This window comes from Eleutherodactylus coqui, chromosome 3 (assembly GCF_035609145.1).
Source record: "Eleutherodactylus coqui strain aEleCoq1 chromosome 3, aEleCoq1.hap1, whole genome shotgun sequence".
NCBI lineage: Eukaryota > Metazoa > Chordata > Amphibia > Anura > Eleutherodactylidae > Eleutherodactylus > Eleutherodactylus coqui.
Genome location: NC_089839.1, coordinates 25,840,197 through 25,912,285, shown reverse-complemented (window position 1 = coordinate 25,912,285; position 72,089 = coordinate 25,840,197).

The window sequence follows — 72,089 nt, the reverse complement described above, 5'->3', positions numbered from 1 at the left end:
ACAATCCCACCCTCTCTTCAATTGGGTAATGGACATTAAGGCGGAAAACTAGGACCTCAGGCGAATATGGCATAATAGGGTGGCAGTCTAACAATTTAACCTTAAGTCTTAACTAGACCCCAGCCACCGTCATTTATATCAACATAAGCCCAGTAACACACTTAGGACATAATATAACATTAAACAATTCCAGTCATAGGAGACTGTGGAGGATACTCGTTACTAAAGTCGTCCCATGGCTCGACCGCAATTCACACCGTTGGGTCAAACAGTATCCCTTTAGTTTCCCACAAGAAAACGCTGTTGGGGAACAAGTGGGAGACTTGGTTCAAATGAGGTTTTTTGCACAGGATACGTTCTCCAGCAAACCCCCATCTTTTTTAGTCAAGAAAAGACACAAAAGGTCAGCCAGACACCGACCGCATGGTCCATGATCTCGCAAGGGGAACAAGGTTACAGTTCTGGACTACCCCCTAGTTGTCCTCACCGCTCATGACAATCAGAGCATACTCACGCAAGTGCAACCCAAGCACTTGTCTCTGTCCTGTCAGATCTGGCTACAATGTGCCCTTCTCATGCCTCCTAGCATCTTTTTTCGATGTTTTACTTACTTAAACCTGGTTACTCTTCTTCCAATCGAGTATCCCAGTTCAAATGGGGGAGGCATAGGTGATCTAGGTATTGCAGATCAGCTATTTTTAAATTTTTTGCAACAAGATTCTGATCTATTTTAAATAGAATATCTAGCATTGATGCAACAAGAAAATTTAAGTTTTAAAATAGTTACGGGAACCCTTTTTGACAATGCATATTTTGAGCTTTTTGCAGATGGTACCAGGGTGAGGATTGATGACTCCACACCGGATATACAGTGGTCACACAACAAGATGTCCTAAAAGCAGAAGCTCTGCCTCTGCATGTCTCAGCACAAGAAGCAGAACGGAAGGCCATCACTGAGGCATGTAGAGTGGCAGATGGTAAGACGGCAAACATTTACACTGATTCCTGGTATGCATTTGGCATAGCTCATGATTACGGCCCAATATGGAAGGCCAAACAGTTTCTTACCTCAGCAGGACAACCAATTAAGAATGGTGCAGCGGTGCAGAGTCTCATGGAGGCCCTACTTCTACCTGATAAAGTGGCACTTCTCAAGGAGAAAGTTCACACCAATTCCTACACTGCAGAAGCAAGAGGCAATTCCCTCGCAGAAAGCACAGCAAAGGCAGCGGCCTTTAAGCCATGGAAGAAAGAAGAAAAGAAGATATTGACAGCACAAGACATTGACAAAATCTTAGACATTGTCAAAATTTTGGACATTGACAAGCCAGCAAGGAAGAAAAGAATAAATGGACTAAAAATGGGAGCAGCAGGACAGGATGGCATATGGCGAGCAGTCAACAGAACTTGCCTACTACGGTCCCTGTGCCCCATGATGGCCCAACTGATGCACGGAAAGACGCACCTATCAAAAGCAGCAATGATGTCGACGCTTGAACGAGAACGGGTGGCTTCTGGGTTCTCTGTAGCGGCTGGGTCATTTGTCCAGTCTTGCATAATCTATACCATAGGAAACCTAGGACAGAAGGTAAAGGTGCCACAAAAACACTTGCCTAGACCACTTTACCCATTTCAGAGATTGCAAATTTACTACATTCAGCTCCCACCTGTTAGGAAGTATGAATACGTGCTTGTTGTTGTTGATGTCTATTCAGGTTGGAAGCCTATCCTGTTACCAAGGTAAATGAGCAGTTAACCGCAAAGAAGCTCATGAATGAGGTAATCTGCAGATACGGGGTACCAGAAGTGATTGAGTCAAACAAAGGTACACACTTCACAGATCACCAATGCCCCCCTCCCCCACTTCCCCTGGGTATATCCCAGGCCTTTCACTCACCCTATCATCCACAAAGTTGTGGGAAAGTAGAAAAGATGAACGGTACCCTGAAATTTAAAATACAAAAGGCAATGGAGGAAATGGGCAAACCTTGGACTGAGTGCCTTCCATTAGCCCTTTAGGTTCATACCTAGCAGTAGAGGAAAAATAAATAAATAAAAGTTCTGAGATAGCTTTCAATTTACATATGACTGTATTTAGAACACTGTCATAGGTTTTCGCTCAGACTTTGCTTCACTTTTACCTCCAGTGCACTCTGCTCATGCCACTCAATGTGCCAGCATTGCAACGCCGCCAGTCCAGCTACCTTGCTAACTTTGTAGAAAGGGAGGAAAGTGGGAATTTTTTCCTCTCAAATTGATACACATGACTATGCACTAGCTAATGACCCAGGAGACAGATGATTCAGTCATGCTGATCAGTCATTAGATAACCCTGATCTTCCACTGTTTGTGGATGGATTGAAGTATGGTCAAGAAGGCAGGTTGTACGCAGGTTATGCTGGGCTCTCCTTACATGATGTAGTCAAAGCCGAACCTCTTCTAACCTAATGTCTACACAGACAGAAAATAATGAAAGCGTTGGGGGTAGAACTGACCTTTTAAGCTCCGTACCATCCACAAAGCAGTCATAGAGCAGAAAGTTTAAATGGTACCTTAGAAACCACGATCCAGAAGGCCATGGCAGAGCTCAACAGACCATATACCAAGTGCCTCCCCCTGGTACTTTTCTCCATAAGGTACACACCTGACAGAATAGACCTCAGCCCATATGAAGTACTTTTTGGGTCAGCCCAAAGGTTAGGATTGCATTTACTGTGATAACTCTAGATGCAGCATGGTAGCTTGACAAACAGTGTTATTGCTCTCACAAAACACCTAACTAATGTATATTCTCGAGTGTTTACTTTCCTTCTAAATCCAGAGACTGACACGGTGACCCATGACCTCCCCGGAGATTGGGTCTATGTGAAGAAATTTGTTGGAAAACACTCTCTTGAGCCTAAATATATTGGTCCTTACCAAGTGCTACCAACTACAGCCACATCAGCGAAACTAGATGGGAGAAACTCCAGGATCCACACCTCCTATTGCAAGAAGGCTCCACCTCCTGAGAAGCAAGCATAATTATGCTTTATTACCTTCTACTACTGTTTAGGGAGGGGGGAGGATCTCAGGTAGCCATCACAAGAGAAAAGGATGGGAACTGGAACTCCAGGTCGATGGCATACGAGGGTACAGTTACGTTCTGGTACAATTCATCCAACACTCATGTAGCCACATTCTCCTTTGATTATTGTAACCTAGCCCCCTGCCCTCATGCTTCATGACAGTGTAACGGATATGTGGGCATAATATACATATGCATCACGGATTCTTACTGGGGACAGGACTGTAGCTATTAGGGATCTGTGAGGTGGAACACCAAGACAGACTGGGGCTACAAACCACAGAGTGCCTCAGACAAGAAAGACAGAAACGGGAAATCCTTAATTAGTCACATGACTCTACTCAAGACTGGCAGATGCCTCCACATTAAGGTTGGGAGATCGAAAAGCGATATATCGAAATATTGATATATCGCTAATGCTTTGGTGATACTCTGCATCGATATTGTTCTGTCCGATATATCGGTAACATCGATAGTTTAAGGCGATATACTATCGATTTTTGTAAAGCAGAAACGTGTCTTGCGGTCCGGTGACCATATTTTCTTTCTTTAAATTCTGCCCTTCCTTTGTGTTGGTACAGGATGTAGTTTTGCTCGCGGCACTAATGAACTTATAAACAAGTTCTAGAAACTTTTGGAAAGTGTGAGTTGACTCTTTGTCACCAATAAGGTTTGCTCCAGGAAAAACGACTCTCAGAAAAAGTGGGGTCTTCGGCCCCTGTTCCACATGCGTCTAACGTGATGGCTGTGGGCAATGCTTTCTAAATGAAAGCATTTCCACATGCAGATGGAGGGCTGCGCTGAACGCACGAAGGTCGCGTCCAGAAAAGGAGACACGACATGTCATGTGTTCAGCGTCTAACGGGAACGTAGTGCCCATAGAAAAGATAGGAGACCTATCTAATGCAATTACAATTGCATTCGGGGCACTGCATTCGCATTACCAGGCCCTGCATTGTTTACAAGTTGCCATGGAGACCGGTGGTCCCTCAGCAGCAACTTGAAAAAATGCAGGGCACACAGCCCACAAACACACAGAGATCATGCTCACATGCCGTCAGCTCCAGCGTCCATCTTCTGGCTTCCTTGTAGCTGGCTCATTAGATAACGATTATTGGGGCCAATGATAAAAAACATCTCTTCATGTACCTAATTTTAATTATTTGTTTCATCTGTAATTTTTTATTTTCATTTGTAACTTTAATATATTTTCATGATGTTATTAATAGTTATAAGTTAATAAATTCAACAGTTTTATAAGAAAGCTATAATTTTTTTGTTAATTGTGTTGCTTTATAACCCTAGACCTGTTTTATTTTTATACAGCATTTAAAAAAGTCGATATATCGAAACATCGATAGTTTTCCACTGATATTTTACAATAATCAATAGTCTGTTCACTGATTGTCGATACTATCAACTATCGATATTTTTGTGTCGATGTCCCAACCCTACTCCACATCAGAGAATTCGACTTCAGCATGCCCCTTCTCCGTCCTACCCTGGCGACCTGCCGTACTGGGTATGTCTCGCCTGTGACGTCCAAAATCCCAGATGGCGCAACACTTGTTTTAATTGTGGTACGTCCCGACCCCGTTCCTCTGAGATGTCACCTCTTCTCCCTGTACTCCAAGCCACTCCTAATACAACTCCGGTGACCACTTCCTGTCCCGTCGGCCATTTTAGCACTCCTGGAACTACATCTTCTCCACCCAGTTCCAGCAGCCATCATGGTACACCAGTCGGAAAGCACAATCAGGAAGAACCTAAGCCCACTATGTCCCTCTATCCGGTCTTTAGGGTAGATGGCTCCTTCTATGTACCACCTAAGCCTGGCCCTCCTGCACCTGTAGCCAATCCCCTATGCCCTAAGATACAGACTTTAAGCAACATGATAGTTATAGCTGAACCTACCTTTAAGGACACCAAAGACGCCCTTCAGGGACTGGCGGACCAGATAGGACCAACCTCCTCCATTACTTTCCAAAACAGAATGACCTTGGATACAATCTTAGCAGAGAAAAGGGGGTGGGGGTATGTAAAATGATAGGGGAGACCTCTATCAGTAGAGCTAAAAAATGGGCTCAGGGATAACTGACCTTTGGGACCAGTACTTTTCATGGATGAGTGGGTGGAAAAGGATCCTGGCCCAGATAGGCATTGCTGTCTTAAGTGTACTAATGTACTAACTTACTGTTGTAGCCTGCTATGTCATACGATGTGTAAATAAAATGTGCGAGAAGACAATCACTGGTGCAGAACCAACCATGCCCCTTTTGGACCCCGGATGCACAGATGTTGAAAAACCTTATGTTCCACTGCAATCCCTCCCCCCCAAATACAAGAAGACTCAGCCTTAGGGAAAGTGCCTCCCCTTTTATGCTGAGACAGTGACTCTGGGAGTCCATGGATAAGCCATGGGTTGTCAAAAGGGCCGCAAAAGTGTTCGAGAAGGGCATATCAGGGGAGGTGGATAGGTCTTCAGAATTAAGAACAGATAAAAATAGTCATTTTAAGGGGGGACTGTAATGGATTTTAATAAACTAAGTAAAATGCCTATTGCAAATATGTGCCTCTCCTCTACACTACTAACACAGCTTCCGGTCTGAAAAGGCTGACTAACTACCCGCTCCCCCCCTCCCACCGTGTTTCTAACATTTTACTAAATATGGTGCCTCCATCCAGGAATGCAACCAAGATAAGACCTCAGCTCCTGGAGGAAGAGACCCATATAAGGGCAATAACCAATCAGCTACAAATTCGAACTTCATGACGTATTAACCATGCTCACTATCTATAAAACCCCATGCAGCTTGATTAGAATAAAGAAGTTTCATTTAGCTGAACAGCAGGTTTCAGTGTGATTCTTCCGTGCATGCACAGGCCTCAGGCCTTACACCTTCTGATAAGGGAGGGGGCAGATATTCATCATTAGGTAAACTATTACCAATCTATAACAAAATATTCAATTAAAGCTTACTCTGTATCTTTTAATTATATAACCTGGGTTCAGCTAATGAGACCGGCTAGAAAATACGAGCTTCACTTTAAAACAGAGACATAAAAAATGTAGAATTCATCTTTAGTAAGGTTTCAAAAGTTCAATAGTAAACAATCGGACATAGCAGAGCTGGGTAAGTTTCAAAAATTGTGAACATATCTCGATTTACAATATCGGAAGTAGTATTATTGTACTTATATTCCTGTACATATGAGGCAATACTATAGTAGTTATTATCCTTATTTCTATATTTTCGGTGTAGGACTTATGTTTCAAGCACCCCACTCAAAAATCAGGGCAGGGCTTATTTTAGGGGTAGGTCTCATTTCCAGGGAAACACGGTAATGTATGTGTGTATATATATATATATATCTATATATATAAAATTGAATGTATGTCTGTCTGCGTGCGTGCGTGTCTGCGTGCGTGTCTGTTTGTCCTTTATGCGCTACTACACCATTCATCCGATCGCCATGAAACTTTGGGAAGTTGTTAAGTACACTCCTGGGAAGATTATAGGCATAGTACAAATATCCTACGATAAATGGCGCGCGAGCGTCGTCGAAAGTTACGCCCCCCCCCCACGTAGATCGAATAAGTAAGCCACCTGCTATTGTGATGTCATCACTGATGTCATCAACATCGGACGCCCTTGAACATGCCCCAACATGTTCTATAAAGCTGCATTGTGATGTCATTAAGGCTCTATTATGACACGTACAGCTTGGAACCACTAGAGCACGCCAGCCAATTACCATTGGAGTTGGAAGTGGGTAAACAAGTACTAGGATATCTTCCTAAGAAGCCACAGCAGCCGGATAAATTGTATGTTCCACCCAACGGCTATTTTATTCAGCCCGCAAGGGGGAAGCAGCGGCCTACAAAATCTCATTCAGGTAGGTAGGTTCAGTTCTTGGAGGTTGGGGAATGCTTATGGGCAAGGCCTTATGTCTCATCCCAACTTAATTCTCTCACTTCCCAATGTCATAGAAACTTAAAATTTGGCACGAGCATTGATTATGTCATAAATAGGAAAAGTTAATGGGTCCCAACTCGATTATTCAATTCAAAGCGCCAAAGAATTAGCGTTCAAATTTTACGTACGGAATCTAATTCTCTCATTTCCTGATGTCATAGATAGATAGATAGATAGACTGTATGCAATAACCCTGATAGATAGATAGATAGATAGATAGATAGATAGATAGACTGTATGCAATAACCCTGATAGATAGATATGGAGATAGATAGATAGATAGATAGATAGATAGATAGATAGATAGACTGTATGCAATGACACGTACAGCTTGAAACCATAAATACTAGAGCACGCCAGCCATTTACAGTCAGTCTCCATTGGAGTTGGAAGTGGGCAAACATGTACTAGGCTATCTTCCCAAGAAGCCACAGCAGCCGGATAAATTGGATGTTCCACACAACGGCTATTTTATTCAGCCTGCAAGGGGGAAGCAGCGGCCTACAAAACCTCAGTGGTCGCTGCTGCCGTCATCTAGATATATAAAAACGAATGTATGTATGTATGTCTGTCTTCGCAGCAACGCGCGACGGGTACGCTAGTATATATATATATATATATATATATATATATATATATATATATATATGGAGTGTAGTACTCAGAGGGCTACATACAGGCATTCTGATCCCTGAAGAGAGAGAAAACTTGCCAGACTTAGGTTGGAAGCTGGCTGCCAGCCAGAATGAGGGGCTGTAGGAGCAGCCATCAGGCATTTCGAGTCTGAGGTCCATGTGGACTGGTCTGGCCCCGTCACACCAGTCTGACAGAGGAGGTCGCCCTCTAGATGCCCTGGGTGGAGATAGTGACGGAGTTCCTATGGGTTGTAAATCTTTGACTGTTGTATGTACCACAAGTTTGCTTTTCTTGTGTTTGAAAGAAATGCTGGTTGAAGCCAGATTTACAAGAAACTGCAAGTCTCCTGGAGCCTTCATGCCCCTGGTGCCCATCCATTCTGGGTGAAAGATGGCGATTCAATAAGCGAGTGACCCCAACCTGCCATGCCACAATATATATATGCTTATAGATTAGTGGTAAAATATTCAGTATAAGGCTGCCTGTCCATGGGCGTTGCGAAATCCTGCGGCGAATCTCTGCCACGGGAGCCGCTGCCTGGAAGCCAGAGCTGGCAGATGGAACTTCGCGATAAGCCTATCTAACGGAAAGGCACACCGCGGAGAATCGTGGCAATTCACAGCATGCTGCAAATTGCCGTCCGCGAGCGGAGAATCGCAATGATTCTCCACTCGTGGACAGGCGGGCTGCGCTTTCCATAGCAATGCTATGGAAAGCGTTTACTGCGTTTCACACAGCCGGATTATCGACGTGGGGAATGCAGTGAAAATTCGCCAGTGGACAGGAGCCCTAACTTGTATTTTATTGATTTAAATCCCTACTCATGCTGAGCTCAGGAGTCCAGTGGGTGGTCCAATCCGTGATTGGCAGATATTTCTTTATGCATGGTCCTACACCAATAGGTGTCAATCACTAATAGTACCACCAAAGGACTTCTGAGACCAGAATGAGGTGCAATTAAAATTAATAAAGCCCATGTGATTACCAATTGATACCTGCAAAAACACAGACTATACCAATGTGCTCTGCTTCCTCTGTTCTATGCTGCGCTGACAGCAGAATTGGCGGCATTGCCAATGTGACATATTTCCTTTAAAACCTTTTTTAAATGTCTAAGTAATCAGACAGCAAATGTCTTTATTGATATTGTAACCAGACATTGGCCCCTACATTCTCTAAAGGAGCCCACGCATCAGCGGCAGGCTGGATACACTGCAAAATGGAATTGATCTTCCTGTTGATCCCTAAAACAATTAAACACATGAAATATTAAGTCATTTGACTAAGTGACAAAATATGCAATAATTTGTTCTATAAAGGTCCTTAAAAAAGAATTTGATTTGCATCAGAGGAAACAGTTGCAAGTCAATTAAGCTGAAATAATATCAAGGCTCCTAATTAAGATTTAGCCATTTATACAATAAAATGTATTTGTCATGTGAGGCTCTAATTGCACAAGGAAAATTCTAAATATTTAATTACATTCTTATTAACAAATGGAAGCCGTGTTGCAGTGCAGCGTGCTTGGCAGGGCCCCTGCTGGAATGTAAATGACGTGCTGCACATTAGGAAGATCACAATTAAACTTTATCTCCTTAATAAACCATTTTCCCCATCTGAGATGAGCCGTTGGATTTGGAAGATTCACAGTAGGGAGGAGTCAGGGAAAAATGAAGGCATCTGTACACGAACCTTCACCGCTAGGAAGGCTGAGGGAAAAGAAGGCCAACCTCTGAGAAACTATAAGCTGCAAAACCTTAAGTTGCATTTCCTGCCAGGTGTGGGCATGCTCATTCCTGGGGGCAGTATTATAGTAGTTATATTCTTGTACATAGGGGGCAGTATTATAGTAGTTATATTCCTGTACGCAGGAGCAGTATTATAGTAGTTCTATTCTTGTACATAGGGGGCAGTATTATAGTAGTTATATTCTTGTACATAGGGGGCAGTATTATAGTAGTTATATTCTTGTACATAGGGGGCAGTATTATAGTAGTTATATTCTTGTACATAGAGGCAGTATTATAGTAGTTATATTCTTGTACATAGTGGCGGTATTATAGTAGTTATATTCTTGTACATAGGGGTAGTATTATAGTAGTTATATTCTTGTACATAGGGGCAGTATTATAGTAGTTATATTCTTGTACATAGGGGCAGTATTATAGTAATTATATTCTTGTACATAGGGGGCAGTATTATAGTAATTATATTCTTGTACATAGTGGGCAGTATTATAGTAGCTATATTCTTGTACATAGAGGGCAGTATTATAGTCGTTATATTCTTGTACATAGGGGGCAGTATTATAGTAGTTATATTCTTGTACATAGGGGGCAGTATTATAGTAGTTATATTCTTGTACATAGGAGGCAATATTATAGTAGTTATATTCCTGTACATAGGGGGCAGTATTATAGTAGCTATATTCCTGTACACAAGGTGTAGTATTATAGTAGTTATATTCTTGTACATAGGGGGCAGTATTATAGTAGTTATATTCATGTACACAAGGGGTAGTATTATAGTAGTTATATTCTTGTACATAGGGGGCAGTATTATAGTAGTTATATTCTTGTACATAAGGGGCAGTATTATAGTAGTTATATTCTTGTACATAGGAGGCAGTATTATAGTCGTTATATTCTTATACATAGGGGGCAGCATTATAGTAGTTATATTCCTGTACCAGGGGGTAGTATTATAGTAGTTATAATCCTGTACACAGGGGGTAGTATTATGGTAGTTATATTCTTGCACATAGGGGGCAGTATTATAGTCGTTATATTCTTGTACATAGGGGCAGCATTATAGTAGTTATATTCTTGTACATATAGGGGCAGTATTATAGTAGTTATATTCTTGTACATAGGGGGCAGTATTATAGCAGTTATACTCTTGTACATAGAGGGCAGTATTATAGTAGTTACATTCTCGTACATAGGGGGCAGTATTATACTAGTTATATTCTTGTAGATAGGGGGCAGTATTATAGTAGTTATATTCTTGTACGTGGGGGTAGTATTATAGTAGTTATATTCTTGTACATGGAGGACAGTGTTATAGTAGTTATATTCTTGTACATAGGAACAGTATTATAGTAGTTATATTCTTGTACATAGAGGACAGTGTTATAGTAGTTATATTCTTGTACATAAGGGGCAGTATTATAGTAGTTATATTCTTGCACATGCGGGCAGTATTATAGTAGTTATATTCTTGTACATAAGGGGCAGTATTATAGTAGTTATATTCTTGTACATAGAGGGCAGTATTATAGTAGTTATATCCTTGTTTATAGGGGGCAGTATTATAGTAGTTATATTCTTGTACATAGGAGGCAGTATTATAGTAGTTATATTCTTGTACATAGGAGGCAGTATTATAGTAGTTATATTCTTATACATAGGGGCAGTATTATAGTAGTTGTATTCTTGTACATAGGGGCAGTATTATAGTAGTTATATTCTTGTACATAGGAGGCAGTATTATAGTAGTTATACTCTTGTACATAGGAGGCAGTATTATAGTAGTTATATTCTTATACATAGGAGGCAGTATTATTGTAGTTTTATTGCTGTACATAGGGGGCAGTATTATAGTAGTTATATTCCTGTACACAGGGGCTAGTATTATAGTAGTTATATTCTTGTACGTAGGGGCAGTATTATAGTAGTTATATTCTTGCACATGGGAGCAGTATTATAGTAGTTATATTCTTGTACATAGGGGGCAGTATTATAGGAGTTATATTCTTGTACACAGGGGGAAGTATTATAGTAGTTATATTCTTGTACATAGAGGGCAGCATTATAGTAGTTATATTTTTGTACATAGGGGGCAGTATTATAGTAGTTATATTCTTGTAATAGGGGGCAGTATTATAGTAGTTATATTCTTGTACATAGGAGGCAGTATTATAGTCGTTATATTCTTATACATAGTGGGCAGCATTATAGTAGTTATATTCCTGTACCAGGGGGTAGTATTATAGTAGTTATATTCCTGTACACAGGGGGCAGTATTATAGTCGTTATATTCTTGTACGTAGGAGCAGCATTATAGTAGTTATATTCTTGTCAATATAGGGGCAGTATTATAGTAGTTATATTCTTGTACATAGGGGGCAGTATTATAGCAGTTATACTCTTGTACATAGGGGGCAGTATTACAGTAGTTGTATTCTTGTACATAGGGGACAGTAATATAGTAGTTATATTCTTGTACATAGGGGGAAGTATTATAGTTGTTATATTATTGTATATATGGGGCTGTATTATAGTAGTTATATTCTTGTACATAGGAGGCAGTATTATAGTCGTTATATTCTTATACATAGTGGGCAGCATTATAGTAGTTATATTCCTGTACCAGGGGGTAGTATTATAGTAGTTATAATCCTGTACACAGGGGGCAGTATTATAGTCGTTATATTCTTGTACGTAGGAGCAGCATTATAGTAGTTATATTCTTGTCAATATAGGGGCAGTATTATAGTAGTTATATTCTTGTACATAGGGGGCAGTATTATAGCAGTTATACTCTTGTACATAGGGGGCAGTATTACAGTAGTTGTATTCTTGTACATAGGGGGCAGTAATATAGTAGTTATATTCTTGTATATAGGGGGAAGTATTATAGTTGTTACATTCTTGTATATATGGGGCTGTATTATAGTAGTTATATTCTTGTACATAGGGGGCAGTATTATAGTAGTTATATTCTTGTATATAAGGAGCAGTATTATAGCAGTTATACTCTTGTACATAGGGGGCAGTATTACAGTAGTTATATTCTTGTACATAGGGGGCAGTTTTATAGTAGTTATATTCTTGTACATAGGGGGAAGTATTATAGTTGTTATATTCTTGTATATATGGGGCAGTATTATAGTAGTTATATTCTTGTACATAGGGGGCAGTATTATAATAGTTATATTCTTGAATATAAGGAGCAGTATTATAGTAGTTATATTCTTGCGCATAGGAGGCAGTATTATAGTAGTTATATTCCTGTACATAGGGGGCAGTATTATAGTAGTTATATTCCTGTACACAGGGGGTAGTATTGTAGTAGTTATATTCTTGTACATAGGGGGCAGTATTATAGTGGTTATATTGTTGTACATGGGGGTAGTATTATAGTAGTTATGTTCTTGTGCATAGGGGGCAGTATTATAGTGGTTATATTGTTGTACATAGGAGGCAGTATTATAGTAGTTATATTCTTGTACATAGGGGCAGTATTATAGTAGTTATATTCCTGTACATAGGAGCAGTATTATAGTAGTTATATTCCTGTACATAGGGGGTAGTATTATAGTAGTTATATTCCTGTACATAGGGGGTAGTATTATAGTAGTTATATTCCTGTACATAGGAGGCAGTATTATAGTAGTTATATTCCTGTACACAGGGGGTAGTATTATAGTAGTTATATTCTTGTACATAGGGGGCAGTATTATAGTGGTTATATTGTTGTACATAGGGGGTAGTATTATAGTAGTTATATTCTTGTGCATAGGGGGCAGTATTATAGTAGTTATATTCTTGTGCATAGGGGGCAGTATTATAGTGGTTATATTGTTGTACATAGGGGGTAGTATTATAGTAGTTATATTCCTGTACATAGGGGGCAGTATTATAGTAGTTATATTCCTGTACACAGGGGGTAGTATTATAGTAGTTATATTCTTGTACATAGGGGGCAGTATTATAGTGGTTATATTGTTGTACATAGGGGGTAGTATTATAGTAGTTATATTCTTGTACATAGGGGGCAGTATTATAATGGTTATATTGTTGTACATATGGGGTAGTATTATAGTAGTTATATTCTTGTGCATAGGGGGCAGTATTATAGTAGTTATATTCTTGTACATAGGAGCAGTATTATAGTGGTTATATTCTTGTACATAGGGGGTAGTAGTATAGTAGTTTTATTCTTGTGCATAGGAGGCATTATTATAGTAGTTATACTCTTGTGCATAGGAGGCAGTATTATAGTAGTTATATTCTTGTACATAGGGGGTAGTAGTATAGTAGTTTTATTCTTGTGCATAGGAGGCATTATTTTAGTAGTCATACTCTTGTGCATAGGAGGCATTATTATAGTAGTTATACTCTTGTACATAGGGGGCAGTATTATAGTGGTTATATTGTTGTACATAGGGGGTAGTATTATAGTAGTTATATTCTTGTGCATAGGGGGCAGTATTATAGTAGTTATATTCTTGTGCATAGGGGGCAGTATTATAGTGGTTATATTGTTGTACATAGGGGGTAGTATTATAGTAGTTATATTCCTGTACATAGGGGGCAGTATTATAGTAGTTATATTCCTGTACACAGGGGGTAGTATTATAGTAGTTATATTCTTGTACATAGGGGGCAGTATTATAGTGGTTATATTGTTGTACATAGGGGGTAGTATTATAGTAGTTATATTCTTGTACATAGGGGGCAGTATTATAATGGTTATATTGTTGTACATATGGGGTAGTATTATAGTAGTTATATTCTTGTGCATAGGGGGCAGTATTATAGTAGTTATATTCTTGTACATAGGAGCAGTATTATAGTGGTTATATTCTTGTACATAGGGGGTAGTAGTATAGTAGTTTTATTCTTGTGCATAGGAGGCATTATTATAGTAGTTATACTCTTGTGCATAGGAGGCAGTATTATAGTAGTTATATTCTTGTACATAGGGGGTAGTAGTATAGTAGTTTTATTCTTGTGCATAGGAGGCATTATTTTAGTAGTTATACTCTTGTGCATAGGAGGCAGTATCATAGTAGCTATACTTCTCTGCACAGTGTGCAACATTGTGGCATTCATATTGTTTTCCATATAGCTCTGCAGTAAGCAATTTCTCTGCACGGTGTAATTCTCTCTCTTATTTTTATTTCTTTAACCTTTGTGTTGCTTTAATCATGAATTTCTCTGTGTGATTTTATTATCTATTCCACCCTTTGTATCCATGACAAAGTCAAATCTGTCAGACTCTCATCTCAGATGCTGTAGGAGTTTTAAAAATTTGTTTGTGAGTTGTATCAGCAGAAGGTTAATGAAAACCCATTGATCAGTTATCCGAACCTCCACTCAGCCTCTCTCTCTGTGACTGCTGTGATGTCCCAATTTCAGATGACCTTTCTAGAATAATAAATACATTTTTGTTTGTGGGATCAATACTTTTAATTATTTGTGAGGAAATGCAGTGCACATGGGCTGTAACATAACGTGTTCTCCATTAGAGGCAGAGGCCTTCGCTCATTGTGATTTTGTGTGTTCCTGTCTGAGGTGAAATTAACTAAATGCAAAGTAAACATGAAGTATTAGCATGGTAATGAAGCCGACGCAATGTGACAGTGCAGAGTATTGATCTCAAGGCTACGGGTAGTAATCTCTGGGAGTGATGGTCATTTTTCACTCTTTTAGATGACTAGTCTATACTAATGATCCTAAATTATGATTAAGTGACGAATATTTACCTTCTAATGGATTTCTAGTTTTACGGATATAAAGGTTAATCAGGATGCAATGAAAAGTTCTGCAACTTTCTTATAGACTGTTTCAACTTCTCATCATTTCCAGACCTCAGTTAGTTGTCAGAGGCAGCACAGCTTTATTTATTGACTCTGAGTTAAAGCAAAAATGCTCTTACGCATTGACAACATAGAAATATGCTGCCTAAAACTGGTGTAGTGGCCCAGAATTAATGGGCTCCCCTCCAGAATGTTCTATGTCTGTCTCTTGTCAGTGTCTTGTTTGTGGAGTGCACTAGATTTATGTGCATTGGATGTTTGCAGTACTGAAAGAGTTAATGTCTGGTATGTTCTGTCCTGTCTGGAAAATGTATCATTTTGTGTGTATCGTTTGTGGTCATGTGACCATGCTTTTTATATGTGTTTTGCAAGAATGCAAAGAAGGTCAATTTAGTAGTCCAGTGCAGTCCAGTCTAGGAGTCTAGTCAGTTAGTCAACCACACAGACTGAGATCGGTCTGTGTATGGAGCATGGAGGAGGCCGAGTGACCTTCTTGTGCTCAGCCTGGGCCCGATCAACCCAGTAATCCTTGGTGCTTCCATTAAGTACTGAGAGAGAGAGACCGCTTGCTAGTAAAGAAGAGAGAATGTGATTGGATTGCCGGTGGAGACAGAGAAAGTGAGTACTTGGAGTAACAGAGCTTACAGATAACTTGGACTGTGGATTATACAGTTACCTCGTGAGTCCCACGCAGAAGTTATGAACGGTGATTTCTACAACTGTTCAACAACTATTATACAACTACTAGTGACTTTATTCAATGTTGCAGTAAACAGACAAGACCGACCATTCCTGGTTTTGTTCCAATATATACTCTTCTGGTGTTGGACTACTTTATTCATTCGCAAGATCCAGCCCTGGAGAAGGAACGGTGGTGTCACGAGTGACAACTGGACTTAAGGTAGCCCCCAGTTACTAAACCTGTGATGTCCCCCAGCAGTAACGAGGTTGAATCCTGAGCTACCCCCATGGGAGGAGATGGTAGAGCTCTATGACAAGGTTAACATCTTTACCCCGCTGTCTCCTCAGCTGTGGGCCTGCTCCTCGGACGCTGCACTGAAAAACCTCTTTAACTCATAATTGCTTACCCCGAGCTGTGCTCAGATACGGGAAAAAGGACTATACAGCTTCTAACAAAAATATTTTCTCTACGAGGGGTGCTGATAAATCCTTGGCTTTGAGCACTAAAAATTGATAATGAACAATGAAATTTCATAGTTAATCTGCATAATCCCCTTGGATGTCACAGCCCTTTTGACAACATTGTTGCATTTTTGTCAACCCATCCAGATAGAAATTCTTTGGATGCACAGCAATACACACATCAGCTGCTGCTATTGCATCATAAACTAAGCAACTTTGGCTCCTTTTAGGTATTTCTTCAAATTGGAAAACAGATGATAGTCTAAGAGACCAAATAAGAAGGCTGGTCCAGCACCTTGAAGCCCAGGTCAGCCAGTTTACTCTGTGTGATGACCGCTGTGTGGAATGGGGCATTGTTTTCAAGAACATGAGTCCTTGGGTCAACTTTCCACACCTTTTTGACTTCAGTCACTCTCTCAATTTATCCAGAAGTGTTGTGTAATACATATCTATGACAGTAAATCCCTTGGGAAGGTCGTCCACAAACAGTATCCCATCTTTATCCCAGAAGACAGATTGCATCATCTTGAATGATAACTCCTCCACTCTGAACTTCTCTGGACGTCAGGGAACCATTGTGTTTCCATTTTTTTGACTCAGAATTGTACATGTGTAAAATCTATGTCTTTATCCATCATCACCAGCCTGGATTGGAAAGTATCAACATCCTGCCAAAACTGCTGCGGAATTCCCCAGGAGGCTTTCACTCAGGCATGCTTTTGATCTGCTGACAAACATTTCAGGACCCACTTAGCAGACACCTTCCTCATGTCCAGGCGATTGTGAATCATGACTCGACTCTTTCTCTGGAAATGTTCAGAGCCTTGGCTGTCATCTTAGCAGAAATTTGCAGGTCTTCCTGAATCATGTCATGGATGGTGACCATGGTTTCTGGACCAGTTACTACTAGTGGTCTCCTTGAAAGGTCTTCGTCCTCGATGTTGAAGTGGCCTGTTTTACATTTTTCACTGTGAAGTACAAAAGCCACTTGTTGATTAATGTTTGCACCATGTCACCATGACCGATCATCCCTTTTATAAACAAGAACTTCATCACTGCTCTGCTCTCCTATGCAGTCAAATCTGCTGCAGACTCCACAATACTGTTGTCAAACCTGTATAACATAAGCCTGGCATGTGAGATAATGCTAAAATTTGCACACAAAATATTGCAAAAACTGATCTTTCAAATTATATAATTTTGACTGATGTGCAAGCAAATGCAAAATTGCAAAGCTAAAGGCTTTTCATCAATGCCTTGTATAAGCTGTGGCTCCAGCAACTGGATTGTGTTCAAGAATCTTAGTTTTAGTTAGAACATTCTGCTGGGATCTGTTGTTCTACATAGGTTTCCATCAGCAATGCTCCACAGGTGGTGTTGATTCTGCTGGCTGGGAGTGGATTGCTCCAGCCAGCCAATCCCCTAGGTCTGCGGCTCATATATACCAGTTCCTCTGCTCTAGCTGCTGGTCTTTCCCCTGTTTGTTCATTATCTTCAGTGTGAACAGTGTTGTGTTCCTGTGTCTGGGCAGCTTTTAGTGTGTTCAGTGTGAACAGTGTCATGTCCCTTCAGGTCTAAATAGCTTTTTATATCTTCAGTGTAAGCAGTGCCATGATCCTGCGTGTCTCTGCATGTGGCCGGACATGTGGTGTGAGCTGACATGTTCAGTTAGCATTTTAAATTGATCAGTGTCTTGTCCCTGTGTATCTGTGCAGGTTTCCATATGTGTAATGGGAGCTGTGTCCTGCTGTGGATCCTTTATCATAGAGGATGCAGGCAGGTCTCTAGGTTCCAGTGCGGTGCCGTCCTTATTGGGACAATCGCCCCGCATGCAGGCAGGTTTGGAGTTAGTTGTCTTGTTAGAGTAGGGACAATGAGGACCTTTGAAGTGGGCTTGCAGGCTTAAGTATCTTGGCCAAAATCCAAACGAATATCTTGTACATCCTATAGTTATTCCATCTAGCTATGTGTGCAGGTATGAAGGTGAGTGTTTTGAGCTCTTGTCAGTTGTTGGTTTATGTCTGTCCCCGAGTATGGAGTCCAGTTCGCTGTTTGGCAGTTCTGTCTGAGTTCGACTATCACTCTGGACTGAGATGAGATAGGGCAGTATCTCCTCCAAAGAAATGTGGCTAGCATACTGTTTGGATGGTATTCTTCATTGCCACCAAGTTATAGACTTACTCAGCAGTTGTAAAGTTATTATGGTGATATATTTGAATTCTCTATTGATATTTTGGTGCCTGACATTTGTTTGCAAATAAAATGGTACAAAATTCTTGCTGAGTCTGGAGTTAGACAGAAATACCAGTAGTTAGTAGGCGGTAGGCAGTTATAAATAGTCATTCCATTCGATTGTTTTTTTGGCTGAACTTTTCCATCTTATTTATCCTTGAGCAAATACATTTTTTTTTTTGTTCCCACATCTCCTTATTCCGTGTTATATCCTAAAAAAAACCAGGCACCTTACCCGAAACCTGTTACATTTCTGCCGGAAACACACAGCTCTGATTACCGCCGTGGCCTGATATTACACACAATATTCCCATTCACTTCAATGGAATCTGAGCTGTCGGCTTTTGGCAGAAATTAGTACCAAGTACAAGTCTACTGGTCTGGCAAACAGCTGATCAATGAAGGTCCCAGGCAGCAGTCCTCCACAATCTACTATTGATGGTGTGTCCTGAGGGTAGGTCATCAGTAGTTTAAAGCTAGGCAACCCCTTTAAGTCAATGTGAAGAGCAGAAGGGAGGCCATTAAGAGACATGCTGACAGGCTGCAGGAGGAGAATCTGTCATCTCTGAACCTCCTGCTGTCCCTGTATAGCTTCAGATGACCCCATGGGAGGGGTAACTTGGGCTTTTGGTCATAATTTCAAATCACAACCACTATTACCACCTCTTATTAATTAGAGAGCATACTTGCTTCCAGTGTTTTTAGCTACTGTTGTGGTGAAGGCAATGCGAGAGAGAATTCAGGATACAATGAAGCAGAATGAGCAACAGAAATATGTAATGTTTATTTAAGGATATAGGAATGAAAGTGAACAAGGTTGTGGTACAATTAAGCAATCAAACTATTACTTTTAAACTCATTAACGTGGCCCTAGCTACGGCTAACTAGATCTGAGGAGCTATAATACGTTGTGCACAATACATGATGACTGCAGTACGTGAAGAACAATATCAATAACGCTTTGTGAGGATCAGTCCTGTTGCACGGAAACACAGATCTTTTAATAAAGCATAAAGTCCTTCTTTAGGGGTTAACACTCTACTACTACAGACATGGTCTATCAAATATACAGTGTTCGGAAACCCACTTGAATGTCTCTGTTGCCTAAGGCTTATTGAACAGCCCTAGTACTTTGATGCAACTCTATCTTCTGCAAGAGGTCTGCTGACTAACTTTTTATGTTCTTATCAGTTTGCAAACCTAGTATGTGGATTGAGGCCAACCTCACTTACGGTTTAATGCACATGGAATGCAGCTTTCACTGACCCCAATAGTCTCAGAGTTGCCTAGTATTCAGAAGTGCCCCCCTATCTAGATCCTCTTGGTGCTAGTGGTGGTCACAGTATCCCTCTCACTCCAGATAACGCCGACAGTGGATTCCCTTGCGCCAGTCCATCACTGCCACAGTCCAGTCTTACTTCTTCTCTTTCCAGCAGTGTAAGCTCTAGTTACAAGCACTTCTTCTGATCTCAGTACAACTCAGCAGGTAGATCCCTCCTTCACAATACAAAGCACTGCACGTCTTACAACATACGGGCTGCACCTTCACTTTCCTTCTGCGGCATAGCAAGAAATTGCCTCTTTTATGTGGGAGCTTTAGCTAATCAACAAGCATCCAATGAGCACGCTCAGTTCTGTTGCAGCAAAATTTGAAACAAATTTTGGTGCACGCTATAATTTTGATGCAATTTTTGGCGCATTTTCTGCCCATTGCTTTAACAACATTTTTAAGGCTTTAGGGAAGCCCATTACACTACCATGATCCACACACCTTGATGCGCTATCTACGCAGATAATTCCAATATGGCCGCCCCAAGGAACATTTTAAAATATACAAAAATTTATTTTCGACATATTTCATTAATTAAACTAAAATGACAGACATGATGCCTTCCCTTTAAAAGGAATTTGTCATCTTGAAGACGCTGTCTAAACTGCAAGCAGCATGGTATAGAACTGGAGGAGCTGAGCAGATATATCGTTTTGTGTAGGTAGATTTAGTATAACTTGTGTTTTATTCATTTACATCTCTGCTCAGTCTGAGCTAAAGAGTCCAATGGACAGTCCAGTGCACAGATAGCTGTCAATCACTGATAGCTCCGCCTATTGGACTGTTCAGCTCAGACTGAGCAGAGATGAAAATGAATAAAATCATAGCAAACTTTCTTCTATGGATCCTTTAAACAAAATCACCAAAAAACCTAAATGTATTAAGAAAAGCGAATGAAGTTTTCTCTGAAGACGCCGACACAGTGTAACGCGAGGGTTACGGAGCAGCTGGGATCATTCATCCTCTAATGACACACTGAGAGATTGTGCAGAAACAAAACAAGAATAAAACCAGTGCATTAGGTAGATGAAGACGTTATGGAAAATAATCTGCGGCCTCGTGGAGGAAATGGCTCCATTATTGATGCTTTTCCTGCTGTAATCACTCGCTGCAAACTGAGACGATGAAGAGCAGGGAGGAAAATTGGTTCTGGAGGAGACAATGATGAGTTTTTGCATCGCTGGATTACAGAATGAATGTTGGGGAGGTACTGTGGTTTGTAGCCTTGGGCTAGTGTTAAGGGGGACAGTTGCCCAGGACCACTAAACCCCAAATGGACCACCTTGACTTTAGCGACACCAACGTTGTTCATCTGCAGCACTGTTCATCCTTGGGAGAGAAGAACAATGGAAGGCAGAATGGTGGAGGAGGAGAATGATTCCGACTCCAGCTATATCTGTAAGCAGTTGAAATATGGCAGATACTACTTCACATTGCTAAGCCTCCAGCCTCTTCTTCTCTGTTCCATCCATCTAGGTGCCTCAGCTGACCAGTGTTAGGACCATTAGTAGACAACAATATTGGTGGCTTGAACAACCACCCGAGGTTCAATGGGAGCCAAAACCACACACAGACTTCGAACCACATTGACTCGGACTATAGAAAAACATTCCACACCTTCTCAACTAAAAACAAACCTGCTTGGCGCTTCGACTGTTAGGGATAGATAATTTCCCATTGGAATGCAGAGCACTTATCTGCCATATACTACATGCAACTCGCCTTACAACCGCACCCAAGTGGAAAAGCTATTTCTTTTATGGAAGAAACTTCGGAGCTTCTATAGTCTCACCCAACTACACCTACAAAAAATGCTGGCAGTCCAAAATGGAACATTCGATCCCTTTATCTCCAAATGGAACATTTGGCTGACAAATCATCCCTCAATTAATTAGCATAAAAATCTCTTCACATACCACCCTTCCAATATCTCCATGTCTTAAACTTCCCTCCCCTCCTTTCCCTAACATATCCTTTTGCCATAAGATAGAAGCCTTCAACTGGTGCAAATAAGTTTCTACTTTCTGGTTCATAGTTGATATCTAGTACTTAAGTGACAAACTACATTAAAGGGGTTTTCCGTGGAAATACTATTGATGACCTATCATCAGGATAGGTCATCAATAGTTGATTGGCTGGGGTCCGCCGCTCAGAACCCCGACCGATCAGCTGTGTGGGCACATGCTATCAATGCTGCAATAACAGAGGTCAAAGCAGAAACCTTCATGCCAACCTCCCATGTTGTGACTGGCACTTGTAAGTGCAGGCACGGCTCTCATTGCTTTCAAGCGCCGGACACTACACAGTGGTCGGCGTGGAGCTTCTGCTCCGACCTCTGTTATTGCAGCGTTGACAGCATGTGCCGAGAGACGGGCTCTGACTGATCAACTATTGATGACCTATCCTGTTGATAGGTCATCAATAGTATTTCCACGGAAAGCTCCTTTTACCTGGCAACTATTTTTCTTTTCTTTTGTAAGACGGAAGATTAGTCTCATTACTATTCAACAATAGTAATGAGTCATGTTTAAAATGTTTATCGATATGATACCTTTTAATGGCTGACAAAAATACATGATATTATAGCAAGCTTTCGAGCCTACTCAGGGTTCTTCTTCAGGCATAGCGAAACAGATCTAAAGACATATTTACATTAAGACAGATTACAGGGTTTCTCTTACGTTTTAAAATAGTTATGTCACGGTACAGAAATTGTATTCTAACACAACAAATATGTCAACTTTCTTTTATTCTCTGTTTATTATAAAACCCACTAAAAATTATTGAAAAGAAAATCTGCAACAAAGGGCAATTTACGGCGCAGATTTCTCTACAGCGTGTGGATGAGAGTTACTGAAATCTCATCCACATTGCTTGAGCTTTATACACTGTGGATCTTTGCATACAATTCCAAGTCATATACACTACATATAGACATACCTTAACCTCATCGGGAAACTACGTCCTCAGCAAGTGGGCTTTAATCATAGAGGACGTAGTTTTATGCATCCTCTTTGGATAAATGCCCACTTGCCTGAGGACATGACAGCTCCATGCTGTCGGTGCCTGCAAGTAGCCGACAGCATGGAGCTGTCATCCCAGGATGCGGGCAGTCCCCCCGGCATTGCGATCGGCGCTATCCAATGGATAGCGCCGATCGCAATAAAGTAAATAAAACAGTGTAAAAAAGTAGTAATTCAGCTGCCCTGATGGATCGGATTCATCAGGAAAGCTGAAAATACTCACCCGGCTTGTCCGCAGTGTCCCCCGAAGAACAGGTCCTCCCGGACCCGCCGCCGGCCTTCTGCGCATGCGCGCCAGACGATGACGTCAGGTGCATGCGCAGAAGCCCGGGAGCCCCCGGCAAATTTGAAATCTCCTGGCTCCCGGCTCCTGAAGGTAGCCGGGAACCAGGAGGTGTTACTGGGGACTGCTGTGACCGGTCCCCGGGCACGCGATCGCCCGATTGCGAAAAAGTTAAAAAAGTTTTTTAAAAAGTCAGTTTCACCTCCCCTTATGGATCCGATCCATGAGGGGAGGTGAAAATACTCACCTAAGTCATCCCCGTCTGCGTATGCGCGCCCGATGATTGACATCGGGCACGTGCACAGAGGGGCTCGAGCCCCGGGAAATTTAAAATCCCTCTGCTCCTGGCTGCCATGTGTAGCCAGGAGCAGAGAGATTATACTGGGGACATGATCACTGTTATCCAACGGATAACAGTGATCATGTAAAGTAAAAAAAAAAGTGTAAAAACTGAAAAAAAAAGTGTAAAAAGTAAAAAAAAAAGTTTAAAAAAGCTTGCGTTTCATCTTCCCCCACGGATCATATCTGTGAGGGAGGATGAAATGAGGTACCTTAGGCCCACGGATTTATCCGCGGACCTGACCCCAGCTTCTGCGCACACGGCCGTCGCCAAAATGGCAGGCGCATGCGCAAAAGCTGTGGGTTGCCAGGATAATTTAAAATCTCCCTGCTCCTGGCTACAAAACTTAGCTGAGAGCCTGGAGATTTCACGGGGGCCGCGGTGAGCGGTTCCTGATCACGTGTTCGCCGTTATCCAATGGATAATGGCGATCACGTAAAAGTAAAAAAAAGGTGAAGGTTCATCTCACCGATGCGATCAGTGAGAGGAGATGAAACTTTTTACTGGAGGCCTCCGTATTTGCACCCCGACGCGATCTTCCTCCGTGAACTTTCCTGGATTCTGCTCATGCGACCACCGGCAAAACACCGGACACAAGATCAGGAGACGGGGAGGCCAGGAAATTTAAAATCTCCATGCTCCCAGCGACCAACGTTCGCCGAGAGCCTGGGGCAGTGACGGGTGGCCTCGTTGAGCGGTCCCCGGTGACGTGAAAAAAGGTAGCGATCTACCTTTGGCCAGCTTCACATGACCGGATAGGAATTACGGATTCCGCATGCGTCTGATCCACGGTAATATGCAGATCAATCGCATTGGATTACACAATTCCGCTCACATTAGCGGGTTGGAATTGCGTAATCCACTCGCAGAAAAGAGAACGCAGCAGGTTCTATTTTACTGCGGCTATCCGCAACATAGAGCCCATTGTGCTCCATGCCCGTGGATATACCAGCAGCCCATACGCAACTACCTTGCATACGGGCTGCGGGTACCCGTGTCATCGCTAAGCGACGGTGCAGAAAATGCAAAAAAAAAAGTACTGCGCATGACGGCCTGTGTGAGTAGGCAGTTATGCGCAGTACATTACGCGGGCGTACGCAGGGTTATTCAGACCGCTACCTGTAATACGCGATTTACAAGAAGCCCCGGGAATGTTCGCCTTCCTGCAGTTCCAGGAGCAGCTTGTTGAGCGTCTTCTGTGTGTGACCGCCGCACCTCATCAAGCTTACAGAGACTCACAGAGCGCCACTTTTTACACCCCATACCCACTACTGAGGTCACGAAATACCCCCAAAAAGCATGAGAGGAGGGGGGATACACTGTTTTATTGCCCCATGTACCCATCCCAACCAGCCTCTGTAATTACCCCTGTCTTCAGAAATACCACACAGTTCACATTATTACTTTTATCTAAGATTTGGGGAACGCCGAAAAGGGCGCGGAGTGTGTGGGGGAGGGGGGGATATTTTTAGGGAGTCAATTTTTATTCCGTACAAATGAACAATGGGGCCTGACATTTATTCAGTTGTGCCCTGCAATCCAACGGGTGTTCCCTGCATTACAGGCCTTGCCATGTGTCCTTTAAGTAGATTGGGGCCGCAATGGGTATGTTTTTGAACACGGGACACAGGGGGGATCCATTTTGCGGTGAAGGTCTTCATTCCTATGTACACTGTAAAAAAACAGTTTTTAAATTGACAAAATTGACAAAAAATGAAAATCGTAATTTTTTCCTTCTGCTTTGCTTAGATTTATTCAAATACTGTGGGGTCAAAATACACAGTACACCCCTAGATGAATTCATTAAGTGGTCTAGTTTTTAAAATGGGGTCATTTGTGGGGGTTCTTTATCGTTTTGGACGCTCAATGGCTCTACAAGTGGGCAATGGGGCCTGGAATTTATTCCGTTGTACCCTGAAATCCAACGGGTACTCCTTCCATTATAGGCCTAGCCATGTGTCCTTTAAGTAGATTAGGGCCACAAGGGGTATAGTTCTGAACACGGGACAAATGGGGGTATCCATTTTGGGGTGAAAGTCTTCATTCCTATGTGCGCTGTACAAAAAAAAACAGTTTTTAAATTGATACAACTGCCACAAAAATGCTGCTTTGCTTAGATTTATTCAAAAATTGTAGGGTAGAAATACACATTGCACCCCTAGATGGATTCGTTAAGGGGTCTAGTTTTCAAAATGGGGTCATTTGTGGGGGTTCTCTGTCGTTTTGGCTGCTCAAGGGCTCTACAAGTGGGCAATGGGGCCTAAATCACCTTCATGCTAAATTTCTGTTCTGAAAGCCACTGACTACTACTTTCATTTTGGGCCCCGTTGTGCATCCACACATAAGATTAGGGCCACAATGGGTATGTCTCTGAACACGGGACAAACAGGGGTATCCATTTTGGGGTGCAAGTCTTCATTCATGTGTGTGCTGTACAAAAAAAGCAGTTTTTAAAACGACAGAATTGCCGAAAAAACGAAAATTACATTTTTTAAATTTTGCTTTGCTTGAATTCATTCAAAAACTGTGGCGTCAAAATGGGCAGTACACCCCTAGATAAATTTGTTAAGGGGTCTAGTTTTCAAAATGGGGTCACTTGTGGGGGTTCTCTTTGGTTTTGGCCGCTCAAGAGCTCTACAAAAGTGCTATGGGGCCTAAAACGCCTTCAAGCAAAATCTATGTTCTGAAAGACACCGACTACTCCTTTCATTTTGGGTCCCGTTGTGCATCCAGACATAAGATTAGGGCCACAATGGGTATGTTTCTGAACACGGGAGAAACGGGGGTATCCATTTTGGGGTGTAAATCCTCATTTTCATGGGCACTACAGGAAAAAAATATGTCTTTAAAATGACATATTTGCAAAAATATGAAATTTTATTTTTTCTCCTCTAAATTGAATTAATTCCTAAAAAAAACTGGTGGGGTCAAAATACTCATGACACCCCTCAGTGAATACATTAAGGGGTCTAGTTTTCAAAATGGGGTCATTTTGGGGGGTATCTATTATTCTGACACTCATGAGTCTTTGCAAACTTGGCTTGGTGCAGGAAAACAAAGTGTTCCTCAAAATGTTGAAAAGTAATGTTAAATTTGTGCGTCCTATAAATGGTTAAAAAAACGCAAAGGTTTTTCAAGTGTGCATTCAGAATAAAGTAAACAGATGGAAATATATATCTTATCAAAAATGTGTACAGTATGTTTGGACATATTTGAGATATTACAGTTGAAAATGTGAAAAAATGACAATTTTTTCAAAATGTTTCCAATATTGGTACTTTTAATAAATATACACAAATTATATCGGTCTCTTTTTACAACCAAAATGAAGTACAACATGTGGCGAAAAAACAATGTCAGAATCACTTGGATATGTAAAGCCTTTACGGAGTTATGCTACGTTGAACGACGCATGTCAGATTTCCAAATTTGGCTCCATCACTAAGGCGCAAACAGGCTTCGTCACTAAGGGGTTAATTGGCTGTGGAAAATCTGCCACATTTTAGAAAAAAGTGGATGAGAATTAAAAAAATCTTTTCTGCATGCTACGGAAATTGAGCTGCATTGCGGATTTTAAATCTACAGCATGTCAACCTATGCTATGGATTGGTGGCAAATGTGTTCTGGGTTTTCTCTTTTGAGATCAATTGTGGAGTGAAAATCCACAATATATACAGGGAAGGCTTTGATCACATTTGCTGTTTTTCGGAAAAACAAGGAAGCCTTTCGGTAGAGGGTAACAAAGTTAGCAAATCACAGGAGATACCACTGTCCTCCTGCTCTTCCAATACACATTCCCTAGACTGACTAGCAGGGACTTCCAGCTACTGAGCTGGGAAAAAGACAAATTAATAACTGGGATTATGAGTCATCTAAGAGGTCTAGCCAGACACCAGTTATATTTTCAAAACCAGAAAGAAATCCCGAACCCAATGCATCCACTACACTCTGCAGAATGCATGGAATAGCACACCTGTTGGACTAAGACTCTGTAGTGTACAGAAGTTGATGTGCTTATGTTCTTGAAGTTTCTGAATGATCCATGTAGTCTTCTGCTTATGTGTATTTCCAATGTCTTCCATGTGAGTGAATATGATGTGTATTACACCTTTGCATTACTGAATGGGTTACTGTCTGGGTTATGTCTGGAAAAGTATCTATTTCTATGTCATGTGACATTGTTTTATATATATATATATATATATATATATATGTGTGTGTGTGTGTGTGTGTATGTGATTGCAAGGTGCATGAGTGAGCTCTTTTTCTGTCTGCCCTTCCTACGAGTCTTTGGAGAGGGGCCGGCCTACACACAGACACCTTCAGGCTTCACCAATCATTCCCAATTCTGCCTTGAAACTTCAACTCTGCTTGTGTGGACTCTTTATTTCATCATCTAGAATTCACCGCGGAGGAAGGAATGGTGGCATCACCCATGACAAAAGGACTAAGGTAAACCACCAGTGGGTTTTCCTATTAAAATATTCTGCCCTAGCCCCTTGGACGTGTCCCTGGTAACCCTCGGGGGAGAAAAGGTAGAGCCACCGTGAACTACTCTACCCCCGCTGTGTCCTGGGCTGGGGCCCGCTCCTCGGACGCTGCAACTCCTTTACATAAAGTGTTTGATGTCCAATTGTTGGTAAAAGCATATTATGAAATATGTGAGCCATAGTTTCTAGCTTGGAGCACTTCTTGGGGAAATATGGTTGGAATAATAAATTGGGTTTTCATCCAGAAGATCTGCGCATCTACTTAATTGTCTTGCAGAAACTTTAAAATGGAAGGGGCGTCCCCTCCCTAATTGTCAAACCAAGGAGTTGCAGTTGATGCAGAGCTCTCCATGTTTCTGTGTACTCCTCACTGCCAGGACTATTTGAATCAACCTTGTAGACTGGAACTTTCTATTAGTTAAATCATTTTTATTTTAATAAATATTTAGTATTCTCCTTATCCTTTGTGCAGTCCCCTATTTATATATTTTTATCTAAGTATTGCTAGCCTTTTTAGAATAAAGTTTAAACTTCATTATTCGTCCTTGGGCTCTAATAAAGTATCCATAACTCTAACAGTGTATTTATGTTTCAAATGGTAGAAACTAGGAAGGCCGTATTCACACAGTGAGCAGCATCGGCAGCTGCTTTCTTTGTATATATGAATCTATTAGAGATGAGCGAACGTGTTCTTCCGAGCTTGATATTCGTGCGAATATTAGGGTGTTCGGGATGTTCGTTATTCGTAACGAACACCATGCGGTGTTCTGGTTATTTTCACTTCCTTCCCTGAGACGTTAGCGCGCTTTTCTGGCCAATTGAAAGACAGGGAAGGCATTACAACTTCCCCCTGTGACGTTCAAGCCCTATACCACCCCCCTGCTGTGAGTGGCTGGGAAGATCAGGTGTCACCCGAACATAAAAGTCGGCCCCTCCCGCGGTTCGCCTCAGATGCGGTGTGAGTTAGATGAGGGACAGTGCTGTTTATACCGGAGCTGCTGTAGGGAAAGAATTGGTAGTTAGTGTAGGCTTCAAGACCCCCCAAAGGTCCTTATTAGGGCCACTGATAGCTGTGTGTTGGCTGCTGTTAGCAGTGGCAAATTTTTTTTTCTCAAAATCGCCTCTGCAGACCGTTGCACCTGGCATTAGGGACAGAAGTGCTGCATAGGCAGGGAGAGTGTTAGGAGTGAGTGTAGCCTTCAAGAACCTCAACGGTCCTTTCTAGGGCCATATTTAACCGTGTGCAGTACTGTGCTGGCTGCTGTTAGCTGTGCTGCATTTTTTTTTGCTTCTCAAAATCGCCTCTGCAGACCATTGCACCCTCCATTGATACTGCAGGGAAAGAATTGTATAGGCAGGGCGACAACACAGTTGTTATTCATTGAATATACGCAGTGCTGCCTTTTGGTGCCAAAAAACTGAAAACAAATCTATTTGTCCAGCCTCTGTCCGTCCTAAGGGCGGTGGACACGTGTGAGCTGCGTGAACAACATTGCTAAATCAGACGCACCCAGCTACGCTTTACTGCTGGCTTCGCCATTTGCTTTCCTTAATTGGGAAAAAAATACCTGCTCTCCAAGAGTTATAATAACTCTGCTACCCTCACGTTCTGTGACACATAAGCAGGGACACAGCACAGTTATTAAACTTCTCATGTTCATTGAATATACGCAGTGCTGCCTTTTGGTGGAAAAAAACTGAAAACAAATCTATTTGTCCAGCCTCTGTCCGTCCTAAGGGCGGTGGACACGTGTGAGCTGCGTGAACAACATTGCTAAATCAGACGCACCCAGCTACGCTTTACTGCTGGCTTCGCCATTTGCTTTCCTTAATTGGGAAAAAAATACCTGCTCTCCAAGAGTTATAATAACTCTGCTACCCTCACGTTCTGTGACACATAAGCAGGGACACAGCACAGTTATTAAACTTCTCATGTTCATTGAATATACGCAGTGCTGCCTTTTGGTGGAAAAAAACTGAAAACAAATCTATTTGTCCAGCCTCTGTCCGTCCTAAGGGCGGTGGACACGTGTGAGCTGCGTGAACAACATTGCTAAATCAGACGCACCCAGCTACGCTTTACTGCTGGCTTCGCCATTTGCTTTCCTTAATTGGGAAAAAAATACCTGCTCTCCAAGAGTTATAATAACTCTGCTACCTTCACGTTCTGTGACACATTAGCAGGGACACAGCACAGTTATTAAACTTAGATAATTCATTCACTAGAGGCAGTGGGGCCTTTCGTTTTCCAAAAAGGGCAAAAATTATATTTGGCCTGCAGTCTTGCGCCAATTTATTTCCTGCCTGTGAAATCAAATCACTGGTAATACAGCATGCTGAGGGGTAGGGGTAGGCCTAGAGGACGTGGACGCGGCCGAGGACGCGGAGGGCCAAGTCAGGGTGTGGGCACAGCCCGAGCTCCTGATCCCGGTGTGTCGCAGCCGACTGCTGCGCGATTAGGAGAGAGGCACGTTTCTGGCGTCCCCACATTCATCGCCCAATTAATGGGTCCACGCGGGAGACGGTTATTAGAAAATGAGCAGTGTGAGCAGGTCCTGTCCTGGATGGCAGAAAGTGCTTCGAGCAACCTATCGTCTACCCGCAGTTCTGCGCCGTCCACTGCTGCCAATCCGAATCCTCTGTCTGCTGCTCCTCCTTCCTCCCAGCCTCCTCACTCCACTACAATAACACCTGCTCAGGAGCGGGAACACTCCCAGGAACTGTTCTCGGGCCCCTGCTTAGATTGGGCAGCAGCGGTTCCTCTCCCACCAGAGGAGTTTATCGTCACTGATGCCCAACCATTCGAAAGTTCCCGGGGTCCGGGGGAAGAGGCTGGGGACTTCCGCCAACTGTCTCAACAACTTTCTGTGGGTGAGGAGGACGATGACGATCAGACACAGTTGTCTTGCAGTGAGGTAGTAGTAAGGGCAGTAAGTCCGAGGGAGCAGCGCACAGAGGATTCGGAGGAAGAGCAGCAGGACGATGAGGTGACTGACCCCACCTGGTGTGCAACGCTTACTCAGGAGGACAGGTCTTCAGAGGGGGAGTCAAGGGCATCAGCAGGGCAGGTTGCAAGAGGCAGTGCGGTGGCCAGGGGTAGAGGCAGGGCCAGACCGAATAATCCACCAAGTGTTTCCCAAAGCGCCCCCTCGCGCCATGCCACCCTGCAGAGGCCGAGGTGCTCTAAGGTCTGGCAGTTTTTCACAGAGACGCCTGACGACTGACGAACAGTGGTGTGCAACCTTTGTTGCGCAAAGCTCAGCCGGGGAGCCAACACCAACAGCCTCACCACCACCACCATGCGCAGACATATGATGGCCAAGCACCCCACAAGGTGGGACGAAGGCCGTTCACCGCCTCCGGTTTGCACCCCTGCCTCTCCCCCTGTGCCCCAACCTGCCACTGAGATGCAACCCCCCTCTCAGGACACAGGCACTACCGCCTCATGGCCTGCACCCACACCCTCATCTCCGCTGTCCTCGGCCCCATCCAGCAGTGTAGTTCAGCGCACCGTTCAGCCGTCGCTTGCGCAAGTGTTCGAGCGCAAGCACAAGTACGCCGCCACGCACCCGCACGCTCAAACGTTAACCGTCCGCATAGCAAAATTCATCAGCCTTGAGATGCTGCCGTATAGGGTTGTGGAAACTGAGTCCTTCAAAAGTATCATGGACGCGGCGGCCCCGCGCTACTCAGTTCCCAGTCGCCACTACTTTTCCCGATGTGCCGTCCCAGCCCTGCACGACCACGTCTCCCGCAACATTGTGCGCGCCCTCACCAACGCGGTTACTGCCACGGTCCACTTAACTACGGACACGTGGACAAGCACAGGCGGGCAGGGCCACTACATCTCCCTGACGGCACATTGGGTGAATTTAGTGGAGGCTGGGACAGAGTCAGAGCCTGGGACCGCTCACGTCCTACCCACCCCCAGAATTGCGGGCCCCAGCTCGGTGGTGGTATCTGCGGAGGTGTATGCTTCCTGCACTAAAGCACCCTCCTCCTCCTCCTCCTCCTCTGTCTCGCAATCAAGATGTGTTAGCAGCAGCATGTCGCCAGCAGTCGGTGTCGCGCGGTGTGGCAGCACAGCGGTGGGCAAGCGTCAGCAGGCCGTGCTGAAACTACTCAGCTTAGGCGATAAGAGGCACACGGCCCACGAACTGCTGCAGGGTCTGACACAGCAGACCGACCGCTGGCTTGCGCCGCTGAGCCTCCAACCGGGCATGGTCGTGTGTGACAACGGCCGTAACCTGGTGGCGGCTCTGCAGCTCGGCAGCCTCACGCACGTGCCATGCCTGGCCCACGTCTTTAATTTGGTGGTTCAGCGCTTTCTGAAAAGCTACCCACGCTTGTCAGACCTGCTCGTAAAGGCGCGCCGGCTCTGCGCACATTTCCGCAAGTCCCACACGGACGCTGCCACCCTGCGCACCCTGCAACATCACTTTAAGCTGCCAGTGCACCGACTGCTGTGCGACGTGCCCACACGGTGGAACTCTACGCTCCACATGTTGGCCAGGCTCTATGAACAACGTAGAGCTATAGTCGAATACCAACTCCAACATGGGCGGCGCAGTGGGAGTCAGCCTCCTCAATTCCTTTCAGAAGAGTGGGCCTGGTTGGCAGACATCTGCCATGTCCTTGGTAATTTTGAGGAGTCTACCCAGGTGGTGAGCGGCGATGCTACAATCATTAGCGTCACCATTCCTCTGCTATGCATCTTGAGAAATTCCCTGCAAACCATAAAGGCAGCTGCTTTGCGCTCGGAAACGGGGGCGGGGGAAGACAGTATGCCGCTGGATAGTCAGGGCACCCTCCTGTCTATTTCTCAGCGCGTACAGGAGGAGGAGGAGGAGCATGAGGAGGATGAGGAGGAGGGGGAAGAGACAGCTTGGGCCGCTGCTGACGGTACACCGGCTGATTGCCTGTCATCCTTTCAGCGTGTATGGCCTGAGGAGGAGGAGGAGGAGGAGGAGGAGGAGGATCCTGAAAGTGATCTTCCTAGTGACGACAGCCATGTGTTGCGTACAGGTACCCTGGCACACATGGCTGACTTCATGTTAGGATGCCTTTCTCGTGACCCTCGCGTTGCACGCATTCTGGCCACGACGGATTACTGGGTGTACACACTGCTCGATCCACGGTATAAGGAGAACCTGCCCACTCTGATTCCCGAAGAGGAAAGGGGTTCGAGAGTGTTGCTATACCACAGGACCCTTGCGGACAAGCTGATGGTAAAATTCCCAGCCGACAGCGCTAGTGGCAGAAGGCGCAGTACCGAGGGCAAGGTAGCAGGGGATGTGCGTAGATCGAGCAGCATGTACATCCCAGGCAGTGCAACAGTCTTTAAGGGCCTGGCCAGCTTTATGGCTCCCCACCAAGACTGTGTCACCGCTCCCCAGTCACGGCTGAGTCGGCGGGAGCACTGTAAAAGGATGGTGAGGGAGTACGTAGCGGATCGCACGACCATCCTTGGTGACGCCTCTGCCCCCTACAACTACTGGGTGTCGAAGCTGGACACGTGGCCTGAACTAGCGCTGTATGCCCTGGAGGTGCTTGCTTGTCCTGCGGCTAGCGTCTTGTCGGAGAGGGTGTTTAGTGCGGCTGGGGGAATCATCACCGATAAGCGTAGCCGCTTGTCAACCGACAGTGCCGACAGGCTAACACTCATCAAGATGAACAAAGGCTGGATTTCGCCAGACTTCTGTTCTCCACCAGCGGACAGCAGCGATACGTAAGCAATACGTAGGCTGCACCCGCGGATGGAAGCTACGTTCTCTCTCACCATCCAAAACGGGGACATTTCTGCTTCATCAATCTGTGTCTAATATTCCTCCTCCTCCTCCTGCTCCTCCTCCTGAAACCTCACGTAATCACGCTGAACGGGCAATTTTTCTTAGGGCCACAAGGCTCACTCAAATAATTTTTCTGAACAATTTTTATAAGTTTCAATGCGCTTAAAAGCGTTGGAACTTTAACTTGAACCAATTTTTCGTTACACTGGGCTGCCTCCAGGCCTAGTTACCACTTAAGTCACATTAACCAAAGCGATTCACCTGCCATCTTGGTTGGGCATGGCCAATTTTTACTGAGGTACATTAGTACTGTTGGTACACCAATTTTTTGGGGCCCTCACCTACAGTGTAATCATAGTAATTTCTATGTTCTTCGCCTGCACTCATGGTACAGAAAGGTGTGTGGGGTTGGCCTACAGTTTAGCTACATAAATGTAACTTGTGCCTTGGCTATACTAAGGCTACTGAAATGGAACGAAGACTGCGCTCCCGCTATACTGCTGCTTCAGAATTGTTAATGGGGCCTGTCCTGAGTGCTACTATTGCTTACATGGAACGAAGACTGCGCTCCCGCTATACTGCTGCTTCAGAATTGTTAATGGGGCCTGTCCTGAGTGCTACTATTGCTTACATGGAACGAAGACTGCGCTCCCGCTATACTGCTGCTTCAGAATTGTTAATGGGGCCTGTCCTGAGTGCTACTATTGCTTACATGGAACGAAGACTGCGCTCCCGCTATACTGCTGCTTCAGAATTGTTAATGGGGCCTGTCCTGAGTGCTACTATTGCTTACATGGAACGAAGACTGCGCTCCCGCTATACTGCTGCTTCAGAATTGTTAATGGGGCCTGTCCTGAGTGCTACTATTGCTTACATGGAACGAAGACTGCGCTCCCGCTATACTGCTGCTTCAGAATTGTTAATGGGGCCTGTCCTGAGTGCTACTATTGCTTACATGGAACGAAGACTGCGCTCCCGCTATACTGCTGCTTCAGAATTGTTAATGGGGCCTGTCTTTAGTGCTACTATTGCTGACATGGAACGGACACGTGGAGAGGACACGTAGTGCCTCAAAAACATCCCCCTCCTCCTCCAACAGGGAAAACATTGTTGGCAAATGCCTTTGCATTGGTTCGTCTGGTGGCAGTCCAAGAATTTCACCTTTACCGACACAACAAGAGAGCCCCCACACCATCCCCCCGCCACGGCCCACTTAATCCTGGCCACATTCCGAAAACCAACAAAATACAACCGTGCTACTAGGTCCGCAGTCACCACCACATTACCACCAACGCGGTTACTGTTAAGGTGCATATAACCACGGACACGTGGAGAGGACACGTAGTGCCTCAAAAACATCCCCCTCCTCCTCCAACAGGGAAAACATTGTTGGCAAATGCCTTTGCATTGGTTCGTCTGGTGGCAGTCCAAGAATTTCACCTTTACCGACACAACAAGAGAGCCCCCACACCATCCCCCCGCCACGGCCCACTTAATCCTGGCCACATTCCGAAAACCAACAAAATACAACCGTGCTACTAGGTCCGCAGTCACCACCACATTACCACCAACGCGGTTACTGTTAAGGTGCATATTACCAGTCTGACTGGGGCATGCAGACACCTTGACAGAATGAATAGTGTGTGGCACATAGCTTCCCCATTGCTATGCCCACGTGTGCAGCTCCTGATGGCGGTGGCACAGGATTCTATTTCTCATTGCTTCTGTACAGCATTGTGGGCTATCGCCCCGCCCCTATTAAAGAGGGTCGCTGCCTAGCCGTGCCAACCCTCTGCAGTGTGTGCCTGCGGTTCCTCCTCATGGCAGACGCACTTCTAAATAGACATGAGTGTGGCGTGGCATGAGGGCAGCTGAAGGCTGCGCAGGGACACTTTGGTGTGCGCTGTGGGGGGGAGGGGGGGCGGTTGGGCAGCATGTAACCCAGGAGAAGTGGCAGTGGAGTGTCATCCAGGCAGTGATTGTGCTTTGTTGTAGCTAGTGTGGTGCTTAGCAAAGGTATGCCATGCTAATGAGGGCTTTTCAGAAGTAAAAGTTGTTGGGAGGGGGGGGGGGGCCCACTCTTGCCGGTATTGTGGCTTAATAGTGGGACCTGTGAACTTGAGATGCAGCCCAACATGTAGCCCCTCGCCTGCCCTATCCGTTTCTGTGTCATTCCCATCACTTTGTTGAATTGCCCAGATTTTCACACATGAAAACCTTAGCGAGCATCGGCGAAATACAAAAATGCTCTGGTCGCCCATTGACTTCAATGGGGTTCGTTGTTCGAAACGAACCCTCGAGCATCGCGGGAAGTTCGTTCCGAATAACGAACACCCGAACATTTTGGTGTTCGCTCATCTCTAGAATCTATGCATCTATCTACCTTATATCTATCTATCTATCTATACATTTCATATCTAACTTTCTATCTATCTCATCTGTCTATCTATCTATCTATCTATCTCATATCTATCTATCTATCTCCTATCTATCTATCTCATATCTATCTATCTATCTATCTATCTATCTCATATCTATCTATCTACCTCATATCTATCTATCTATCTATCTCATATCTATGTATCTATCTATCTATCTATCTATCTCATATATATCCTTTTATCTCATATCTATCCTTCTTTCTATCTATCAATCTATCCCATATCTATCTATCTATCTATCTATCTATCTATCTATCTCCTATCTATCTATCTATCTATCTATCTCATATCTATCTATCTATCTATCTCCTATCTATCTATCTATCTATCTATCTCCTATCTATCTATCTATCTATCTATCTATCTATCTATCTATCTATCTATCTATCTATCTCATATCTATCTATTTATCTATCAATCTCATATCTATCTACCTACCCTTTTATCTCATATCTATCTATCTATCTCATATCTATCTATCTATTTATTTATCTATTTCTGGTTTCTCCTCTCCACTTTTAAAAAAATCATAACTTTAATTTTTCTGTCAACGTACATGTCTGGGGGCTTGTTTTTTGCGGAACAACATTTTTCAGTGGCACCATTTAATGTACCATGTATTGTACTGAAAAAGTTAAAACATTTTCTAAGATGAGTGAAATGGGAAAAAAATGAAATGTTCCTTTTATGCAGGGATATTGTTTTTTCTGTGTACACATTGCAGCAATAATTGTAGAATAACTTTATTTTAGTATGATTGAAACAGTTCTGGATTCCAGCAGCACAGAAAAATTCTCTTTGACATCACCACCTTGCTGTCAGGCACTGCGGGGAGGGAAAGGCTTTCTCTTCCAACATGCTGCAGGGTCCTTCACTCCGGTGGTTCGACTGGTCCACGTCTGACATTGCGTGGCTGTGAACTGCTATAATCAGTAAGAGGGGAGCAGGGCACTGCTCATCCCCCCTATGTACATAGTGTTGCAATTGATATATTACATGATATTAAAACAGGTGTAGTGGCCCAGAGTTAGGGACCCTTTAATGCTGTGCTTGTCCTCCCCATATGGATTTGTTCTTGTGCATTCGTGTGTGTTTGTGTCTACGCGGTCGTTGGTTTTTGTGTTATTTGTGGTGACCTTTCAGGGTCAATGTTTTGCGTTAGTGTCACCATTTTGGTGGTGTCTGCATGACTGTTTCCCTAACCTGCTATGTGTGATGTGATTGGTGGAGCAGTTGGGGGTGGAGTTGGTGTGTATAGGAGAGAAAGAGATGTAGTCAGAGGAGGAGGACGTGTGAGCAGGAGGTTGTGGCTCAGCTCGTCTCATTTTGGCTTGGAGATGCGTCCACTCAGGTGACTTGAAGTGAGCGGCAGTTCTTGGAGGAGGAGTTTGCCGAGAATGCTACACACTCTCCTGCTTAACTAGAGGGACAGCACCGGATCTGCTACTGCAAGTCGTACAAGTCTGGCGTGAGTGTTTTGCCCCATTATTGTCGCAAGGTCAGCAAGGAAAGAGCGTGAGAAGTAAGAAAAGACTGCTGGTGTTTGTCTCTCCATATCAGGAGAACTCTTCCCAGAACCTTCCATTAGATAACCTGCACTGAGGATGACTGTATCTCGGGAAAAGAGTGTTTGTCTAATGCAAGTGTGTCAGAACGAGGTGAAAGGATAAAGTGCCAGTGGCATTGTACTTAAGACTTGGAGTAATGTACCTGGAACATCAAAGTTGGAAACACCCAGTAAAAACCACGTGCCTCCGGTTTTAAAATTATACTTTGACTGTGGACTCTATTTGTTTTCATTTACTTATTACTGGAAAGAGGCACTGGCGTCACGTGAACACACAAGTTATCATTTTTCTGCTGGCACAGCTGTTAGCTCTTACCCTCGCATGCTGCCCGAACAGACTGCATTTGGGATGCGATGGTAGAGATGGTAGAGCAATCGTGACCCACCATTTTGTTCCCCGCTGTCTCCCTACCCACAGGTTTGATCCTGGCCACTGCACAGGTGACAATAACACATGAAGTAAAAGTTTTTTAAGTAAACATAACAGAGCAAAAAGTACATTTAGGCTGCCTGTCCACAGGTGTTGTGGAATATCGCTAGCGATATTCCGTCACCCGGGAGCAGGGGAGAGAACTGTCAGTTCTCCGCAGTGAGCCTATCTGACAGATCGCTATGATTCTAAGCTCGTGGGCAGTGCACAATTGCCCGTGGACAGGAGCCCTTAGAATGACGACACTGGAAAGATACAGAATAAGATAACCATGTGACTGTAGACTTTGTATGATCAAGAAACAGATTAGGTGATAATAATTGACCTAAAATAGGAGCCTTTTTGGCTACATATCTATGGCCATCTTGAAGGGCAGAGGCAAACACAGGTTCCTTGTGCAAAATAGGAATATATTTATTTATTATTATGCAAACCCGGGGATATTTGCAGCTATAAGCTGGGGAAGAAGCAAGATGGGAGTTAGACTTTAAAGCCAAAATGAGAGCGCTTAAGAAATCCGAGCAATTTTTATTAAATTAAATTATCTACTGAAAAATGTGGAGTGAAATCCATGAGAGCCGTGCTTGCAGTTACAATTGCCGCCACTACACAGAGGTCGGTACGGAGACTTCTTCTGCTACCTCTGTATATTTGCGGCGCTGACAGCTTGCGCCCACACAGCTGATCATCCCAGACCAGCAGTCAGAAAAGATCAGCAGAGAAGATCAGCACAATACTCTCCCTATATAAACCAAAAGATAATAGTCACAGCTCACCTCCTCCTGCCTCTCCCTGCAAAGTAACCTCCACACAGGTCACAGAGCATGCTCACTACACTCTCCACATAGAAGTCAATAGTTAATGGTTACACCTCACCTCCTCCTCTCTCCTCCATCTCCCTGCACAGTGAACTCTGCACAGGTCACAGAGCATGCTCATTACCTACCATCTTCCAAAAAAATCAACAGGTAATGGTCATAGCTCAGATACAGAGATCACAGAGCATGCTCACTAGACTCAGCCATAGAAGTCAGTAGGTAATGGTTATTGCTCATCTGCTCCTCCCTCTCTTTTCTCCCTTCACAGTGCCCAATATAGACAGAATAGAGTATGTTCACTACACTCCCCCTATAGAAGTCAATAGATAATGATCATAGCTCACGTTCTCCTCCCTCTCACTGCATAATAACCTCTACAAATGTCACAGAACATGTTAACAGCAATTTCCTCCTGGAAGTCAATGGGTAATATTCACAGCTCAGCTATTCTTCCCTCGACCTGCAAAGTAACCTCTGCACAGGTCATGCAGCATGTTCACGAGACACTCCCACATAAGCCAATAGGTGATGGTCACAGCTCACCTCCTCCTCTCTCCTCCTTCTCCCTGAACAATGATCTCTATAGATGGAACAGAGCAAGTTCATTAAACTCCGCCACTTAGAACTCATTAGGTAATGGTCACAACTTAGCTTATTCTCTCTCTCTCTCTCTGCAAAGTAATCTCTAAACAGGTCACAGAGCATGCTCACTACACTCTCCCCATAGAAGTCAATAGGTAACAGTCACAGCTCAGCTTCTTCCTCTCCCTGAAAATATTGTCTGCATTGGTTACAAAGCATGCTCACTACACTCTTTACCATTGAAGTATGCAAATGTTACAGCCAAGATCCTCCTCCCTTTGGGTGCCTGTTCACAGGCATGATTTCGCCGGCACACTGTCCATGAGTGGAGAATCATTGCGATTCTCCGCTCGCGGCGGGCAATTCGCAGCATGCTGCGAATTGCCCTGATTCTCCGTGGTCAGCCTATCTATCAGATAGGGCTGACTGGCGGAGATTCGGCGGTGGCTCCTGCTCCCGGGCGGCAGCTCCCGTGGCGGAGCTTCACCACGGGATACTGCAACGCCCATGGATAGGGGGCCTTTCTTTATAAAGTAACCTATACACAGGTTGCAGAGCATGTCGCTAGAGTCTCCTATAGAAGTCAATAAGTGAGGATCACAACTCACCTCCTCTCTCCTCCTATCTAAACAATAACCTTTATAGGTGGAACAGAGCATGCTCACTAAACTCTCCCCATAGAAGTCAATGAGTGATGCTCACATCTCAGTTCCTTCCTCTCTCTATTGCTTCCCCCTGCATAAGGACCTATAGAAGTTGCAGCGTCCCATAGGGTGTCCACAGACACATGGCATACATTGAGGAGCTGGGAGGGCAAGATGCTGGCTTCTCACGGTGGCACTTACCACGCTCCATCCCGGAGGGACGCACATAGCCAAGGCCAGGGCAGTGCTGGGCCTCTTACGGACACCCCCAGCATGGGGATGACTAATAAACAGTAAGACAGGTGATGAAGTTGTCATGGGTTACTCCACCGTTCTGGTACCTACCGGCATGAACATCGGCGGGGAAATAATTGAGCCACAGACAGTGATAGAGTACCTCAGGGCCCCAGGAACGGTCAGGGCCTGTATCAACCTTACTCAACATAGCATAAGCAGTACACAAGGCACAATTTGGAGCAATGAAAGTGCAGGAAAAGTAATAGACTGATACAGGGATTCAGACTTCAGAACACTCGTGCATAACAGACAAAATGGGTGTACCTCTACGTGGTGATCCAGACTTCACACGTTCACATAGGAAAATGTAAACTTAAAGGAGATGTCCCGCGCCGAAACGGGTTTTTTTTTTTTTAAACCCCCCCCCCGTTCGGCGCGAGACAACCCCGATGCAGGGACTGAAAAAAAGAACAGGACAGCGCTTACCTGAATCCCGGCGCTCCGGTGACTTCTATACTTACCGGTGAAGATGGCCGCCGGGATCCTCTACCTCCGTGGACCGCAGCTCTTCTGTGCGGTCCATTGCCGATTCCAGCCTCCTGATTGGCTGGAATCGGCACGTGACGGGGCGGAGCTACACGGAGCCCCATAGAGAAGAGGAGAAGACCCGGACTGCGCAAGCGCGGCTAATTTGGCCATCGGAGGGCGAAAATTAGTCGGCACCATGGAGACGAGGACGCCAGCAACGGAGCAGGTAAGTATAAAACTTTTTATAACTTCTGTATGGCTCATAATTAATGCACAATGTACATTACAAAGTGCATTATTATGGCCATACAGAAGTGTATAGACCCACTTGCTGCCTCGGGACATCTCCTTTATTAAATAGTACCTCTGCACTGGGCCTTGATACGCACTCACTCACGGTTGCTCTCGCTCTGCTCAAGTGGGGCTCACTCCTTTCTCCTCACAAGCACATCCAAGCCGGGAAACCTCTCCTCCTCCATGCTTCACTACACGAGGGCTAAAGGTGCCCCCATGTAGCTGGACCTCCCGACAACTACTACTGAAGACATGGAACTCCTTTCCCACACTGAAACACTCACTTTTATAACCTCTCTCATACCACGTGACAGGATAGAACTGTTACATTTACAGACAGTCAGCTCGTACTTTGAAGACATTAACCCATCACATGCTGCAGATGTGCAATACCCGTAAGACAATGACAAGACAATTTTGCACAGAGCATCTACATAAGACATGCATGTATGACATTATGGAGGGGGCAAGTATGTATTGGGCCACTACAAAGTCAATAAGTGATAGTGATCTCTCAGCTCCTCCTCTGTCTTCCTTCTTCCTGCACAAGGACCTCTATGGATGGAACAGAGCATGCTCACTGCAGTCTTCCATAGAAGTCAATGAGTCCTTTCATGACTGAGGTTTATTATATTAATGTACTGCTGTAAAACAAATTTTTGCTTCTATAATCATGTGAAGTAAAAAGAGAAGAAAATCAGTGCATATTTTTTTCAGATTCACTAAAATGAGCATGAAAGAAATGAAATGCTGCTAGATGAGAAGCGAGCTGTCATTTTATGCTAATGAAGATCTCATCAAGCAATATGGCAGCCGTTACGACAATATTTACAGCATTTCCTTGGAACCTTTAGGAAAGTTAATGCGCTGTGTAATTCTCTGTTTTCACTTTACGAGATTACCTGCAAAAAGCAATTCACCAGATTAGTTTCACCCAAACAGAAGACGCGGCGACCACTGACGCCATGCTGGAGGAATGTGAACATCTTCACCATAAAACCCGCAGAGCGAGACGCCGAGAAGAGATTTAATATATCAGCCTATGGGCGAATCTCCCTTATTATTTCAGCGCTGTCACCATGGTGCTGCTGGTCCTCGCCATCGTCTTCTGCACAATCCTCTGGAAATCCAAGGATCAATTCTGCAATCTGAGGAGGCAATAAAAGCATTTGAAGGAGGATTTGTATTTATTAAAAGCTATCATTCCTCCACTTAACCGCTCGCTGGAAAATCTCCTAAGGAGGGCATGTAATAAAGATGGCGAGAAGACGGAGAAAGTTTGAGTAAGATTATTTGTCTATAAATTTAGATTGTCTTCTGACTATAAACAGAGAAATTCCACTAATCCAGAAAGTAACAAAATTAGTCCCGTGGCAGGAAATGACCAAATGGTGGCAGGATAATTAATTAGATAGATAATTAATATTAATAATCTTTATTTGTAGAGCGCCAACTTATTCCGCAGCGCTTTCAAGGCACATTGGGAACACAAACAATACAAAATTTACAGAAATTACAAAAGATACATGGGGTATTCAATTATTTGGATGGGGGTTATACAGAAGGTACAGGGGCAGGCTGCGGAGCAAGGGGCAGCACAACAATGCGATGATAACATGCGATATACAGTTTTTAGGACACAAACGGGGTGGGGGTAGTACAGGAGGTCTGGGGCAGGAAGTGTATATAATAGGCAAAACTAGAAAGCCATAGGGAAGGGCAGGGGGCATATTGTGGGGATGGGGGACTAGATCAGGAGGTTTAGTATGCTTCTATGAAGAGGTGCTTCCTTAACCCCTTGAGCGGCGGGTTTCTTACCCCCCTGTCAGACCCACCAGGGCGGGTTCTTTAAATGGTCTAATCATATAATTTCAACTAATTTTGCAGTCTCGTTCCAAGAGCCATAACTTTTTCATTCTTCCATTGACACGGCCATATGAGGGCTTGTTTTTTGCGGGACAAGTTGTACTTTTTGATGGCATCATTTTTGGGTATATATAATGTATTGCATAACTTTTGTAAAAAAAAATTTGTAGGGAGATTGGGGGAAAAAAAAGAACTTCTGCCATTTGTTTTTTTATTTCATTTTTACGCCGTTCAGCGCACAGAATAAATAGTGTGATAACATTCTTCTCTGAGTCACACGATTTCGGCGATACCAAGTTTATACAGTTTTTTTATGTTTTGCTATTTTTGTACATTTAAAACATTTTTTTTTCTTAAAGGTTTGCTTTTGTGTCGCCACATTCCAAGAGCCGTGTTCATTTTATTTTCCCATCGCCAGAGCTCTAGAAGGCCGTGTTTTTTGCGGGATGAGCTCTAGTCTTCATTTATCTAAAGTTATCATGTCATTATTGTTGCAGTTTGTGGTGGAGTGTCATTTTTCTTTCATTTTACTCCACTTCGAATTTTGTAAAAGTTTTCCAGTACATTATATGGTACTTTAAATAACACCATTGTAAAATACAACTCGTCCCGCAAAAAACAAGCCCTCATACAGTGACGTGGATGGATAAATAAAGGAGTTATGATTTTTTAAGCGAGGGGAGGAAAAAAAATTGGGGGAAAAAAAAAGGGGGCTGTGTCATTAAGGCGTTAAATTACTAACTTCCTTCTCTGGGTCATTACTACGCAGGGATACCACATGTGTAATATTGTTTTTAATACAAATTTTTAATAAAAAAAATTTAATTTTTTTACAAAGTAAAGGAAGACAAGTGTTTTTGTCTTTATTTATTTAATTTTTTTAATAATTTTTTAAACTTTTCTTTTTAATCCCTTTAGGGGACTTCCACAGAGACCCATCAGGACCCCCTGATCACATTCCGCTGTCTTCTAGGCCGTGGCCCGCTCCTTGGATGCTGCAGGTTGTTTGCCAAATACTAATACCTCATATTTATAATTATTGCAGGAAGAGCCTGGCTATAAAACTTGGGGGACCTTGAGGTGTCAGCACTTTCAGTGGATACTCTTAAGGTGCAGGTCATCCGTCTGATCTAACAGGATGGGTGTCATTAATAGGCTTGCGCAGGTGTCACCCTTATCTATAATACTACGCCCCCCAGTATGTGCCAACCAACTAGGATCAGACTGGTTAAATGTCACACCGTGTTATGAAGGCTGAGCGACCCGATGACTTGAATGTCAGGTACAAGAGAAATAAGTAATCAGCAGCACAAGTGGCTGATATAAGAGAAAAACAGCACCCAAATGTGAATGCCTGAGCTATGTGCTTTACATGCTAGCGCAGCCTGAAACATGCAGCGGTCCGCCATGTCCCCAGGAGCCGCTGCCTGTCACACGCAGTAGGGACGAGCCGGACGGCGTCTCCTGCGTCATTCCTATTCATTCACTTCCCAGATGACAGAAGAGTTGGGGAAGGTTAATGCGCTGAAAACAACACGTCAGCTTCCATTACAGCGGAGAGCGCTGCCGCCATCACCGGACGGTAATCACAGCGAGCACATAAAGGGAAATCATTTCTGTGTGGGTGGAAAACGGAGAGCGTGTCTGTAATTCGTTACTAATAGTCTTCTAGTACGTCGCTAATTACTGCCTGCGTCCTGACAGAACCCTGATGCACCTCGGTATGATCGTGCCTTCACAAGGTTCTCACGCCTGATTTGTGAAGAAGCCCGGGAACGCTGAAAACAGGAAGCCTTCGGAGGAGTTGAGGGGGAGCGCCGCATAGTATGAGATCAGCTGCGGATACGCACTGATGGAGCCGATTATGACTGTTTCTTGGATGCAGGAATGATGCAAAATTTGCTCCCTGCCCTTTTTGAAACGGTCCTATAATTTTTATAACAACGGAGGTAAAAATGACATGAAATGATAAGCCCCGCCCCTGGCCACACCCCTTTGCCCCACTTTGACTCTGGGAAAATCTGGTCACCTTAAGAAAATAACTTTTGTTAATAAGCCCTATTAGGGAATAGGCAGATTCCCCTGCCTGAGACCCCCTCTGTGACCCAGAATGCAGAGCAGCTCCCATTTCGGCGACTCTTATGCGCTCCGGGGTCTTACAGGATAGCCATTCATATGAACACCTGTCCTGTAATGCATTACTCTGCAGCTGATTGCCCCTGCCGCGCATTCTGGTCGGGGTTGTACATCTTTGCACAACCCCTTGAGGGACCTTTCACATGCGACAGAATAGGCCACACAACGCTCGCACGCCGTGTTAAACCTCCCACCAAAATCCACGGGCAGCTTGCAGATTTTAATGCGGAACTGAAAATGTTTCAAAACCTTCCTGCAATTCCGCATCATGCAATTAGATCTGCAGATTTTGGAGTGCCACTGGCGTAACTATAGGGGATGCAGGGGATGCGGTTACACCCGGGCCCAGAAGCTTAGGGGGCCCATAAGGCCTCTCTTCTCCATATAGGTAGTCCAGTACTATGAATAAAACATTATAGTTGGGGGCCCTGTTACAAGTTTTGCATTGGGGCCTAGGAGCTTCAAGTTACGCCTCTGTGGAGTGCAATTGCGCTTCTGCGGATTTGGTGGCGTCCGGCGGCGTAATTCTGTCCTATGTGAAAGGTCCCTAAGTATTCTGCAATACCAGGCACAACCTACGGACAGGTGTGGCGCTGTTTCTGAAGGAAGTCAGACCTGTTTTTCTACTTTTGGACAATCGCTTTAAAAAAAAAAAAAAAATACCCAAAATGCTGAAACTTGCAGCGTTTCCACAAGCATCTAAAACCCCGGAATGCATAATTAATCTGAATATAATTTCAATGCTAGAAATGGGAAGTTGTTGCTTCTGTGTTTATTTTATTCCCATTTTCTATGAATTCCTCGTCAGGACAAATATTTATCAGCAGCGCTCTCCGCAGCGCTCCTCCCTTACGATGTTCTGCATAAGTGCTGACAGCTTCAATAACCACCTTGTAATGAATGTAATTGTGGGGCCGAGCTCCTCCGTCTATTCTGCGTATAATTACTCTCCGCAGGGATCTTCTGGGACTCTGAAGACGTTTCATTTATTCCACACAAATCAAAAAACAACTTTCCTCAAAAAAAAAAACGACAACAGAAAAAAAGCTCCCTTAATGTCTATGTTTAACAGCAAGACGCGGGAATGTCAGCCGCGAGACTCCCGAGCCCCGTCTACTCCTTAAGACGCCACCATTGTACGGAATCTACAGAGAAGCCATTTCAAATATTTAATTGTTCCTTTTCTTCCGCAGTTAATTAAGTCGGTTCGGGGAGCGGTTCCTTTCGTGGAGACGCTACAAAGCCTTTGGCACGACTTGCCGCAGAACGGAGAAGGGTAATTGACTGTTCATTAAGATATTGTTGCTGCTTCTCTACTTAATTTAGAATAACATGTATATGCACAGATTGTGTCGTCTCCTGGAAGTCGGGAAGATGCCGCATCCCGGGAGGGCGCAGCGCGGCGGGAAGGATGAAAATAAGGGTGAGGAATAAAGAACTATAGATAATGGTGTGAGAGCAATATAGCTAGAAATTATTAGGAAAGTATAGCTTTTGGTGGCACAATACGCCACACAGCTTTGCTGCATGCCAATCACACACACAGCTGTGGTACATGGGTGTGTGACAGACACACACAACTGTGCTACATGCCATGCGCCTGACAGACACAGCTCTGCTTCGTGACATGTCCGTCAGACACAGATTTGGTACATGACATGTGCCTGACAGACATGACATGCGCATGGTACAAACACAGCTCTGCTACATTATATGCATGTGACAGACACAGTTACACCACAGTACATGCACATGATACAAACTCAGCTCTACTACATGACATGGGTGTCACAGACACAGCTTTGGTACATGACATGCACCTGACAGACATGACATGCGCATGGTACAAACACAGGTCTGCTACATTATATATGTGTGACAGACACAGCTGTGCAACAGTACATGCACATGTTACAAACTCAGCTCTCCTACATGACATGGGCGTCACAGACTCAGCTTTAGTACATGACATGTGCATGGTACAAACACAGCTCTGCTACATTATATGCATGTGACAGACACAGCTGTGCCACAGTACATCCACATGTTACAAACTGAGCTCTACTACATGACATGGGTGTCACAGACACAGCTTTGGTACATGACATGCGCCTAAGAGACATGACATGCGCATAGTACATACACAGCACTGCTACATTATATACATGTGACAGACACAGCTGTGCAACAGTACATGCACATGTTACAAACTCAGCTCTACTATATGACATGGGCGTCACAGACTCAGCTTTAGTATATAACATGAGCATGGTAGAAACACAGCTCTGCTACATTATATGCGTGTGACAGACACAGCTGTGCCACAGTACATCTGCATGTTGCAAACTCAGCTCTGCTACATGACATGGGCATCACAAACACAGCTGTGCTACATGACATGGGCGTCACAAACACAGCTGTGCTACATGACATGCATTCATGCTGACTATACACATTACATGCACAGCACATTATACAAACAGCCACTTGGAACTCTACTACATTTTTTTGCTGACTGCACACATGACACACACAGCTCTTGGATACAGTGATGAGCCCCTGGTCATGTGATTCCTGACTCCACCCACGCAGGTGATCACATGACAGTGACATCATTACAGACCCTGCTAGTTTCTGTTGGCTTATCCTTTATACAGTACTACCAAACTCCAGAATGGCTCCTCCCACAGCAGTGACATCACCACTGGTCGTTCAGCCCACTGGATCTTTGTGCTGGCGGTAGGTCAGTGTCTCCTGTCAGGACCGCTGATCTGTGGTGGTAGGTGGTAGGTCGGTGTCTCTTGTCAGGACCACTGAGGTGTATCTGTCATAATAACAGCTTAGTTGTATTCTCAGCATGTAAGGACCTGCCATAATTATGTCAGGGGGTGGAGCTATGATGTTACCAGGGACGGGGTTATGACGTCAGCAGGGGTGGGCCTATGAGACTCACTCACATACAAACAGACAAGTGGTCTTTAGTACTTTGATAAATAGCGCTGAGTCAATTGCAACAGAACAGCCCAGTTTTGGGTCAAACTTTGTGAAATGTTTGGTTACACGCAACTCAGAACCTTGAGTAGTGTCATGCGTACTTGTTGCATGCGGTCAACCCCTATGCACTATCTTGGCATTTATGCACGCGTAATATGAGCCAACATAGAGCATGCTGTGATTTTTTTTTTTTCCTTCGAGTAATGGTGGTTTCACATGGGCGATAAAATCACGCAACGCAAGAGCGGGTAAAACAGCAGATTTATGAAATCAATGATTTTCAATGGTTTCCTTCTCATTAGTGATGTTTTTACCGATGCGATGTTGTGAGAACAAAAAATCACTATCTTTCTGCGATGTGCGATTTTTTTTTTTCTTTTTACCTACCATAGCGCCCTATGGAGTCTTTTTTATTGCAATGCACAAACTTGCGTTGCGATGCGATTTTAATAGAGATGAGCGAACCTACTCATTTCGAGTAATTACTCGATCGAGCACCGCGATTTTCGAGTACTTCAGTACTCGGGTGAAAAGATTCGGGGGGCGCCGGGGGGCGGGGGGAGGCGTGGCGGAGCGGGGGGTAGCAGCGGGGAACAGGGGGGAGCCCTCTCTCTCTCCCTCTCCCCCCTACTCCCCGCTGCAACCCCCCCACTCACCCACGGCGTCCCCCGAATCTTTTCGCCCGAGTACGGAGGTACTCGAAAATCGTGGCGCTCGGGCGAAAAAGGGGCGTGGCTGAGTACGCTCGCTCATCTCTAGATTTTAACATTAGAAAGTCCTATTGATGATTTTTTTGAAGTTGTCAGCGATGCGAGATTTTTCACACAAAAAAGCATCACTGATTCTCAAAAATCACGAGAACAAAGACACGATTTTGCAGAAATTTTTTCGTGGTAAATTTGCGATTGCCCGTGTGGAACTACCCTAATACACACACGAAAAAAACGCTGGTGTGAGTGGCTCAATGCAACTCAATGGTCGATCGGCATTGCGTGTCGCTCGCAACACGCAATGACAATGCACCCGTGTGAGAGCGGCTTCTGACAGAGGAGAGGGGAGAGGGAGCTGAGCTTGTGCTGATCAGCTGCACATCCCAGTGGAGGACGTAAAGCACAGCACGTATAAGTGACCTTTCACGCGGGACAGAATAAACCACACGAAGCACCACAAGCCACGGTAAAAATCCTGCCCCGAGATCTGCAGGCTACCCGTAGATTTCGGTGCAGGATTAAAAATGGCTTAAAACCTGCCTGCAATTCTGCATCAAAATTGCAACTTTTTTAAAAAAGTGACAACATTTGCCCCAGTCTCACTCCAGTAGCCGGTGATGTACAAAGTGACTCCACATCTCTGGGCATATTCACAGATGTGACTAATTTATCAATATTGTGTGAATTTTTCTAAATCTGTCACATTTGTAACTAGAGAAGGGAAGAACCCGGTCCAGGAAACTCAAAAAATCCCCTTAGGATAAATTTGTCTCCATCGTTGTTTATATCAAGTGGCTAGAAGGGTGACGTCTTTCCTTAAGGAGAGCAACCCCAAAAGTGTGTGGAGACACCTAGGGGGTGAGTGGGTCAGGGGATGGCATCGTCACTCCCCAAGGAGAGCACCCAGAAGGGGTGTGAGAAGAGACCTAAGAGGTGAGTGAGGAGACTTATATGGCCATGCAAGCTCCTCTGGGTAATGTATGCAAATAAGGAAGATAGAGCAATACCCCTGCAGTGCCACCTCTTGGGTGGCAGCATTCCTTCAAATCAATTTACGACTTTTTAACAAGTCTGATTGGGAATAGGAAACCAAGCTGAATCCATACATAGACAACTGTTTCTGGGTGTTTGCCCCTCATCAGTGTGCAGTAGGTTTCTGGTTTGGCTGGTGAGAAGTCTGTAACATGGCCCCTCTTGACCCATGTTACAGGCCTCTCACACTCCTCCTGTCTTGTCCCCTCTGGCTGTCGGCAGTGGGAGGGGGTGGGGCTAAGCTCTGTGACTGCTCCGCCCCCTTCCCATTACTGGCTGCAGGCAAGGGGTGGGTGCTTAGCTTTGCCCCCATCCCGCCCACTCCAATTGCAAACAGCTGGAGTGATGGAGAGAGGAGGTGAGCCGGCGAGGAGGAGAGAAGGCGAGGCAACGGCATTGCGGCCTCGGCGTATATGCACCAGGGCCTGTGCCGTCTGAACTAGCACACAAGCATTAGATTTGTGCACCCATTCACGCGTTTTTACGATGCCGGCAGGCAACGCCTACAGCCGTGTGAAGGAGGCGGTTGTATTCACAGGGATGCTTGCAATCTGTATAACAGGCGAATCATTGGTGCAATTTACACATGATTTTTATGCGTTTTCAGCGCAATTTTTATCCATTTTGCACCAGATTTTCACACTCATTTAAAACAATCACGTACATCTACGGCTCGGGGCTTCCCGGCTCTCTTTATTTTTTATGGTCACCATGTTTGCAGGCATTAAAAACTAATGATAATCGCATCAAACAAGTACACTCTCTTTTACAATGCACACATGGACTTGAATGGAGATTTTTGTCTATAATCGCAACAAAATCGGACACGCTGCAAGTTCTTTTGCGCAGACCGTTCACTCGTGTGCATGTTACCATTTAAAGTACTCTGCTTTATTTCTGTACAAATTCAGTCTAATTCTTCGTAGATGGGAAATCAGGTGGAAGCCATCGCCCGTGGATATAACCTGAGCCTGGATACTGCATCTATCTGAAGCTGATCATTTTTCACCTCTTTGCCGCTCGTCTCTAATGGACCGTGGTGCTTTTTGCTTTCATTCTCATAACAATTGCGTAACGTTATAAAGGCGCGCTTGATTTTATTTTCATCAGATGAGGAAGAAATCAATTTGCAATTAAAACTGTATAAATTACACTTTATAGATCGTGAGTGCGGCCGCCGAAGCGGAGAGGCTCTCGCCGATACGTGGTAACTTTATACACTCATTATTAAAAACTACCCCCCCTAGAAGTTGTCGGAGGGAAGGAAACTTTCTCTGTGTGATTGTAACGTTGTTTAGTGATTACAATATTGGAGCACAAAGGTAATTTATTGTGGAGAACCAACCCCTTGTAGGGAGGCTCTAGTATCATGTTGTACCGCATCTAGCTTGGATACAAGATGTGATATGGGGGGCATAGAGGCTCTAGTATCCTGTTGTACTGCCTCTAGCTTGGATACAAGATATGATACACGCGGGCATGGAGGCTCTAGTACCCTGTTGTACCGCCTCTAGCTTGGATACTAGATGTGATACAGGTGACCATGGAGGCTCTAGTATCCTGTTGTACTGCCTCTAGCTTGGATACAAGATGTGATATGGGGGGCATAGAGGCTCTAGTACCCTGTTGTACCACCTCTAGCTTGGATACAAGATGTGATACAGAAGGCAAGGAGGCTGTAGTACCCTGTTGTACCGCCTCTACCTTGGATACAAGATGTGATACGGGGGGCATGGAGGCTCTAGTACCCTGTTATACGGCCTCTAGTTTGGATACAAGATGTGATATAGGTGGGATTGGAGGCTCTTATACCCTGTTGTACTGCCTCTAGCTTGGATACAAGATGTGACAGGGGCAGGCATCAGGGCTCTAGGATCCTGCTTCACCACCTCTATCTTAGATACAAGATGTGATACGGGCATGCATGTAGGCTCTAGTACCCTGTTGGGCTACCATATGTAGCACTGTCAGAGTGTTCAGTGACACAGGGAATCCGCGCGGGGAGTAAAGAATCCCCTGTCACAGCTGTAGAAGAGAATTGCGAAGCACTCCGATTGATTTCAATGAGGCATCCCCACAGTGATTTTCAGGGAAGGGCTTTACATATAAGCCCTTCTCTGAAAATCAATCCTAGTTGTAGTAAAAAATTTTTAAAAAATACATACTTACCCCTCCGCCGCTGCCGGGGCTCAGTACTGCTTGCATTCATGCTGGATATGATTATACATTATCATATTCTGTACGTCGGACAAATTAGGTCACATATATAATATTGACAGTCATAATGTAGGGCCGGGCATTATATCCGGAGCTCTGGTGCACTTTACATTTTGTCCAATATCAATAATCACAGCAGCAAAAATCATCTGAAAATAAGATAAAGTTTTGTGGCTAAGTTTCCCCGAGGAAATGTAATGAAGTAACAAGTATCCCGAAAAGATTAAAGGATAATTAACATTCACTTATCAGTGGCGAAGAGGAAATCTTGCACTGTCGTATTACTAAGAAGAAAGAAAAAATCAGGAGGGTGGAATGGAGGTTAAAGAATGAAAACTTCAGGGTGGAGAACAGATCATAAAACCTTATTTTACAAAAGTTATTTTCAAAGTCTCCCCATCTCGGTAATGTATTGTATATGAGCTTTGTTAAATTATACCATAACTCAACTAATACTGCTCCAAATGGATGCAGGGATATATCTACTATAATACTGCCCCCTATGTACAAGAATGTAACTACTATAATACTACCCCCTATGTGCAGAAATATAACTACTATAATACTGCCCCCTATCTACAAGAATATAACTACTACAATACTGCTCCTATGTACAAGTATATAACTACTATAATACTGCCCCCTATGTACAAGAATATAACTACTATAATACTGCTCCTATGTACAAAAATATAACTACTATAATACTGCTCCTATGTACAAGTATATAACTACTATAATACTGCCCCCTATCTACAAGAATATAACTACTATAATACTGTGCCCTATGTACAAAAATATAACTACTATAATACTGCTCCTATGTACAAGTATATAACTACTATAATACTGCCCCTATGTACAAGAATATAGCTACTATAATACTGCTCCTATGTACAAGAATATTACTACTATAATACTGCCTCCTATCTACAAGAATATAACTACTATAATACTGCTCCCTATGTGCAAGAATATAACTACTATAATACTGCCCCCATGTACAAGAATATAACTATTATACTGCCTCCTATGTAAAAAAATATAACTACTATAATACTGCCTCCTATGTACAAGAATAGAACTACTATCAGGCCTTAGTTAGACGGGCGTTTTTTCGCGCGATTTGCGTATGCGCATGCGTCCGGAGATTTTTAAAAACCATTGCTTTGCAATGGTATCGGACACATGAGCGCTTTTTATGCTCTCGTCCGATAAATTATAAAACAGAAATCGCAGATCGCACCTATCTGCGATCTGCGATTCCTGTTCTCTTCTCTATATGCGCTCAATGGGGCCGGCGGCAGCAGCGCCGACCCCATCGAGAACATACAGAAGACAAATCATTCTTCTCTGCCACAGCTGTAACAGCTGTGGCAGAGAAGAACGATGTTTGCTCATTGAATTCAATGGAGCCGGCAATACAGCCGGTTCCATTGAAAGCAATGCGCTGCGGGCGATCGCCGGATGAATTATCGGGAAGGGCTTAAATATATAAGCCCATCCCTGCAATTCATCCAGAAATGTGTACAAATGTAAAAAATATATATACTCACCCGGTCCCGGCAGACGGAGTTCAGAGCGGCCGGCCTGCAGTGGGTGTGAAGGGGGTGTGACTCAGACTTGCCCCTGATTGGCTCAGCCTGAGCCAATCAGAGGCAGGTCTCACTCACACCCATTCATGAATTCATGAATGGGTGTGAGTGAGACCTGCCTCCGATTGGCTCAGCGCTGAGCCAATCAAGGGGCAGGTCTGACTCACACCCCCTTCACACCCACTGCAGGCCGGCCGCGCTGAACTCTGGCTGCCGGGACAAGGTGAGTATATATATTTTTTTATTTTAACACATTTCTGGATGAATTGCAGGGAAGGGCTTATATATTTAAGCCCTTCCCGACAATTCATCCCACACTCGCCCGCAGCGCATTGCTTTCAAGGGAACCGGCTGTATTGCCGGCTCCATTGAATGCAATGCGCTGGACAGCTCCGGCCCGTTTCTAATGAAACGCGGCAAGGAGCAGATTTTCGGGCGATTTTCGGGCACCGGTCATGCGATTTGTGGATGCGCATCCGTCATGCGGTCCGCAAATCGCGCGAAAAAACGCCCGTCTGACAAGGGCCTAATACTGCATCCTATGTACAAGAATAGAACTACTATAATACTGCATCCTATGTACAAGAATATAACTACTATAATACTGCCCTCTAGGTACAAAAATATAGCTAAAATTATACTGCCCCCTATGTACAAGAATATAACTACTATAATACTGCCTCCTATGTACAAGAATACAACTACTATAATACTGCCCCCTATGTACAAGAATATAACTACTATAATACTGCCCCTATGTACAAGAATATAACTACTATAATACTGCCCCTATGTACAAGAATATAACTACTATAATACTGCTCCTATGTACAAGAATATAACTACTATAATACTGCCTCCTATGTACAAGCATATAACTACTATAATACTACCCCTATGTACAAGAATATAACTACTATGATACTGTGCCCTATGTACAAGAATATAACTACTATAATATTGCCCCCTATGTACAAGAATATAACTACTATAATACTGCTCCCTATGTACAAGAATATAACTACTATAATACTGCCCCATATGTGCAAGAATATAACTACTATAATACTTCTCCTTTGTACAAGAATATAACTGTTCTAATACCGCCCCCTATGTACAAGAATATAACTACTATATTACTGCACCTTATGTACAAGAATATAACTACTATAATACTGCCCTTTGTACAAGAATATAACTGCTCTAATACCGCCCCTATGTACAAAAATATAACTACTATAATACTGCCCCCTATGTAGAAGAATATAACTACTATAATACTGCCTCCATTGTACAAGAATAAAACTACTATAATACTGCCCCCTATGTACAAGAATATAAATACTATAATACTGCCTCCTATGTACAAGAATATAACTGCTATAATACTGCCTCCTATGTACAATAATAAAACTACTGTACAAGAATATAACTACTAAAATATTGCCCCCTATGTACAAGAATATAACTACTATAACACTGCCTCCATTGTACAAGAATATAAGTACTATAATACTGCCCCCTATTTACAAGAATATAACTACTATAATACTGCCCCTTATGTACAAGTATATAGCTACTATAATACTGTCCCTATGTACAAGAATATAACTACTATAATACTGCCCCTTATGTACAAGTATATAGCTACTATAATACTGCCCCCTATTTACAAGAATATAACTACTATAATACTGCCCCTTATGTACAAGTATATAGCTACTATAATACTGCCCCTATGTACAAGAATATAACTACTATAATAATGCCCCTATGTACAAGAATATAACTACTATAATACTGCCCTTGGTACAAGAATATAACTACTATAAAACTGCCCCCCATGTACAAGAATATAAACTATCATAATACTGCCCCTCTGTACAAGAATATAACTACTTTAATACTGCCGCTCTGTACAAGAATATAACTACTATAATACTGCCTCCTATGTACAAGAATATAACTACTATAATACTGCCTCCTATATACAAGAATATAACTACTATAATACTACACCCTATGCAGAAGAATATAACTACTATAATACTGCTCCCTATGTACAAGAATATAACTACTATAATACTGCTCCTATGTACAAGAATATAACTACTATAATACTGCTCCCTATGTACAAGAATATAACTACTATAATACTGCCCCCTATGTACAAGAATATAACTACTATAATACTGCCTCCTATGTACAATAATAAAACTACTGTAATACTGTTCCTATGTACAAGAATATAACTACTATAATACTGCCCCCTATCTACAAGAATATAACTACTATAATACTGCCCCCTATGTACAAGAATATAACTACTATATTACCGCTCTTATGTACAAGAATATAACTACTATAATACTGCCCCCTATGTACAAGAATATAACTACTATAATACTGCCCCCTATGTACAAGAATATAACTACTAAAATATTGCCCCCTATGTACAAGAATATAACTACTATAATACTGCCTCCATTGTACAAGAATATAACTACTATAATACTGCCCCCTATGTACAAGAATATAACTACTATAATACTGCCCCCTATGTACAAGAATGTAATTACTATAATACTGCCCCCTATGTACAAGAATATAACTACTATAATACTGCCCCCTATGTACAAGAATATAACTACTATAATACTACCTCCATTGTACAAGAATATAACTACTATAATACTGCCCCTATGTACAAGAATATAACTACTATAATACTACCCCCTATGTACAAGAATATAACTACTATAATACTGCCTCCTATGTACAAGAATATAACTACTATAATACTGCCTCCTATGTACAAGAATATAACTACTATAATACTGCCCCTATGTACAAGAATATAACTACTATATTACCGCTCTTATGTACAAGAATATAACTTCTATAATACTGCTCCTATGTACATGAATATAACTACTATAATACTGCCCCCTATGTACAAGAATATAACTACTATAATACTGCCCCCTATGTACAAGAATATAACTACTATAATACTGCCTCCTATGTACAAGAATATAACTACTATAATACTGCCCCTATGTACAAGAATATAACTACTATATTACCGTTCTTATGTACAAGAATATAACTTCTATAATACTGCTCCTATGTACAAGAATATAACTACTATAATACTGCCCCTATGTACAAGAATATAACTACTATATTACCGTTCTTATGTACAAGAATATAACTTCTATAATACTGCCCCCTATGTACAAGAATATAACTACTATAATACTGCCCCCTATGTACAAGAATATAACTACTATAATACTGCCTCCTATGTACAAGAATATAACTACTATAATACTGCCCCTATGTACAAGAATATAACTACTATATTACCGTTCTTATGTACAAGAATATAACTACTATAATACTGCCCCCTATGTACAAGAATATAACTAATATAATACTGCCCCTATGTACAAGAATATAACTACTATAATACTGCCTCCTATGTACAAGAATATAACTACTATAATATTGCCCCTATGTACAAGAATGTAACTACTATAATTCTGCCCCCTATGTACAAGAGTATATCTACTATAATACTGCCCCCTATGTACAAGAATATAACTATTGTAGTAGTGCCTCCTATGTATAACATTATAACTACTATAATACTGCTCCCTATGTACAAGAATATAACTACTATAATACTGCCCCCTATGTACAAGAATATAACTACTATAATACTGCCCCTATGTACAAGAATGTAACTACTATAATTCTGCCCCCTATGTACAAGAATATAACTATTGTAGTAGTGCCTCCTATGTATAAGAAAATAAACTTCCATAATCTCTATGTCCTTTAAATCTCTTTCTATTTGGACTGTAGAGTGAATTTTAGTATAATTGTACCTTTTTGCATTTTTGTCTTTATACGAAATGTTGATTGTGAAGTTTCTGGAGGGGCAATAAAATATGAACCAATTCGGCTGCTGTTTATTGTGCAGTATATATTCCTGTAGATTAGACGGAGCGGTCCCCGCGGTTTACTACTTATGTTTATTGTTGCAGCCAGATAAGGATTTTATCCGGATTTCTTAAGTTGCTCTGTAGGAAATCCTGGGCTCTTTAAAAGATTATCTTCCATCCTGCTGGTTTTGGTAACTTATTTTTCCCCGTGGGGAAGGTAGCGCGTTGTATTTGAGGAAATCAATAGCCTTTCCCTTCTTTCAGTAACTTTCGGCAGCCAAACCCGATGATAATGAGCTCAGTGCGGCTGCTGGAGACATCCAGGTCCATATGAAATATTTCGCAAATCCAATCCCATGTCAGCCCATCTCTGACATCTTAGAAGTGATGTTGTAGATTTAAAGTGAACAGGTTGGAGGAGATTCCTTTAAAGCTGCAGACGGGGGGTTTGGAGGAAATGGAAGCGGTTAGGTATAAACTGTTTTTTATTATTTTGTTCTGTTTTTCATATGTTTTATTTATGAAGCCGATAAAAGGAACACAGAAAATATCCCCAAAACGCTACCTGCAAAAACGATAATGAGGCAAAAGTGTAGTCTTTGCAAAATCCAGGAGGAAAGGGAATATATGTAATTAAAATTAAAGAATGAGCCTAAAAATTTGCAAGAAAACAATAAAATGGGTCTATGGGTAATAGTAGTGAGAAGCTGTAGGGTGATGGTCATTAATACCTGCCCACAAAGCGCCAAAATAGCTAGGAAGCACCATAATAGTACCGTACAGTGATGGCGCAGGCTCAGAAGCACCATAATAGTACCATACAGTGATGGCGCAGGCTCAGAAGCACCGTAATAGTACCGTACAGTGATGGCGCAGGCTCAGAAGCACCATAATAGTACCGTTTAGTGATGGCGCAGGCTCAGAAGCACCATAATAGTACCGTACAGTGATGGTGCAGGCTCAGAAGCAGCATAATAGTACCGTTCAGTGATGGCACAGGCTCAGAAGCACCATAATAGTACCATACAGTGATGGCGCAGGCTCAGAAGCACCATAATAGTACCGTACAGTGATGGCGCAGGCTCAGAAGCACCAGAATAGTACCGTACAGTGATGGTGCAGGCTCAGAAGCACCATAATAGTACCATACAGTGATGGCGCAGGCTCAGAAGCACCGTAATAGTACCGTTCAGTGATGGCGCAGGCTCAGAAGCACCATAATAGTACCGTTTAGTGATGGCGCAGGCTCAGAAGCACCATAATAGTACCGTACAGTGATGGTGCAGGCTCAGAAGCAGCATAATAGTACCGTTTAGTGATGGCGCAGGCTCAGAAGCACCATAATAGTACCGTTCGGTGATGGCGCAAGCTCAGAAGCACCATAATAGTACCGTTTAGTGATGGCGCAGGCTCAGAAGCACCATAATAGTACCGTTCGGTGATGGCGCAAGCTCAGAAGCACCATAATAGTACCGTTTAGTGATGGCGCAGGCTCAGAAGCACCATAATAGTACCGTTTAGTGATGGCGCAGGCTCAGAAGCACCATAATAGTACCGTTCAGTGATGGGGCAGGCTCAGAAGCACCATAATAGTACCGTACAGTGATGGCGCAGGCTCAGAAGCACCATAATAGTACCTTACGGTGATGGTGCAGGCTCAGAAGCACCATAATAGTACCGTACAGTAATGGCGCAAGCTCAGAAGCACCATAATAGTATCGTACAGTGATAGTGCAGGCTCAGAAGCACCATAATAGTACCGTACAGTAATGGCGCAAGCTCAGAAGCACCATAATAGTATCGTACAGTGATAGTGCAGGCTCAGAAGCACCATAATAGTACCATACAGTAATGGCACAGGCTCAGAAGCACCATAATAGTACTGTATAGTGATGGCGCAGGCTCAGAAGCACAATAATAGTACTGTACAGTGATGGTGCAGGCTCAGAAGCACCATAAGGGGGTCTACCCATTAAAATATATGATTATGACACCAATGATGTTCAATGGTTCCATACTCATTTGTAATTTTTACTTCTAAGTCTCACAGCGCAAAGAAGAAATGTGCAATATCGCTGTGTTTTCACTGGGGCCGGTGACAGCAGCACTATCCCCATTGAAAACATAGGGAATACATCACAGACTTCTACCACAGCTGTGACAGCTATGGCAGAGGATTCCTTCATCCCCACAGGGACCGCGTGGGTGAAGAAATCCTCTGCCACACCTGTAACAGCTGTGTCAGAAGTCTGTGATGCTATCCCATTGCTTTCAATGGGGTTGGTACTGCTGTAGTTGAGTTCAATGAATAGCTGAGCACTGCCTGTGATTGGCTGAGCATTCAGCCAATGACACCAGTGCTTTCTGAGTGCGAGGATTTTTCACTCTCCGGCCTCCAGAAGACAGATGAAGACTGCCATGCCGGAGAGAAGAGCCAGATGACTCTTCTAGGTGAGTATAATTTTTTTTTATATCTTTTTTTTTACAGCTAGGGCTGATTTTCAGGGAAGGGCTTATATTTCAAGCCCTTCGACGAAAATCATCGCTGCGGGGGTTGCCTGCATCACAGACATCTGCCACAGCTGTGACAGCTATGGCAGAGGATTCCTTCACCCCCGCGGTCCACACAGGGATGAAGGAATCCTCTGCCATAGCTGTCACAGCTGTGGCAGAAGTCTGCAATGTATTTCCTATGTTTTCAATGGGCCTGGCGCTGCTGCCGCTGGACCCAATAAAAACAGTGAGCAATATCACAGAGTTTTTTCTGCACTACAAGACACTTCCTTTCGCAGTGCAAGAAAAAATATCGCTAGTGGGTAGCCACCCTAATTGTTCAGTGATGGGGCAAGCTTAGGAGCACCATAAGAGTATGGTGTAGTGATGGCAGGGGCTCAGGAAACCATAGTAGTATGGTACCATGATGTCGCAGGCTCAAGAGCTCCATAGTAGTACCATACAGTCGTGGTTTGGGGTCAGGAATTGTGCCTGTGCTATCATTTGTGGGTTCAAGCTCTACAATACTTTTCACACTAATGTCTGGAATCAGAGGTAGCTCTGATCCTGGCCTTTTAATCCCTCAGGTGCCACGGGCAAGGTAGACCATGGCAGAGTCCATTCATATCTGCATCTGAAATTCAATATGGAGCCTCCGGTACAGATCTGGCAGAAATTCCTGGAACAAATAGCACAGCATGCTGTGCTATTTCGTCCATGTAAATGCTGCCCAAAGAAGTACAGACTCCACTATACTCAGAGTGGTACATCCAGTCCTGTTTTACTCCAGCATGTGTCACTTTTGGCTGTTCTAGTATCTTTTGTCGCTTAATCATACAGAAATACGCTGGAGCCCCAGGCGCAGATATGAAAAGCGCCTAATTGGTCAACAGAGGAGGAGATGTAGGGGGTATCTTTCATTCTTGGCCATCTTTTTGTGTTAGTATTGTTTTATAATTCAGATTATTCTTGCTGAGTTATGTTTATGTGTGCAGGAAAAGCTCGGACCATAAAGTGGAAGAGGTGCTGGACGAGGACAAATGTGTTTTTGGGGTCTTTCATGGTGCTCTGCTTGGTTACAGTAATTTTTGCCATATGAGCATGACATCCTCAGTTTTGGATATTGGATACCAGAGTCCTCAGAGTCTACTGCACCTCATTCCTTCTCCCTGCTAGCTGACCACAACGGCCTGTATGGATATGGTTCACAACTGATACCAGGTAAGAATTTGGTAAAGCCCGTTGCCCAGGAGCAAAAGTATTGAAAAGGAATAAAAGTACCCGATAATGGTCGAAAGAAAGAAACCTGGATCAGGAATTGGACTGTTATATGTGGTGTTCTGGTTGACTGCTCCATTTATTAAAGAATTTAGTTGTATCAGTAATGTCGACTCCTGGGTCTTACTTGACTTACTCTTGAAGCCTCTACACTGTGGCCTCTAACAGAGCCTGTTTTCACACCTGGCCTTCTCCAGAACTAGTTAGAACAGGGACATGAGTCCCTACTTGTGCCCATGCCCCAGTATATGGACACGGGTACAGTGGTAACATTAAAGGAACTTGGCATTACCCTCCAAGTCCCAGAGCATGTACAACCTGCTGACCCCAAGATTACTAGACTGGGGCCTCTGAAGGAAAGAGAATTCCCTGAGCCTGAAATCTGTGTCCTCATACAGGGACTACATCTACCTCCCCATTTCTTGAGATGATGCAATCATGGAGGGGTTGCTATGGTAGCTAGAGGGATAACTTCGGTTTCCAGGACTTCAAGAACTGTAAAACCTAGGTAAGTAGATAATGTACTGCAAAATAGAAGAATTGTAGTGTATTCTTGTATATCAGTGCTCAAGTGATCCCAAGTTCAAATTTCCTAGTGGGGTAAAATTAAAGAAGTTGGTAAAATGGAGAAAAAAGTATCCAAATCCCGCCCGTCTTCTATATACTTTTGAAAAGTGAAGTGAGAGGCTTAACACTAAATCAATAGTAAATTTATCTAAAATGATTTGCGAAAAAAAAGTCAGAACTTACACCAGAATTCTGGGGAACACCTTAATAAATGTACCTCAATATTTACATTTATTAGTTACATCCAAGCAAATTTTGAAAAAAAAAAGCATCAAAAATTTTAAAGAAAACGGGTAGATTTGTTGGTTTTTTTTTAGAACCTTTTATTTCTATTTCAAAAAGAGATATTTTTTTCTGGTCACTGAGGCTCATGAGGCTTTGATCATGCAGGGGTTAACCCTGAGCCCATGAACACTAGAATCTGTATGTGAGACATTTTACCGCCATAGGACTGAACAGGCCACTAATCCAATGAAGTTTCACTTTGCTTCTGTAATGGTCCCTGAAGCAGTCGCAATGGAGCCGAAAAGGAATTAGGATAAATGCCCCACATGCCAGGAAACTTCTTACCCGTAATAAGTGATGTGCGGTAACTGATGAAGTCTCCTCTATAATAGACCCACCCTAATTCAATACAAACGGCCCTCAATACAATATTAGGAACCAGACCAGTTATAGAGCTTTACATGTAATGAGATTGTTACACGGAAATGAATTCCGGCAGCATTGGAAATTTACTGACCACGAGCAGAGAACAAGACGGAGAGTGCTAGATATGGAAAGAGACGCCTTCGGCTACAAATATTTTCCCACCCAAAGTACAAAATGTCCCAGTAAATAAATGTCCTTGAGTTCTCCTCTTCTGTCAAGTTTTATCAGCTTCTCGGAAAGTTGCGCGACAACTAGTATGACCCCCAGAGAGCTCCCACAAGGGCTGTCACCCAGTTTACCTAGACTCTTCTGGTTCATGTGCCTTATTATACAGGATGCTTTACTTAAAGCGCCACCAAGAAAATTAGCAATATTTGTTTTTGGGACAATTGTGTCTCATTAGAGTGATTACTGACACTTACCTTTGTTCTTGGTGAGCTCAGAGTAGTCACAGGAGATGTTAAAAGTGCCAATGCTGACCACCAAGGACTTCTGAACCCAGCACTCCATGTTGCAGCAATTTTATGTCTAATGTTATTCTATGGTGCAGTAATGATGTGGGGTTTGTTGGAAAACACTTTACCCTTTAACCCATATATATATATATATATATATATATATATATATATATATATATATATATATATGTATGAAACTTTTTAAAATTAATTTCTAGTGCCATCTTCTGACCACCATGACTTTTTAATTTTTCTGTTGATGTAGCTGTGTGAGGGCTCATTTTATATGGAATGCCATGTAGTTTCTATTTGTACCATTTTAGAGTTTGTGTGATTTTTTAAATTGCTTTTTATTACATTTTTTCATAGAGATGAGGTGACCAAAAAAGCTGTCAGGACTCGAACCCTCGTGTTCCTGTGTCCCAGGAGTCTTCCCAGTGAGCTATTCCTCCTGTGGACAGCTTCCCTGCTGAACTTTGTTCCTGGTTCCTTGCTTGAGCTTCTATTCCTGAGGAGGCTCCACCTAGTTTTCATTATTATTCTGGCTATTTAAACCTGGTCCTTGCACTCCTCCCTTGTGTGATTATTGAGCTTTCAGCCTTTTAGTAAAGCTCAAGTACCTGCCTGCTGCCTTACTGTTACTGCTTCTCCGTGTATGACCTCTGGCTTCCTCCTGACTACGTACCCAACCGAATTGTTCCTGCTGAGTTGGTCATAAACAGAGGACTACAATCCGTAAAAAGCACAATACTTATGTTGTGGTTTTTTTTTTTTCTGATGGCATTCACTGTGTGGGATAAATAATGCATTGCTTTGATTAATCAGTCTTTTACGGACATAGTGATACCAAATATGTTTTTTTTTAAATTTTTATTGTAAAGATGGCAAAAGGGAAGGGTGTTTCAACTTTTACTACTTTTTTTTCTTAGAATTAATAAAACCTTTTTTTCTTACATTACCATAGCATTATATTAAACTGCATTTTAACTGTTGGGTATCAAGATGTGCCAGGTAGGCGATCATTCATGGCTGCCCTGGGGGTCTTCAGGAGATGGAAAATGCACGGAACCCTGCTATCTCATCCTGGGGGTACTTCTGGCACATCACAGCCAGTACCTTCCCTTTTATGGAGTGACATTGACTCACAATCCCATGCCAGGAAGGGAGTGCTTTTTCTAGAATTACCTCATTGCTGCATAGCCAATTTTTCTTGCCTGTTTCCATGGTACCTTGAGCCAATTACAAAAACTCAAAACTTGCATTAACATCTGCATTGTGATGTGAGGGTATTAGCAGGGCTGCCTCATACTTAGTGAGTCTAAATGAGTAAAGGGATATACCAGCAGCAGTTTTTTTTAGAAACTCCCTCTGGGTCGGACCATAAGTGATGAAGAAGCTAAACAGGTAATCCAAACCTCAGTTCCCACAAATGGTCCAGGAAAATAAAGACGCTTGGCAGCATCAAGTTGTGCAAATAAAAGTAGTCTGTTTATTCTCCTATAATGCACAAACAAGCCACGTTTTGAGCAGTGTGTTTTTTTTTAAGCTGGAAAAAGACCACACCTGTCAAAGTGTGGTTTGTTTGTGCATTATGGGAGAATAAACAGACTACTGTTATTTGCACCACTTGATGCTGCCAAGCTTCTTTATTTTCTGATACTCAGTGAGTCTGTCAGCTGAAAGATGTTTAGTTGGTGCTTAATACAGTATTTCCATGACCGCTTGAGGGACCATGACAGTGAAGGGGTCCACAACACTCCTGGTACCTGCGCAAAAGCTTGTTGTGAATAAAGGGCAGGATTGTCACTAAAATCTGCAGCCATAAGAACTGCACAAATTCATTAAGGGCCTAATACCCTGTGGGGTATACTCAATTACTACTTGTATTACTGTAAGTATGTCTCCCCCTAATACATTGACTGGACAGGTCTTTGACATCATAAATTTATCCACATTGGAAATATGATACCCTTTAAATAAATTTTTGTTACTAACCTGATTATGTTTGTAATGTACCTATCAGGCTCATCAAGTCCATATTTATTTAATTTTAGCATCATAATTCAATAGTATCTAAATAAGTAGAACACAGTATTTTGAATACACCATGTCCTTCTGTTGTGCACACATTCAAGAATACACACACAGATAGATAGATAGATAGATAGATAGATAGATATACACACAATTCACCCAAATGGACATATATTTCCTTTCTACTAGGTTAGTCTGTGTTGAGGAGGGCCAAGACCATTACATACTCTTCTTCCCTCTTTTTCCTTACATCACCTAGCTCCATCTCTTGTACTCTGGTTAGCTGTTTGAGTGTGTTTTTCCCATTTTAAGTATAGCAGTCTGACAGTACACATACTATATAGAACACAATATAACTTATACATGGAACCTTCACTCTCACACATACATAAATTCATAAAAATAACAAATCCACATTTGTTATGATCAGAACCAACACCTATTGCATTCTAATTATCTCATGCAGCAAAATATCACTTTCAATTCCCATATTTTGCCCAGACAACTTTAAATCACTGTACATACACATCCTTTCAATTCAACTTCTGTCAGGGAACTGGGCTCCGGTTAACTGGAGGTCCCCAACACTACCCGCAACCCCTGTGTCTACCTACTTGCCCCCCTAGGCTAAGCCCTAGGGTGACAACTGGGTGACAGTCCCTAGACTCACTAGGGATGTGGGACAGGGTTCAGACTCACAAACAAATACCAAGGGACAAACAAACACAAAAGGCAGGTCAGGCAATCCGGGTCAGCAAAAGGAGGGAACGCAGTATCAGGGGGTCAGGCGAAGCCGAGGTCAAAGTCCCAAGGCAGCGAGTCAAACCACTTCTTTCTCTTCTACAATTTGCTAGGTCATCTATCTCTGAGAGACCCTTACCTTTCAATGCTTTCATGAACCCCACTCCATTTAAACAGGAGGGCAAATTCAAGTCCCGGCACACTACTTCGATAAAAATATACAGGTCTGGCATTGTGGCTCTGCAATTCATATGATCCAACCTAGGAACTATCCGGGTCTAGGAAGTTCCGCTCTGGGCTCCGTATAGTGTGTCTTAGAGGAAGTGGGCAGTCAGGTACCCTTTACTTTGGTCAGTCACAACTTCCCACAATAAGCAAGCATTAAAAACAACAAACAGGATGGCCAATTATACTTTAAGAACAATTTCCACAGCTCCCCGTAATAGGAACAGTCAGGTCTTACATGGAGTTAAATTGCCAGTAGATATGTCTACTCTCTCTCTCTCCATGTTATTCCAGGTCGAAGTACATACACTGGTTAGGGGACAAGTTGTTCAACAACAACTTATTTCCCTTTTGTGGCACTATCACATTGCAAACACATTGTATCAAGTAAGTTAGAAAATGGATTAGGAAACAAGATGGTGTTCAAACTCTATGGTTTCTCTCATAGTAGAACTTCAACTTCCCTTGCTTAATGGCTCTATGATATGATGCAAGAGACATAGCAGTTTCTTGTGAAAAATGGTGGGGAGACTTTTGCGGGAAATGGAGCACTGATACCCTCCCTGATATGCATCCACAAAGTTCCTGTTTGCAGTTTGTTTGCTAGTCACCAAATGACTGCTATTTTGGGTAAATTTTGAACTTGAACCTTTGCCTGATATGGCTACTGACATTCCATGAACGAATTGGTTGCCCAGTATGCTCCCTTAGAAGGTTAGCTGGGTATCACCTGGGAGGGTCATTATAGGTCACAACTTCAATGTAAGCAGCCTGGACATGGATCTTTTAAACTCAAGGAGTTTAATATGTGGAAAAGGATCAGGCTTGGCTGGGGCTTCCTCCATCATAGGCGGATGGGCTTGGGACTTAGACCAAGCTGCTAGTGATGTTGTGTTTACTGCCCAGACTGTAAATGAAGAGATCACAGCTGCATCTTCTTGCACATGTCCATTACTGATCATAGATGACCTTTTTGGCCAAATCCATAAATGCCATGGTTCCATTAACCCTTTAGTGGCACGCCCGGGAAATTTCCGGGGCTTGCTGTACTGACCATGCAGTTAAACCCTGGAAGATTTCTGTGGACAGCTCTAGTGCTGAAATGCTGGCCAGGACACACAGTTATTGGGCCACTGTACAACGTTTACCATTTCTAATTACCTCAGGAAAATCTCTGGGGCTTGCTGCATTCACATGGTAATAATAAACCTGCCACTGAAGGGGTTAATGGGAACCAAAACAAACACACAACGGTAAGTGCCACAGCCCTGAAATACTTGTAATAGCTACATGAGAACATGCCTAACACTTTGCTGAGTGCAACTGCAGGCATTACAAACTTTAGCTTGTGGTAACACAATGCCTTTAATCGTGCAATGACACTTCCGGATCCTCAGTCTTTTTCTAAACTAAATAAGCCCAATTTTGATAATCACTCTGGGCATTGTAGTCCATCCATTCCAATTCTTGTTTGTTGTTCAGTCGGGGCTTGCATTTACACTGACCGGTAATTGTTCAGATTTCCATTGGAATGCGAGACTCGGAATGATTAATCGGCCCGTGTAAAAGGACGCTTAAGAAGAAAGCAGCCATGTTTTTCTAAAGCCACATTTACATAGGTGATTTGCGGGCAAGTGTCACACCTGTGACAGCTATGGCAGAGGATGCCTTCATCCCCGCAGGGACATCTGTGGCAGAAGTCTGTCGTACTATCCCATTGCTTTCCATGGGGCTGGCACTACTGTGGCCCCATTGAAAGCAGTGGATTGCAGGCAACCCTTGCAGCGATGATTTTCAGGGAAGGGCTTGAAATATATGCCCTTTCCTGAAAATCAGCCATAGCTGTAAAATGGCTGAGCGCTGCCTGTGATTGGATGAGCGCTCAGCCAATGAGACCAGCACTTTTATGGGGGCGGGGATTTTTTAATCTCCGGCCTCCAGAACACAGAATAAGACTGCCGTGCCGGAGAGAAGAGCCGGACGGCTCTTGTAGGTGAGTATAATTTTTTTTTCTTTTAACTTTTTTTTACAGCTATGGCTGATTTTCTAGGAAGGGCTTATATTTCAAGCTCTTCCCTGAAAATTATCTCTGCGGGGGTTGCCTGCAATCCACTGCTTTCAATGGGGACGCAGCAGCGCTGACCCCATTGAAAGCAATGGGATAGCATCACGGACTTCTGCCACAGCTATGACAGCTGTGGCAGAGGATTCCTTCATCCCCATGGTTCTGCGGGGATGAGGGAATTCTCTGCCATAGCTGTCACAGCTGTGGCTGAAGTCCGCGATGTACTCCCTATGTTTTCAAAGGAGCCGACGCTGCTGCCGGTCCTATTGAAAACACTGAGTGATATCGCAGATTTTTCTCTACGCTGCAAGACTTAAGAAAAAAAAAATTGCAAATGAGTGTGAAACCATTGAAAATCATTGGTTTCATAATCATCGCTCTCACATCGCAAGAAAAAATATCGCTAGTGGGTAGGCACCGAAAGGGATAACTTTTAATCGAAGCACTACCCCTTTAATACATCATTGTACAGCATTACCGTTGGGGGCTAATACATAGAAACTCTATTCAGAAGCTGATGGCTCGTAGTTCCCCAATGCGTAATTACACTTTAAACACCTGCCAAGGTTGCCCGATGATCGACAACCCATCAATCCAAAGCAGAAAGTGATTGGATTTTTACATTTTTCATCAACTTTTGAGCCGTATAAAGTTCTACATCTTCCTGGCTAACTGAAGGAGAAACGTGTATAATTGGCTGATCTGTAGGATGAAGTGGAACTTGAGTGCTGCGGATGGTTTAATATAAATTGAAGCTTAATCAGGACATCAGCAGGAATAAATTAAAATGTAATTTCTCCAGTTATCTGTGCAAGATAAACAGGCGTACGGGGAAAGACACCCGCTGAACGGCGCATCCAAGATGGCACTTCAAACCCTCCGCTTTACCTCCCCCTTGTGGCACTGAGGTCTTACATTCTGATTAGTGTCAATTTCTGATGCAGAAATGCAGATGAAGCCAAAGGTCCTTTACAATGGGCACTGCAGACCTGCCACTCCATTTGGCGCAGTCATCATCCCTGAGTGGCACGTTAAAGAGACTTTAATAAACAGTTCCCACTTCATTCAAACGGCCCTGTTATTGTTCCAGAGGATGGAGAAAAAAAAGTACTATTCCATTTCCCCTGACAGGAGATCTTACCTTTACTGTATCCTCCTACAGAATAATGCTTATTAAAAAGATGATAGTAGGGGAAGAGGAGTGACAACTGCACCGCTCGTATTTCTAGTTCTAAAATGTGGTTGTTAGTGCTCTTTATCATGACAATGGCATCTGGCATAATGAGTTCAGTTGCAGAACACATAAGCAAAAGACTGTCGTAGAGAAAAAATATACATCAGGCTTATCTTTAGCTCTTTTATGCATGCTGCTATGCTAAACTAAGCTACACAATAATATTTATATGACTACCAAATACTACTACCATACTGCCCCCTATGTACAAGAAAATTACTATGATACTGCCACCATGCACTAGAATATAAGGACTCGTATCCACTTGTGTTTTTTTAACGCTACGATACAGCTGTGTTTTTTTTTACGTGATTGTCAAAGGGACTTTCTAATGCTAAAAAAGGAATTGCACAAAAATCGCAAAGCACAAACTTGCGATGCGTTTTTAACATTAGAAGGTCCCATTGACAATCACGATAAAAAAATGCAGCGTTAAAGAACACGCAAGAAAAACGTACGTGTGCAAGAGCCCTTATTCATATAATACTACCTCCTATGTACTAGAATATAACTACTATAATACTGCCCCAATATACAAGAATATAACTACTATAATACTGCCACTCTACGTATAAGAATATAACTACAATAATACTGCCCCCTATATACAAGAAAATACCTACTATAATACTGCTCCCTATGTACAAGAATAAAACTACTATAACACTGCTCCTATGTACAGAAATATAACTACTATAATACTGCCCCCTATGTACAAGAATATAACTACTATAATACTGCTCCTATGTACAAGAATATAACTACTGTAATACTGCCCTCTATGTACAAGAATATAACTACTATAACACTGCCCCCTATATACAAGAATCTACCTACTATAATACTGCCCCCTATGTACAAGAATAAAACTACTATAGCACTGCTGCTATGTACAAGAATATAACTACTATAATACTGCCCCCTATGTACAAGAATATAACTACTATAATACTGCCCCCTATGTACAAGAATATAACTACTATAATACTGCTCCTTTGTACAAGAATATAACTACTATAATACTGCCCCCTATGTTCAATAATATAACTACTATAATACTGCTCTTATGTACAAGAATATAACTACTATAATACTGCCCTCCATGTACAAGAATATAACTACTATAATACTGCCCCTATATACAAGAATGTACCTACTATAATACTGCCCCCTATGTACAAGAATAAAACTACTATAACACTGCTCCTTATACAGACATAAAACTAATATAATACTGCCCCCTATGTGCAAGAATATAACTACTATAACACTGCTCCTATGTACAGAAATATAACTACTATAATACTGTCCCCTATATACAAAAATATAACTACTATAATACTACCACCCTATGAACAAGAATATAACTACTCTAATACTGTTTTCCATGTACAAGAATATAACTACTATAATACTGCTCTTATGTACAAGAATATAACTACTATGATACTGCCCTCTATGTACAAGAATATAACTACTATAATACTGCTCCTATGTACAAGAATATAACTACTATAATACTGCCCGCTATGTTCAATAATATAACTACTATAATACTGCTCTTATGTACAAAAATATAACTACTATAATACTGCCCTCCATGTTCAAGAATATAACTACTATAATACTGCCCCCTATATACAAGAATGTACCTACTATAATACTGCCCCCAATGTACAAGAATAAAACTACTATAACACTGCTCCTTATACAGACATATAACTACTATAATACTGCCCCCTATGTGCAAGAATATAACTACTATAATACTGCTCCTATGTACAGAAATATAACTACTATAATACTGTTCCCTATATACAAAAATATAACTACTATAATACTACCACCCTATGTACAAGAATATAACTACTATGATACTGCCCCCTATGTACAAGAATATAACTACTATAATACTGCTCCTATGTACAAGAATATAACTACTATAATACTGCCCCCTATGTACAAGAATATAACTACTATAATACTGCCCCCTATGTACAAGAATATAACTACTATAATACTGCCCCCTATGTACAAGAATATAACTACTATAATACTGCTCCTATGTACAAGAATATAACTACTATAATACTGCCCCCTATGTACAAGAATATAACTACTATAATACTGCCCCCTTTGCACAAGAATATAACTACTATAATACTGCCCCCTATGTACAAGAATATAACTACTATAATACTGCTCCTATGTACAAGAATATAACTACTATAATACTGCCCGCTATGTTCAATAATATAACTACTATAATACTGCTCTTATGTACAAAAATATAACTACTATAATACTACCACCCTATGTACAAGAATATAACTACTATGATACTGCCCTCTATGTACAAGAATATAACTACTGTAATACTGCCTCCTATGTACAACTACTATAATACTGCCCCCTATGTACAAGACTATAACTACAATAATACTGC